General features: G+C 42.5%; 1 long non-coding RNA gene across 1 annotated transcript; it reads left to right on the forward strand.

Annotated features, from left to right (window-relative positions):
- Positions 1–22683: 22683 nt before the first annotated feature.
- On the forward strand, positions 22684–49154 carry LOC130282209 (uncharacterized). The gene is made up of 3 exons (XR_008846281.1): positions 22684–22797; positions 46425–46496; positions 49084–49154. It is a non-coding gene; the product is annotated as an uncharacterized LOC130282209 (long non-coding RNA).
- The last annotated feature ends 22935 nt before the right edge of the window (positions 49155–72089 follow it).

Here is a 72089-nt window from a genome sequence, read left to right on the forward strand (position 1 = left end):
TACGTCATATTTATTGTTGATGCCTTCTGGCCTTATGATGGGGGAAGCAGAGTTATTTGTGGGACATACTTACATGGTACTGTTCTGCCAACCTAAATTGAAGGTGCCCAGTAGGTTACAGTAGGAAACATGTGATCATGTTACTGGAATGTAACGCGTTACCTGAATATAGAATGCTAAGCAGCCAACCCCTTATAAAGAAAACAGCAGGGATGAACATTCATCAGAATTTTGGATTTTTTATTAACTAATGAAATAGTGACTCTTTAGAATGAAAAGAAAATCTATTTTTGATCTCTGATCAATGACACATCACCGACATTGCTGTTTATTTTTTACTCCCTTGATGTGGCTTATGGCTCTGGGTCCTGATGTAATATATAGCATAAGAACGGTAAAAACAATTCTACATTTGTGGCAGGATCATCACTTTTACTCCGGTGGTGATGGCCTGTTTCCCAGAGCTGAAATTTCCCTTCCTTGATGAATGGGTCAGACTAAGGTCTCGGAGAAATTAGCAGGAATTTTAATTTGCAAATTGATATGCAAATCTATGGCTTAGGGGGCCGAGTTGTGAATTGCTCTGACAGACCTGATAGCACATACATCCTGGCTGAGGTAGCAATTTAAAAGGCATTTCTTTATGCAAAACTATTGGGAGCAGCAAAATTCCACGATGGAACTTTACCGAACGTTTTTTCGGCTTTAACAGATGTCAAGGAATATGAAGGTTTATATTTAGCATTTAGATAATTTGGTTGTATAATAATAATAATAATAATAGATATTATTATTAATTATAATAATAAAAAATCATTCGTTTTTAAAACAAAAAAAAAAAAAAAACTTAAAGGAGTACTCCAATGGAAAACATGTTTTCAAATCAACTTGTGCCAGAAAGTTATACAGATTTGTAAATTACTTCAATTTAAAAAAGCTTAATCCTGCCAGTACTTATTAGTGCCTGTATGCTCCAGAGGAAGTTGTGTAGTTCTTTCCAGTCTGACCACAGTGCTCTCTACTGCCACCTCTGTCTGTGTCAGGAACTTTCCAGAGCAGGAAAAAATCCCCACAGCAAACCTATCCTGCTCCGAACAGTTTCTGACACAGACAGAAATGTCAGCAGAGAACACTGTAGACTGGAAAGAACTACACAACTTTCTCCGAAGCATGCAGCAGTTGTTAAAAGGTACCTGTCACCAAATAAACTTTTCTAAACTAACTCTATGTTCCCTAACTACTCCGAACAGTCCTCCCACCCTCAAAAAAAATGTCAGCGCTTTAAAAAGCTGTGTATCTTACCTTTATTCTTGCTCACATAGTACAATCTCCCAGTAGGAGAAAGTGGCTGTTTCCCAACAGGCACGACATTCCTGGAGCCTGCCTGGGGACCACTTCTGCCCTCACATCATTGCAGTGCTGTGATAAATAAAAGACCTCAAGCTCTATGCATGCTTCAATGAGGCTCTTTGCAGCTTTCAGTGAGGCTATTTTCAGCTTTTAGCGAGGCTCTTTGCAGCTTTCAGTTAGGCTCTTTGCAGCTTTCAGTGAGGCTTTTTCCAGCTTTTAGTGAGTCTCTTTGCAGCTTTTAGTGAGGCTCTGTGCCGCTATCAATCAAGCTCTGTGCAGAGAAACACTTTCTGGGTTTGGTCTCCTGCCAGGCCAGGAGGAGACTAAACTCACTGTATTAATTGTGGCAGGGAACAGAACAGAGCCACCTAGTGACCATTTTTTCTATTACATTTCAAACATATTTATGTTGATAATTTTAAAAGTAAGCGAATGGGAAAATGTCTGCTAATTACACAACAAAACACTATAGTAAAAGTTTAATTTGGTGACAGGTTGTTACGCCGAGCGCTCCGGGTCCCCGCTCCTCCCCGGAGCGCTCGCTACACTTCCCTCACTGCAGCGCCCCGGTCGGTTCCACGGACCCGGGGCGCTGCGTTACCACCTCGGGCCGGGATGCGATTCGCGATGCGGGTAGCGCCCGCTCGCGATGCGCACCCCGGCTCCCGTACCTTACTCGCTCCCCGTCAGTTCTGTCCCGGCGCGCGCGGCCCCGCTCCCTAGGGCGCGCGCGCGCCGGGTCTTTGCGATTTAAAGGGCCACTGCACCGCTGATTGGTGCAGTGGTTCCAATTAGTGTTTACACCTGTGCACTTCCCTATATCACCTCACTTCCCCTTCACTCCCTCGCCGGATCTTGTTGCCCTAGTGCCAGTGAAAGCGTTCCTTGTGTGTTCCTTGCCTGTGATTCCAGACCTTCTGCCGTTGCCCCTGACTACGATCCTTGCTGCCTGCCCCGACCTTCTGCTACGTCCGACCTTGCTTCTGTCTACTCCCTTGTACCGCGCCTATCTTCAGCAGCCAGAGAGGTTGAGCCGTTGCTAGGGGATACGACCTGGTCACTACCGCCGCAGCAAGACCATCCCGCTTTGCGGCGGGCTCTGGTGAAAACCAGTAGTGACTTAGAACCGATCCTCTAGCACGGTCCACGCCAATCCCTCTCTGGCACAGAGGATCCACCACCTGCCAGCCGGCATCGTGACAGTAGATCCGGCCATGGATCCCGCTGAAGTTCCTCTGCCAGTTGTCGCTGACCTCACCACGGTGGTCGCCCAGCAGTCACAACAGATTGCGCAACAAGGCCAACAGCTGTCTCAACTGACTGTTATGCTACAACAGTTACTACCACAGCTCCAGCAATCATCTCCTCCGCCAGCTCCTGTACCTCCTCCGCAGCGAGTGGCCGCTTCTGGAATACGACTATCCTTGCCGGATAAATTTGATGGGGACTCTAAGTTTTGCCGTGGCTTTCTTTCCCAATGTTCATTACACTTGGAGATGATGTCGGACCAGTTCCCCACTGAAAGGTCTAAGGTGGCTTTCGTAGTCAGCCTGCTGTCTGGAAAAGCCCTGGCTTGGGCCACACCGCTCTGGGACCGCAATGACCCCGTCACTGCCTCTGTACACTCCTTCTTCTCGGAAATTCGAAGTGTCTTTGAGGAACCTGCCCGAGCCTCTTCTGCTGAGACTGCCCTGTTGAACCTGGTCCAGGGTAATTCTTCCGTTGGCGAGTATGCCGTACAGTTCCGTACCCTTGCTTCAGAATTATCCTGGAATAATGAGGCACTCTGCGCGACCTTTAAAAAAGGCCTATCCAGCAACATTAAAGATGTTCTGGCCGCACGAGAAATCCCTGCTAACCTACATGAACTCATCCATCTTGCCACTCGCATTGACATGCGTTTTTCCGAACGGCGTCAGGAGCTCCGCCAGGATATGGACTCTGTTCGCACGAGGCGTTTCTTCTCCCCGGCTCCTCTCTCCTCTGGTCCCCTGCAATCTGTTCCTGTGCCTCCCGCCGTGGAGGCTATGCAGGTCGACCGGTCTCGCCTGACACCCCAAGAGAGGACACGACGCCGCATGGAGAATCTCTGCCTGTACTGTGCTAGTACCGAACACTTCCTGAAGGATTGTCCTATCCGTCCTCCCCGCCTGGAAAGACGTCCGCTGACTCCGCACAAAGGTGAGACAGTCCTTGATGTCTACTCTGCTTCTCCACGTCTTACTGTGCCTGTGCGGATGTCTGCCTCTGCCTTCTCCTTCTCTGCTGTGGCCTTCTTGGACTCTGGATCTGCAGGAAATTTTATCTTGGCCTCTCTCGTCAACAGGTTCAACATCCCGGTGACCAGTCTCGCCAGACCCCTCTACATCAATTGTGTAAACAATGAAAGATTGGACTGTACTATACGTTTCCGCACGGAGCCCCTTCTAATGTGCATCGGATCTCATCACGAGAGGATTGAACTGTTGGTCCTCCCCAATTGCACTTCTGAAATCCTTCTTGGACTTCCCTGGCTTCAACTCCATTCCCCAATCCTGGATTGGTCCACTGGGGAGATCAAGAGTTGGGGGCCCTCTTGTTCCAAGGACTGCTTAAAACCGGTTCCCAGTAAACCTTGCCGTGTCCCTGTGCTTCCTCATGTAACCGGTCTCCCTAAGGCCTATATGGACTTTGCGGACGTTTTTTGCAAAAAACAAGCTGAGACTCTACCTCCTCACAGGCCTTATGATTGTCCCATTGACCTCCTCCCGGGCACTACTCCACCCCGGGGCAGAATCTATCCTCTGTCCGTCCCAGAGACTCTTGCCATGTCTGAATACGTCCAAGAAAATTTAAAAAAGGGCTTTATCCGTAAATCCTCCTCTCCTGCCGGAGCCGGATTTTTCTTTGTGTCCAAAAAAGATGGCTCTCTACGTCCTTGCATTGACTACCGCGGTCTTAATAAAATCACGGTTAAGAACCGCTACCCCCTACCCCTCATCTCTGAACTCTTTGATCGTCTCCAAGGTGCCCATATTTTTACCAAACTGGACTTAAGAGGTGCTTATAATCTCATCCGCATCAGAGAGGGGGATGAATGGAAAACGGCATTTAACACCAGAGATGGACACTTTGAGTATCTGGTCATGCCCTTTGGTCTATGCAACGCCCCTGCCGTCTTCCAAGACTTTGTTAATGAAATTTTTCGTGATCTCCTATACTCCTGTGTTGTTGTATATCTGGACGATATCCTGATTTTTTCTGCCAATCTTGAAGAACACCGCCAGCATGTCCGTATGGTTCTTCAGAGACTTCGTGATAATCAACTCTATGCCAAAATAGAGAAATGTCTGTTTGAATGCCAATCTCTTCCTTTTCTAGGATACTTGGTCTCTGGCCAGGGACTACAAATGGACCCAGATAAACTCTCTGCCGTCTTAGATTGGCCACGCCCCTCCGGACTCCGTGCCATCCAACGTTTTTTGGGGTTCGCCAATTATTACAGGCAATTTATTCCACATTTTTCTACCATTGTGGCTCCTATTGTGGCTTTAACAAAAAAAAATGCCGATCCCAAGTCTTGGCCTCCTCAAGCGGAAGACGCCTTTAAACGACTCAAGTCTGCCTTTTCTTCGGCTCCCGTGCTCTCCAGACCTGACCCATCTAAACCCTTCCTATTGGAGGTTGATGCCTCCTCAGTGGGAGCTGGAGCTGTCCTTCTACAAAAAAACTCTTCCGGGCATGCTGTTACTTGTGGTTTTTTTTCCAGGACCTTCTCTCCGGCGGAGAGGAACTACTCCATCGGGGATCGAGAGCTTCTAGCCATTAAATTAGCACTTGAGGAATGGAGGCATCTGCTGGAGGGATCAAGATTTCCAGTTATTATTTACACCGATCACAAGAACCTCTCCTACCTCCAGTCTGCCCAACGGCTGAATCCTCGTCAGGCCAGGTGGTCTCTGTTCTTTGCCCGATTTAATTTTGAAATTCACTTTCGGCCTGCTGATAAGAACATTAGGGCCGATGCTCTCTCTCGTTCCTCAGATGCCTCTGAAATTGAACTCTCTCCTCAACACATCATTCCTCCTGACTGCCTGATTTCCACTTCTCCAGCCTCCATCAGGCAAACTCCTCCAGGAAAGACCTTTGTTTCTCCACGCCAACGCCTTGGGATCCTCAAATGGGGTCACTCCTCCCATCTCGCAGGTCATGCGGGCATTAAGAAATCTGTGCAACTCATCTCTCGCTTCTATTGGTGGCCGACTCTAGAGACTGATGTGGTGGACTTTGTGCGAGCCTGCACTATCTGTGCCCGGGATAAGACTCCTCGCCAGAAGCCCGCTGGTTTTCTTCATCCTCTACCTGTCCCCGAACAACCTTGGTCTCTGATTGGTATGGATTTTATTACTGACTTACCCCCATCCCATGGCAACACTGTTATTTGGGTGGTCGTTGATCGATTCTCCAAAATGGCACATTTCATCCCTCTTCCTGGTCTTCCTTCAGCGCCTCAGTTGGCTAAACAATTTTTTGTACACATTTTTCGTCTTCACGGGTTGCCTACACAGATCGTCTCGGATAGAGGCGTCCAATTTGTGTCTAAATTCTGGAGGGCTCTCTGTAAACAACTCAAGATTAAATTAAATTTTTCTTCTGCATACCATCCTCAATCCAATGGACAAGTAGAGAGAATTAACCAGATCTTGGGTGACTATTTACGACATTTTGTTTCCTCCCGCCAGGATGACTGGGCAGATCTTCTACCTTGGGCCGAATTCTCGTATAATTTCAGAATCTCTGAATCTTCCTCCAAATCTCCGTTTTTCGTGGTGTACGGCCGTCACCCTCTTCCCCCCCTCCCTACCCCCTTGCCCTCTGGTCTGCCCGCTGTGGATGAAATTTCTCGTGATCTTTCCACCATATGGAAAGAGACCCAAAATTCTCTCTTACAGGCTTCTTCTCGCATGAAGAGATTCGCAGATAAGAAAAGAAGAGCTCCTCCCATTTTTTCCCCTGGAGACAAGGTATGGCTCTCCGCTAAATATGTCCGTTTCCGTGTCCCGAGCTATAAGTTGGGACCACGCTATCTTGGTCCTTTTAAAGTTTTGTGTCAAATTAATCCTGTCTCTTACAAACTTCTTCTTCCTCCTTCTCTTCGTATCCCTAATGCCTTTCACGTCTCTCTTCTTAAACCTCTCATCCTCAACCGTTTTTCTCCTAAATCTGTTCCTCCCACTCCTGTTTCCGGCTCCTCGGACATCTTCTCTGTCAAAGAGATCTTGGCCTCTAAAAAGGTCAGGGGAAGAACTTTTTTTTTAGTGGATTGGGAGGGTTGTGGTCCAGAAGAGAGGTCCTGGGAACCTGAGGACAATATCCTGGACAAAAGTCTGATCCTCAGGTTCTCAGGCCCCAAGAAGAGGGGGAGACCCAAGGGGGGGGGTACTGTTACGCCGAGCGCTCCGGGTCCCCGCTCCTCCCCGGAGCGCTCGCTACACTTCCCTCACTGCAGCGCCCCGGTCGGTTCCACGGACCCGGGGCGCTGCGTTACCACCTCCGGCCGGGATGCGATTCGCGATGCGGGTAGCGCCCGCTCGCGATGCGCACCCCGGCTCCCGTACCTTACTCGCTCCCCGTCAGTTCTGTCCCGGCGCGCGCGGCCCCGCTCCCTAGGGCGCGCGCGCGCCGGGTCTTTGCGATTTAAAGGGCCACTGCACCGCTGATTGGTGCAGTGGTTCCAATTAGTGTTTACACCTGTGCACTTCCCTATATCACCTCACTTCCCCTTCACTCCCTCGCCGGATCTTGTTGCCCTAGTGCCAGTGAAAGCGTTCCTTGTGTGTTCCTTGCCTGTGATTCCAGACCTTCTGCCGTTGCCCCTGACTACGATCCTTGCTGCCTGCCCCGACCTTCTGCTACGTCCGACCTTGCTTCTGTCTACTCCCTTGTACCGCGCCTATCTTCAGCAGCCAGAGAGGTTGAGCCGTTGCTAGGGGATACGACCTGGTCACTACCGCCGCAGCAAGACCATCCCGCTTTGCGGCGGGCTCTGGTGAAAACCAGTAGTGACTTAGAACCGATCCTCTAGCACGGTCCACGCCAATCCCTCTCTGGCACAGAGGATCCACCACCTGCCAGCCGGCATCGTGACACAGGTACTCTTTAAGTACTGGAATAGTTGGGATTTTTATATAGAATGAATTAACACATATGTTTAACTTATTTTGATTTGAAAACATTTGATTTGAAAACATTTATTTTCCACCGGAGTTCCCCTTTAATTTTTTTTAACAGGTTGTCTTATTAAGACATGCCCATGTCTATATGCCCTATGAGGGTATATCGACAACACAAAAGGGTTCTTTTCCACTTGTTAAGGGTTTCATGAGCTCTTATCAATTGGCTACCTTATGGCATAGGCGACTACGCTTTGCCTTGTAAAGATGTTTATACTCCTCAATATAGTTACAGTTTTGCCTGCTGCCTTGGTGCTGGACATCTACTTTCTTCAATGATATTCTTGTAGTACTTGGATGACCATTCATCTGAATGGCCTCCATGAATTGCTACATTTTCCATGCAGCGGCCCTACCAACATCAGCTGAAGTTGACACACATAACTATAATATGGTAACTATAAATGTACTGAATAAGGATGTAATGAATAAGAACTATGAAGATGACTATGTCATAACTGGCAGAGACTAAACAATAGACCAAAGACCGTTCCTAATTATAGGTTCTCGCCTTGTAGAGGAGCATCCCAACCATAGAATACCTTGACTATGATTTTCATGTGCCTTAATAGGACATAAGAATTGGGCTTGACTGATAAGGTAATCTCTTCACTTGTATTTCCCTAAATTAATGGCATAAAAATATATTTTTATTTTTAAGTAGCTTTTGACTTGTCAGTGGTTCTGTTCACCTGAGGGTAATGGAGATGTGTTATACATAGTAGATACTACTGACCTGCATTAGAGCCCCAAGATGACTTAAACAAAGGGAATGGGACACTTGTCAGTGTACTCTGCTTTGATTGACAACCACTTCACTCTAATTCACCTTTGGCAGAAGTTTCAGACCTAGACTCACAGAGACAGGTATGATTGACAGCAGTTTCGTGCTAATTTTCCATTTTGCAGATGTTTCAAAGCCAGACTAATAGAGACAGGTATGATTGACAGCAGTTTTGTGCAAATCCGCCATTGGTGTGAGTGGCATGAACTGGCTGTCATTCAAACCTGTCTCTGTGAGTGGGGTGTCCCATGTTTATAAAATATCTGCACCAATTCAATAAAATAAGTTGCCATGGACCGATCTGTTAAAAGTGAGTACCTTCATTCTTTCTTGCTATATGTCTCTATCAAACTGTATGCTTCTGGGAACAGAGTACCACTGAGGTCTGGGGAATGGATCCTGTACATTGATATATACTCTCCTGCTACCTCCTGGGCCCTATACCTTTGAAGCCGATACATTTGCAAGCTGTGTGGCTCACTGTATCTGTAAGACTAGTTCAGATACGGCCTCCGCTTGCTTCCTTTTAATTGCACGCAAATCTATATTTTTTCAAATGCGAGCTCTTAGCCTTTAGTGAAGCAACAACAACAATGGCACAATAGGAATTGACACTGAATGATCCGCAGTATTCAGAGAATTTGCCTCGTAATATGTTGAGATAATCATAATACAGATTCCACCCCAGGCGATGAAATGGAAATAAATGCCCCAGACTTGCTCTACAACCCGTCTCTTCTCTACGCATCGACTTCTGCCTTGCCCTGTGACCGCACGATGATCTTTAAATAATCCCATTAGTATAAAATGGATATTTGTGGTTTTTTTTCTTTCCCCTTTTCCGTTTTCGCCGGCGATCACTTATTGTAATTATCTGCAGAAAGCATCGGTTTTAGGAAATTGAGCTTTGTCATATCAAGCACTAGACACATTTTTTGAAAAGCCGAAAGCTCATTATACTTCAGACAGCTGATTAAATTTAAATCACATTACGAGGGTTTTTTCAATACTCTTTTTCCAGTCTTTGCCCTGTAAGTTCAGTAACACAAATTGTTTCATTAATAGTCACCAATGGGCGATATATTAACTGACAATAAGAAGCTCGATGAGAACCTCAAAGGGAAAAAAAAATTCCCAATAACACGTTTTCGCGGAGCAGATATGAATGACAGATGTAGGAAGATCACACCCAGTCTGCTCAATCATTTCATACACCAGATGGGGTGTTTTTTCTCGTCTATTTGCCCTAATGCTCTTCAAGTACTATTCATTAGTTTTTAGACGTTTTAGATTCGGAACAAATAAAATATGGACATGCTAATAATTGGTCTTATTTTCTAAAACCAAATTGGTGTTAAAGTGTACCCGTTGTTAACAAAACCTTTTTATGTTATGTAGATAATACCATTATATGTATATTTGAATATACATTGGGTAAAAAAATTTGTATATTTTTGGGGGAAGAAATGCTGTCTCTGCAGCTATTACATGCCTGTCTCTCTTAGGAGACCAAATACAGGAAGTGTGGATGGAAAAAGGAGGGCTCTATCCAGGCTCAGGGCTTGTCAATCATCCTGATGTGTGACCTGGGAGCATGTAACAGAGTCTCACTGCACAGAGCCCTGCTTGTCCTCAGTGTACAGAGTCCTGCTTGTCCTCAGTGCACAGAACCCTGCTTGTCCTCAGTGCACAGAACCCTGCTTGTCCTCAGTGCACAGAGCTCTGCTTGTCCTCAGTGTACAGAGCCCTGCTTGCCCTCAGTGCACAGAGCCCTGCTTGTCCTCAGTGTACAGAGCCCTGCTTGTCCTCAGTGTACAGAGCCCTGCTTGTCCTCAGTGCACAGAGCCCTGTTTGTCCTCAGTGTACAGAGCCCTGCTTGTCCTCAGTGCACAGAGCCCTGCTTGTCCTCAGAGTACAGATCCCTTCTTGTCCTCAGTGTACAGAGTCCTGCTTTTCCTCATTGTACAGAGCCCTCCTTGTCCTCAATGTGCAAAGCCCTGCTTGTCCTCAGTGTAAATAGCCCTGCTTGTCCTCAGTGTACAGATCCCTGCTTGTCCTCAGTGTACAGAGCCCTGCTTGTCCTCAGTGTACAAAGCCCTGCTTTTCCTCATTGTACAGAGCCCTGCCTGTCCTCAGTGTTCAGAGCCCTGCTTGTCCTCAGTGTTCAGAGCCCTGCTTGTCCTCAGTGTTCAGAGCCCTGCTTGTCCTCATTGTAAAGAGCCCTGCTTGTCCTCACTGCACAGAGCCCTGCTTGTTCTCAGTGCACAAAGCCCTGCTTGTCCTCACTGTACAGAGCCCTGCTTTTCCTCAGTGCACAGATCCTTGCTTGTTCTCTGTGTACAGAGCCCTGCTTGTCCTCAGTGTACAGAGCCCTGCTTGTCCTCGGTGTACAGAGCCCTGCTTGTCTTCAGTGTATACAGCCCTGCTTGTCCTCAGTGTGCAAAGTAGTAATCAAAGAAAAAGGTGGCTACTTTGAAGAACCTAAAATATGACATATTTTCAGTTGTTTCACACTTTTTTGTTATGTATATAGTCACATGTGTTACTTCATAGTTTTGATGCCTTCAGTGTGAATCTACAATTTTCATAGTCATGAAAATAAAGAAAACTCTGAATGAGAAGGTGTGTCCAAATTTTTGGTCTGTACTGTATACTGCATACACTCATACTACAGTGGGACCAGAGAACAGCGGCCGCCCACCCGCATCTATACATTATACAGGACGATCGCATCGGGTGTTAGAACTAATACCCGCTGCGATCTTTCTATTAATGCAGGTACTACAGCTCCCAACATGGAGCAGAGTGTGCTCCATTTTGGGAGAAGTAGTACCTGCAGTTAAGGACAGATCACAGCAAATGTCACTACTGACACCTGATGCGATTGTCCTATCTATTGCAGAGTTGCGAGCGCAGGAGAAAGCCGCCCACACCTATACATTGTACAGAACGGTCGCATCAGGTGTCGCAAATGAAGAAATTTGTAATTTTGAATCAAGTCAAAGTTCGGATTCGGGCCGAATCAAATTTTTCATGAAATTTGAACAAATTTGACTTTGTCCGATATGATTAGCTCATCTCTAGATAATACCATGATTTCTTATGAAAACATGGTTTATGAACATAGGGGTTGTCTACAAACATTTTGCAAGGTACAGGCCGATGGTGTGACTCTCGACAAATTAAACTTCATCATTTCTCCTTACTCCTCCATCCAGACTTTATACTCTTACCAGAGTCCTAGTTAGAAGTATACCTGCCATTCCCTGGCTATATCTCTTCCATGTTCCCTTCTCCCTTCCATGTTCATTCTGCCCCCCCCCCCCCTTTCTTTCGTTATCCATTGCTCCTCTCGCTTCTATCTCCTTGCCATATACCGTGGTCTCCAAACTGTGGACATTCAGATGTTGCAAAACTACAACTCCCAGTATGCTGGGACAGCCAATGGCTGTCCGAGCATGCTAGAAGTTGTAGTTTTGCAACATCTGGAGGTCCATATTTTGGAGACCACTGCCATGAACTAACCACGGGAGACACTTGAGTACTTCATCAGTTTTTTCTATTTTTACTGTATTTTCCTTTATATTGTTTGAAAGTGTTTCAGCTTATAGCTGGTACATTGCCTACCCTTGGATGACATTGTTGTACAATGATATACTGTGTGATTATTTTTCTCTTATTATTGTACCTGTGTGATTTTTCAATAAAAACTAAATATTAAATAAAAAAAAAGACTAAAATGTCCTTAAGTTGCCCCTGAAATTTTTAGTCAGCCGGGAATGCTGAAATATGACAGGAAAAAACCTTGTGACATCCCCTGAAATGACAGCTATGTCAGAACTACCGAGCTTTCTCAGAAACAAACAAAAATAAATACAGAATAGAATTTGTTTTAAAAACAAAAAAAGGTAATCCTAATATTCTAGTCCTTGTCATATGACTCCAGATTTACTTGCACTCCCTGCTGTTCTCACTTATAGTCGCATATACCGTATGATTGATTTTATTGGTTTTCTGCCTTGATGGGGTCAAGATTTAGAATCCATCAACATGACCGTAAATGACTAATGTAAATAGGTACCGATGTTTAAACATCTCCTAGTCTGGGTAGCTCCCCCACTATGACCTCCTCCATCTACTTCACTTCTTATTTGTTACTCAAATAGCACCAAGATATTTTGCACAGCTGTACAACAAGTTTGATGGTTCACATAAGTTTCTTTCCGCAGTCACACAATATATGTTAATTAATTTTCGTAGTACTTAGAGTTTACATCTTAACATACATCTAACATCTATCCTTACTTATATCTTCAGACGTTTTCATTGTATGATAAGTGCTTTGTGTACACAGACTTCACTGATGATTATCGTATTATTGTTAAAAAATGTATACAATGTTATGGTAGATAATGTATCTTTCCATGGTTCAAGTGGGACCTATAAAGCTGTTTAAAACAAGCTTTGTTGAACACAGTGCAGAAACTATAGAATTATTAAAAGTAGAATTAAAAAGATATTCAAGTTATGTGTAAGTGTCTGATTATGGTGAGGGGGGAGTACGATGGCTGGTACTCCCAGCCACACTAGACCCCCCCCCCCCCCCCACCCTGCCCCCAGTAATCTCCAGAATGGGTCACTCTGTCCCCCACCTTCCAATAAAACTGGTCTCTGTATTGACTGTCAGCTCAGACAGTCACCATACCACTGTAGTTGGTAATTGGCTAAGCAGTTGACTGTTGAGACTAATACATCTTGGAAAGTGGGAGCCAAAGCGCTCATTGTGCTGTAGATCCTAGCAATCAGACCCCCCCTGCGATCATACACTTATCCCCTATTCTGTCGATGTATTAGCAGTGGAAAGAGGAAAGGTGCTGATGCCGCTCCACAGAGCACTGGTGAAACCTCACCAGTGCTCTGTACAGTACTGGTGGCCGTATCTCTAGAAGGATTTAGATACTTTTAAGAGAGTGCTGAGAAGAGATACTAAACTAGTACATGTATTGCAGGATAAAACTTACCGGGAAAGGTTAAAGGACCTTAACATGTATAGAAGAAAGACGAGACAGAGGGGATATATATATATATATATATATATATATATTTATATAAACTTTTAATATACATAAAGGGAATCAACACGGTAAAGGAGGAGAGAATATTTATAAAAAGAAAAACTACTACAAGAGGATATAGTTTTATATTAAAGGGGAAAGGTTTATACAGTAATATCAGGAAGTATTATTCTACTGAGAGAGTAGTGGATGCATGGAATAGCCTTCCTGTAAAAGTAGTAGTAGAGACAAGGACTATTGATAGAATCAATAATATTGGGCAGACTACATGGGCCGAATGGGTCTTATCTGCTGACTCATTCTATGTTATGTTTCTAAAGACAGATAGAATTCTAGTATAAACCTTTAAAGAGGCTGCATAACCATAAAAGCTGATACCCTATCCACAGGATAGAGGATAAGTGTCTGATTGCGGGTGGGGAGGTGACTGCTGAGACCCTCTTGATTACGAAAAAGGATACACAATTTTCCAGTCAGAACGAATCTGCGGTCATGTGTGTGCACCTACATTTCATTCATTTTCTACAGAAGCTGCCAGAGATAACCCAGCATCTTAAAGTGGTTGTCCATTGAAAGACAGCTCAGTGACTGATGGCAGAAAGCTGGGACCATCTGCAATTTTTTAAACAGAACCGTGGCTATGGGACCGCAAGCTTGGGATCAGCCTTCAGGCATCTGTGCTACCATACATACAAATGGGGCCCATACCGTCTGCAGGATGCTGTCCTCTCTGAGAGCTAAGTCCCCAGTGGTTGGACCCAGTGCTTTCACTTATCCTATCCTGTGGATAACGGATACGTTTTCTTTCCTTAGACAACCCCTTTAATTGTGGGACTACTCCTTTAATGTGTAATTGGCAGAAAGGGATGTGAAGCTCTGTAAGGAAAAGGGAGCTCCAAACTCTAAAAACATATGAAGTTATTTAAATTTTGAATCTACAATCTCCAGTATGGGGGTCACAATGAAATATACATATTACATTCATACTGTAATGAAAATTGCTTAGACGGCTAAGGTTCATGAGAGAGGGTCCACAGATCATTGGACTATACGGTGGGCCAGAAATTTTAAATGGTTGATTTTGTGGCCATAAGCAGATGTTCTTCCAGTGTAACAAAATTTTTTTATTTTTTATTTTTTAACCCCTCAAGAAAAAATTAATAAAATATATATGTATATATATATATATATATATGTATATATATATATATATATATATATATATATACCATATTTATCGACGTATATCACGCATTTTTTTAGGCAAAAATTTTTAGCCTAAAGTCTATCTGCGTGTTATACGCTGATAAACCGCTGCAGTTCAATGATTTAAAGCGGGCGCTTTAAATCAATGAACTGCAGCGGCTTTTGCAGATCCTGCTTATCTGCCCCTGCCTATCCTGGGGTCCAGAGAACGCCGTCGCCACTGCCCCATTGCCTCCCCCATCCCCGGTTTTACAATTACCTGTTCCCGGGGTCCACGCTGTTTCTGGCTCCGGCGGTCTCCTGTGTTGTTGCTATGCACTGCGCAATGTTCAATCTTCAACACGACGTCACCGTCAGTGGCCCGCCACGCAGTGACAGATAAGGACGCCTACGGAGCCAGAAGCAGCATGGACTCCGGGAATAGGTAATTATGAAACCAGGGATGGGGGAGGTAATGGGGCTGCGGCGGCGGAAGTCTCTGGATAGGCAGGGGGAGAGAAGTGGCGGCAGTAGGACTCTAGACCCCAGGAAAGGCAGGGGGAGAGATGCGGGCAGCGACGGCGGTCTCTGACTCCGCAAAAGCCATGTTTCTGCAGGGTCAGAAACAGTCTATAAGGGTATACACATGCACGCACACGTACCCTCATTTTACCAAGCATATTTGGGTAAAAACTTTTTTTACCCAAATATCCTTGGAAAAATGAGGGTGCGTGTTATAGGCCGATGCATGGTATACCCCGATAAATACGGTATATATATATATATATATATATATATATATATATATATATATATGGAATTTACTGAGCAGATAAAAATTAAAACCCCAGAAGAATGTGTATACTTTGCCTCCCGATATTGCATGCAAAACAAGTTACTTTTTATATTGTTTGTTCAAATTTATTGGTGACAGGTCCACTTTCATCTTTGGAAACAATTAAGCAAAGAGAAAAAAATTACTATATTAAAGATATTTCCATTTGTTATCTTTAATTGCTTCAATTTCTATTACTATTTAAATTTAAATGAGTAAATTAAACTAAACATAGAAGTTTTTTTTTCCCTTTTTCTTAAACAAAACTACTTAAATAAATCCAAAGGACAATTATTTGATGCCAAATGTAATTTGCCGCAGTTGCTAGGAAACTATTATCCGCTCTAAATTTAAACCGTAAACAAATTGTACTTTGCAAAGACATTTGAAAAAGATTGAGAGACGAACAAAAAATAAATCATAAAATAAACCAAAAAAAACTTTAACTTTCTTTATATTTTAAGATCTTTTCATCCGAAATGTTAAGATTTCTCGAATGTTACTAATTACTCTTTCAAGCTTTTGTGTTGACAAACAAAACCTACTTAAAATTCTTTAGGGACTTAAAAATGGTTTGTTAAACCTTGTTGAAAAAAATGAAAAAATCTCTGACAAGTTACAGCTCTAGGCTTCTTGACCCTTCAGGTGATTATCTGAGAACTGACAGAGCTGTCGACATAAATTCCTAAGAATTAGCACTTCTGGATCCTTATTTAGAATTATCTTTTAACATTCCTGTCGCCCTTCGGTCAAGAATACTTGAGAAATCATTTCATTAGTTAGTCAATGGGGTTTTGATATGTGTTACTTTTTGTTATTTTTTTGTTTGTTGAGATGTGGATAGAAATAGTTTTTTGCCAGTCTTGATGCTAATTATCATTACAATGTAGTCAAAAAGTATTTAGTTATATATAGTGCTTGAAAAAATGTATGTTTCCAAAATTGTGAAGGAAAATAGTATTTGATTTTTTTATGTTTGACCACCCACAAAGAAATTATCAGTGTATAATTTTAATGGTCAGTTTATTGGAACAGTGGGAGACAGAATAACAATTTAAAAAATCCAGAAAAAATGCATTTAAAAAAAGTTATGAATTTATTTGCATTGTGTTGGAAATCTTATCAATCAGCATGATTTCTGGCTCGCAGGTGTCTTTTATACAGGGAGCTGAGATTAGGAGCACTCTCTTAAAGGGTCCTGTATAAAAGACATCTGTCCATAGAAGCAAACAATCATATTCCAAACTCTCCACCATGGCAAAGACCAGAGAGCTGTCCAAGGATGTCAGGTGTAAGATTGTAGACCTACAGAAGGCTGGAATGGGCTTCAAGACCATCGCCAAGCAGCTTGGGGAGAAGTTTAAAACAGTTGGTGCTATTATTCCCAAATAGAAAAAGCACAAAATATCTGTCCATCTCCCTCGGACAGGGGCTCCATGTAAGATCTCATCTAGTGGAGTCTCAATGATCATGAGAATGATGAGAATTCAGTCCAAAACTACTACTACTACTGGAGGATCTTGTCAATGGTCTCAAGGCAGCTGGGACCATAGTCACCAAGAAAACAATTGGTAAACACTATGCCTTGAAGGACTGAAATCCTGCAGCATCCACAAGGTCCCCCTGCTCAAAAAGCTCATGTACAGGCCTGTCTAAAGTTTGCCAATGAACTTCTAAATCATTCAGAAGGGCAAAATATAGGTGCCCACACACCTCAGACTAAAGTTGTCAAAACCCACTGCCGCTGTTGGGTTTGGCCAGCTATCCAAGGTGTGCTATGGGCTCAAGACTCTCCATGGACTGATATTTAGCCATTCATGTGTATGGGGACGTCGGGAGAGATAATTATCCACCATCAAATTTTAGTCCTACAGATATTGATAGTATGTGGCCCCTTTAAGTGCAATTCCTGTATGCATTTGTTTTTTTGCTTTGCATTTTTGTAGCAGATGTGTTGCATTTTCATTGAAGATTATTAGACACATGAATGGGGTTTCCAAACACAATCTACACAAAAGTATCTGCCTAGATTTCATGGCATGCTGCAGATTTTAAATATTACATCATGCCTATTAGGTTGTGGGATTGCTTTGGATCTTTGCTGTCAATTTCCCTTTTGCAATACTTTAAGGGAAAACACCTTGGTACATACAGCCTTTGGTGGAGAACACCACAATACAGAGTATATCTTTACTTACAGTACAATACTAAGGCACAGTAGAGTGTCCAAGCCCCTAAATGGCAGCCCTATTATGGCTTCATACAAAACTGAGCTGTCGTATGACAATTCTTTTTAAATCAACTGGTGCCAGAAAGTTAAACAGATTTTTAAATTATTTCTATTTAAAAATCTTAATCCTTCCAGTACTTATCAGCTGCTATATGCTCCAGAGGAAGTTGTGTAGCTCTTTCCAGTCTGACCACAGTGCTCTCTGCTGACACCTCTGTCCATGTCTGGAACTTTCCAGAGCAGGAGAGGTTTGCTATGGGGATTTGCTTCTACTCTGGACAGTTCCTGACATGGACAGAGGTGTCAGCAGAGAGCACTGTGGTCAGACAGAAAAGAAATGTAAAATGGAAAGAACTTCCTGTGGAGCATATAGCAGCTGATAAGTACTGGAAGGATTAAGATTTTTACATAGAAGTAATTTACAAATCTGTTTACCTTTCTGGCACCAATCGATTTAAAAAAAAATTCTCCTTTAAAGCAAGCACTCCCTATAATTTCCAAAAACATTTGACATGTCACAGAGAAATTCAATGAGAAGAGTTCCAATGAGTCCGAACCACTTCACTTAGCCAAGTTAGGTGCATGGACTGACCAGATGGACAAAATCCTGAGAGACATCTAAAAGTTTAAACAGAATACGTCACAGCATCCACTGTGAAAATTAAAATTTATTCTGGCAAAGACATTGTACAATAGCAACGTTTCAACCTTTTACATGTGCAGCTTGACAAAGACTCACACATGTAAAGGGAACGTTGCTATCATACTATGTCTTTTGCTGAAATAAATTCTAATTCATGAAGTGGATGCTGGAAAGTATTCTTTTTAAATATTTGAATATCACAGAGACATGCCAAAAGCTTTAATTGGTCAAGGTCTCAGTGCTGAGACCCCCACCAGTCATTAGAACAAGTGAAAGAAGTACCCTAAACTCTGCAGCTCGTAACAATCTGGGTTCACTAAACAGCCCCATTATAGGTCTATAGGGAGTCCAGTGAAGCAGGATAGAGATCACTGTGAGCTGGGGAGTAAAGCGCACTAATGCACGCTTCTTCCTACTTGTTTTAATAATCATTTGAGGTCTCAGCACTGAGACCCTGACCAATCAATATGTCAAAAATTTTATATAAATGACAGGTACACTTTAAAGTCTATGGGAGTTGTAGAAACAGTCCTTGAAGGGATTGTATAAGGCATCAATGTGTTTGCATAACCATAGCGGCACTTACAACCAATGTTTCCCTAGTATCTTTTTTATTTTATTCAGTTTTTTTTTTTATAGAATTAACCTCTAAATGAGACAATTAATCAGAGGCATAAAAAAAATACTAATTATACGCTTTCCATAATTAAAAGCCTACACCTACTCGTTATTGTGTGACGGGAACAATAAATCTTTTATTAATATTTCTATTATTAAGATAATTATTTAAGATAATTGCTGGTTGTTACTTATTCTGAAAGCAAAATATTTTGACTTTAGAGAAAAATTTTAAGCTCTTGTAATCAACAAAGTGCTCTCTGATTTCCCTTTTAACCAGTTTATAAAATGTACTTGTATTGTTATAAAAGAAAAAGATCAGATGGATTCATGGAATACTTGACAGTCAATGCTAATCTAGACTTTACCTAGGGAGGCCATACAAGTCGGGAGGAAAAAATTGGACATGTGAGTTACATAATATTAAACAATATTAGCTAACACCCAGCTTGAACAGTCTAGTTCATACTTAACAAACAGATTCAAGTTCTTAATTTGCCATACAAAGCTTAAAGGGATACTCCGCCGCTAGACATCTTATCCCTTATCCAAAGGGTAGGGGATTAGATGTCTGATTGCGGGAGTCCCGCCACTGGGACCCCTGCGATCTCCCTGCAGCATCCAACATTCTGAAAGAACACTGGGTTCCGGCGGTAGTGGTCATGATGTGATGCCACGCCTCTCCATGCACGTCACGCCCCCACCCATAGACATGCATGGAGGGGGCGTGGTGTGATGTCACGACCACTGCTTCCAGAATCCAGTGTCTGTTCAGAACGTGGGGTGCTGCGTGGAAATCGTGGGGATCCCTGCAGTGGGACCCCCACGATCAGACATCTTATCTTCTATTCTTTGGATAGGAGATAAGATGTATAGCGGTGGAGTACCACTTTAATGTGCAAAGCAAGCTGAAAACCTACAGCAAATGCTTTTTTGGTTTGTATTGGTAAAATTCTGTTTTGAGTTATTTAAAAAAAAAAAAAAAAAAAACTCTTATACAGGGGCCAAAGGTATAGTTAGGGGGAAAATGGTGGACTACTAGGCTGGGTGCCGGAAGTGGTCACCAACAAGCTGCTTTGTCTAGGTCAGGTCTTTTACATAAAAAGCATCAGATGAAAGAATGCTAGCTATGACTCTGGTCATGATTAAAGGGCCTTTTGATTGGCCATGTAAAAGGACTAGATATCAGTTGACGAATGAGAAAATCACATATTTTTTGCAGCCAATAAAATCAAAGTTATCGGTCACAATGATGAAGTTGAGCACCGCACAAAGGATCCAGTGATTGTTCATGCAACTCGACCTGAGATTGGTCGAGCTGTGTGAAGGCTCAGGAAAAGATTGCTGATCAATGGGATTGGCAAATGTTTTCTTGCCCCTGTAAATGGGTTAACAAAATACAGAAATGGTTAAATCACTCGGCAGTACACAAGCTAACTAGGAAAGTTATAAATAGAAATGTTCTATTATGAAAGGAAATTGTGTTGGTTCATGTTCAATAAAATGATCCTACATGAAGGAAAATATCTTCATTTATGGAACATATGGAACTTACAAAGATGGAACTGTATCTAATATAGGTTTGTGAACAATATTAATGTGAATAATTAAACTATATGATCTTTCCCCTGAGAAATTCTATTGGCATCCAAGGAACTTCCATGCGTACTCAAACTGCTGCTGACAGATTCTACAAAATACACTTAAAGGTGTACTGCGATGGAAAACAAATGTTTTCAAATCAACTGGTGCCAGAAAGTGGAACAGATTTTTAAATTACTTCTATTTAAAAATCTTAATCCTTCCAGTACTTATCAGCTGCTATATGCTACAGAGGAAGTTGAGTTGTTCTTTCCAGTCTGACCACAGTGCTCTATGCTGACACCTCTGTCTGTGTCAGGAACTGTCCAGAGCAGGAGAGGTTTGCTATGGGGATTTGCTTGTACTGTGGACAATTCCTGACACAGACAGAGGTGTCAGCAGAGAGCACTGTGGTCAGACAGAAAGGAACAACTCAACTATCTCTGGAGCATACAGCAGCTGATAAGTACTAAAAGGGTTAAGATTTTTAAATAAAAGTAATTTACAAATCTGTTAAACTTTTTGTCACCAGTTGATTTAAAAGAAAATAAAAATTCCACCGGAGCACCCCTTTAAGACAACACATGCAGTAGTGTGTAGGATTATTGTAAAACCAAATCAAAGAGCAGCATGTGAATGTACGTACCCCAAAGTGAAACAATCCTCATCCTTACTAGTCAGTCCAAAGCAAAAGAGGCAACAACATTCATCATCTAAGAGTTTTTATTACTCCATATAAAGAAAATGCAATTTTTCAACCCTATACAAAAGCTCGGCCATACAGTATAACATGATTTGGAAAAAAATTGCAAAAAAAATAAAAAAAAATTCCTGTATGTTGTTGGATCAATAAAGAAACTTAAAGGGGTACTCCGCCCCTAGACATCTTATCCCCTATCCAAAGGATAGGGGATAAGATGTCAGATTGCCGCGGTGCCGCTGCTGGGGACCCCGGGGATCGCTGCTGCAGCACCCCGCTATCATTACAGCACAGAGCGAGTTCGCTCTCAACGTAATGACGCACAATACAGGGGCCGGAGCATCGTTACGTCAGGGCTCCGCCCCTCGTGACATCACGGCCCACCCCTTTCAATACAAGTCTATGGGAGGGGGCACGGCGGTCGTCACGCCCCCTGCCATAGACTTGCATTAAGGGGACGGGCCGTGATGTCATGAGGGGCGGAGCCATGATGTCACGCGGCTCCATCCCCTGTATCGCCCGTCATTACGCACAGAGCGAACTCGCTCTGTGCTGTAATGATAGCGGGGTGCCGCAGCGGGGATCCCGGGGATCCCCAGCAGCAGCACCCCGGCGATCTGACATCTTATCCCCTATCCTTTGGATAGGGGATAAGATGTCTAGGGGCCGAGTATCCCTTTAATGGTTGACAGATTTTGATACCCCATTGGCTTTTTGGACTTTGATTTTGATGATCTATTGTTCGCATTTTCCCACGCATTGCTCATTAGGTCATCAACCCTATTTAGCTCTAAAATGGTTCTTCAGGTTAGGCTGCATTCACATCTCGTTTTTGCAATACGGTTGCCGTATCCGGTTTCATTGAAAAAACCGTATCGAACCATATTGCAAACCGTATATATAGACATTTCATTGTAAACCGTCTGCCAACCGTAGCATCAGGTTGTGTACGTTTTGCATCATTTATACGTTTTTTAACGGTACACCAAACCGTAGTCTAATACCGTATCCAGCTTACGGTTATTTTAAAATGGAGTTCTATGGTAACCGTATTTAACCGTATGTGCGTACGGTTACATCCGGTTTGCACAATGCTGTTTTCATTTATTTATTTTTTACATTTTGTTTTGGAAATTCAATAAAAAAAGAACTTTATTTAAAATGTTGACAAACATAAAACCGTATCCGTTTTTTTCAAGGAAAACATATTAAAACGTATGCAAATGGACATCCGTTTTCAAACCATATACGGTTTAAAAACGAGAGGAGGCATATACAGTTGCATACATTTCGGTCTGATTTGGAGACATACATTTTTTGTACAGAAACAGGATATGGCAACTGTATTGCAAAAACGAGATGTGAATGCAGCCATACTCGGGAATACTAAGCAGTCAGGATATGAGATGATCAGTGCCCATGCTTAGAAATTATGACATCAGGATGGCAATGTCATAGTCAACCAACAGATCTACACATCCGGCCAAAATGGACTATCGAGGGAAATCTAATCCAAATGTTTTTCAATAAAAATTACAAAGAAGGTCAATCATGATAATATGGCAATGGCAGCAGAAAGTCCTGGTAAGTGCTTTACACTTTGCTAAGCATAAGATTATATTGAATTCTCCAAATGTTCAGCATTTTTCTATTAACTTAAGCATTACTTTACATATCTATTCATATTTCTATAGAAGGGATTCAAAGTAGAAATGAGTAATAAAAACTCAAGCAATAAAAGACAGAACAAAACTGAAAAAAATACTCTTAATGTGAAGGAAAAATTATCCATCTTTCCCATACACCACATTGGGATGCAAGAACCTCATGAAAATACCTTTTACATTCTGTTATTTCCATGTAGAGGCACTTACACGCTAAGGGCACACTTTATCATCTGCCTTACTATTCAATGAACTGAGTCCAACTCAAAGAAAGAAAAGAAAATGAAAAATACAGGAGGCAATAATGTTATTTTAATGTTGTTTTTATGACTAGGAATTCATTGAATGGATTGAGGAATCAAGAGGACAAATGGGAGGAAGTCATGAATGGAAGACAGGCATTCATATATGAATATAATGTTACTTTTCTCTGCCCCCTAGATAAACAAAGCTTGTACACAAACATTCCTCAAAGTGAGGGTATGCAATGTGTGCAAGAATTATTAGCAAGGAATATGAGTATAATTAAACAAAAAATGAACTTTTTGATGTCCCTGTTGGATCTTGCCCTTTCTAAAAACTATTTTCGTTTTGACGAGGACTTTTGTCTCCAAATAGGAGGCATTTCTATGAGCTCGTCAGTAGGCCCCAGTTTGGATAATGCCTTTATGGCAAATTATGAAGATGTACACGTGTTCGGTATTTTTGGCCTGGAGACGTCGTCCACGTGGCTTCGCTACGTGGATGATGTCTTCATGCTATGGGAAAAAGATGAAGAATTCCTATTGACATTTGTGGAAAAATTTAATCAACGCCATGAGATCATAAAATTCACTTTAACATATAATGTAGAGACTACATGTATACATTTTTGGGATGAAGAGATACACAAAAAAGGTACTGATATAATTACCACCTTATACAATAAACCTACAGATAGAAATAGTATGCTACATTGTACATCCTATGATTCTCCCACCACCTTCAAAGGACTCCCTAAGAGTCTTCTCAAGCGAGAAGAATATCTAGTACTGATGAAGAAAACAGTAAAAATAAAAATACGTTTGTGGAGAAAGAATATAAAAAAATAGAGGTTGAAAAAATAGAGGAAGAAATTGGTAAAAAAAATATTGAGAGGAAAATTCAGACAGAGATCAGAAAAAAACACGTAAAATAGAAAGAATTATGTATACAGGATGTTATGATTGGAAAATGTTGAAAGCAGATAATAAATATGGTAAACTATTCAAAGATCCTCCTCTGTTTGCTTTTAAAAAAGGTAAAACAATTGGTGATAGATTGATTAGGAGCGATGTAAAACCTAAAAAAAAACAAGAATTTTTAGCTACAAAAAAGAATGGAACATATCCTTGTTTATCAGTGCCATAGTATCATAAGAAGTGATTGTATTTATTATCCTACAAAAGGTATACAATAAAAAACAAAGGTTTCTATTCCTTTCAAAGTTCCAATGTGATTTACTTTCTAAAATGCCCTTGCGGCAAAGCCTATGTGGGCCAAACTTCCAGACAAATAACAATAAGGCTTGCTGAACATAAATCTATGATAAGAAGGTATTCACATTTGGAACAGGACGGAACAAAAGAAACGCAATATGGAGAAACAAGCGTAGCGCATCATTTTAAACAGCTTGGACACACAGTAGCAGATCTCAGATGGCAAGTAGTAGAAGAAGTAGAAAAAAGAAAAAATAAGGAAGAAAATAAAAAAGCAATACTGAGGCATGAGGCATATTGGATGACGGAATTAGGAACAATTGAACCAAAAGGACTTAATGAAGTGTGCAGTTATAAGGCATTTTTATAGTAGCTGTGGTTATAAGAAATGTAAATATGCAGTGCACTGAAAGAATCAGCGCAGAAAGAGTTAAGTATGTTATACTGACCAGCATATTTAACCATGCTTGAACTCCACACCTGTGCGTATGATTAAGGGATTGTTACCTGCAACGTAGTGCGGCAGGCTGGAGCTGAGGTATTTGTCATCTTACCTGTCTGGGATGTATACCATCATACCCCATTTACAGATATTATGTACCAATCATATGTGAATGAATTGAAAAGAAAATTATGCAAATAAAGCAAAAAATCTGCAAGAAGACCTGAACGTAGTGGTCGTGAGTAATTCCATGTGAATACATATCTATCTATTGTTATGTGCTCACCGCATGCAGTCCAGGCACATTTCACTAAGTCAGTACGTATGGTGAACGATAGCACCATTTACCTGTGATGGATTCGGTTTACTTCTAAGTAATATATTGTATATGTGAGAGTAACCAAATGCTATTGAAAAGTCAGGGATATGGTAAAGGTCTTTTGGGTATTATTAGTCTTTGGGTTTCTTATTTTCATCTTAAAAACAATATGAAAACAGAACTAGTCTGGGGTTTCTTAGACCTACCAGATTAAATCACACTGAAGGCCCATCTGCCATCTATCCAGAATGATGCATGTCAATGTTCACACAAGTGCCAGGTTTTGCCACCCAGAATGGAAGGGCTCCCAAACCCACAGGACAGTTTTCCACTTCTTTGCTTATAATGTCATTCTAGGTAGAAATCCTGCCCAAGGTCTTGCCAACCAGTCACAAAGAAATTGGTGCTAGAGATGATCGTACATCCAAATGGAAGAAATTGGCCATTTATTCCTTTCAGACTGAAAAATGTTGTCAAAAATTTTGCCTCACTTGCTCAAAAAAGTTAGGTAGGACACCCTAACGTCTCCAAGGACTGTAGGAGACCTTAACGTGTCATACCTGACTCAATAAGCAGGATCCGAGTCATCAGACCACATTTTTCAGAGACAATTTGTTTACTTCGGATTTGGCCACAAATCTTTAACATTTTATTTTATTTATTTTATAACATCTTTAATATGGTTTCCACCATTTGTGATTCAAACTTCCACATGCTTTGCAAGATTTCCATCAACCCAATGCAGTAACTCCACACTTCTGTCAATTTTAGCTAAATTATTCATGATGTGCTCCTTTAGGTGATTCATATCTGTGAATTTCATTGGGCACAACTTCTCCTTTAGCCCACCCCAGAAAAAAGAAGTCAAGGTCTGGTGAGGGAGGAGACCATTCCAGATAAACATGTCTTTCAATCCAGTTAGAAATGTTGTCATTTAGCCAATCTTTTCCCATTGTGATGTAATGGGAGGAGCTTCATCCTGTTGGAACCACTCAGTGATTCCTTCCCCTAGCCTTTACAATTGGAGGCATTAAAGGGGTACTCTGCTGGAAAACATCTTATCCCCTATCCAAAGGATAGTGGATAAGATGTCTGATTATGGGAATCCCGATACTAGGCACCCCAGTAATCCAGTGAATGGAGTGAACTTTGCTCTGTGCCGGATGACTATAGCCACCATGCCCCCTCCATTCATGTCTATGGTAGGAGCCATCATGCTCCCTGCCATAGACATTAATGGAGGGGGCGTGGCGTGACATTAAAAAACAGAAGCTCCATGTTTCCACGTTCTGTTTGCCACTGCTGCTGGCATGGAGATCGTGGGGGGCCCCAACGGTGGTACCCTCGTGATCGGATAAGATGTTTTTCGGTGGAGTTTCCCATTAACTGGTCTCTCAACATAGTGAGGTATGTCTCCCCCACAACATGATCATCATAGAAAAATGGTTCCACACATGAGCTTTCCACGAACTAAAAGTTAGCTATAGTTAGTGATAGTTCCTACGTGTCCAGACTTTAGAGCCCATATACCTCCATGAAATGCTTTATATTCTCCTGATGGCCTGTGGCATGTAAAGACAGATATTGGAGATTACACTTTCATACTTTTCACCATGTGTATGTCTAGCTTTAAAGACAGACTTAAAGAGTACCTGTCACCAAACTAAACTTTTAATATATTGTTCCATATGTAATTATAAGACACTTTGCTATGTACTTGCTGTTAAAATTCTCAATCTATATGTTTTTAATTTGATTGAAAAAACTGCCACTAGGTGGCTCTGTTCTGTTTCCTGCGCAAGTCAAACAGTTAGTTTGGTCTCCTCCCGGCCTGGCAGGACAGGAGGGGTGTTAGAAGTAGTTAGGGAATATAATCTGACTTGGTTTAGAAAATATGGTTTGATGACATTTACTCTTTAATAAGAATTTATAAGGTTGGGTCTATGTATGTCCCTGGTAGACATGAGCTAATATCACTAAAAGAAAAATGCCTTATCAGTAACTGTGCGTTAGTGCACATGAGCACCTTCTTGAGCTCCCCCACCGAGGGCCAATCAGCATGTCCTGAATCTGCCATTGTCGTGGTGTTCCCAACAAGAACGTGCTCTTTTGTAAGAACGATCCTTTTGTTATTGTGCGCGAGAACACTTGATAAGCGGCGTTCTCCCTGTACTACATAAAGAGAAGAAAAATGATACAGTTTCCGAACGCATAAAAATCAGTTGTAAGAAAAGCCATTTCGGCTGTACTCATATTAAGGAGAACAAAAGGCTGGAAATATTAATATTTGGAATAATGTGCGATATGCTCTGTGCAAACAACAATTCTATTTCCAAATCTTAATTTTTGCATTATACACACATAATATAACATACTCATGCAGAAACATTCTTTTTGTATGATTTGTTCCATAACGCTGAACATTTTTATGTTTTGTAATTAGGTTCTGTAAGCCACACTGTGTTAAGTCTTTCATACTGTGAAAATCCATACGCTTGTAAAATTACAATGAAAGCCTTTCCTCTTTAAACATGTCCCCTGATATCTACATTAGGGAAAAAGCGTATTTACCCAGATTCCTCTTAGAAACCTATCTGTGCCCATGTTCCCTAAACTGTACTAACGTTTAACAAGGCAAGATGTGCGCTGGGACACCATTTGTCCTTTGTTCTTGTAAAGGGTTTTTATAGCAAATATCCAGCATATTGTTACCGGTGCTCTATAGACTTGTCAAACGGTAGGAATTAGAGGGAAGCCTAAAATAGGACGAAGCTTAGGTGATACAATGGAGAATCTTGGCTAAAATTCACCCATGTTCCTTGCAGATATTGACACGGATTTTAGTGAGGAACTTACCTTAGGCCATTGTTTCCCAACATGGGTGCCCCCGGCTGTTGCCAAACAACAAATCCCAGCATGCCCGGACTGCCAAAACATCAGTATTTTGACAAATATCATGGGATGTATTTTGAGAAGCAAATGTCCCAAAAGATTTGATCAAAGGACTCAGAAGTAGCCCAAATGCAAAATGTTTCATTTTTTACAGGTAAAGTGACTTTTTCTTTGGCCTAAAAAATGGGAACATAGCTTTTGAATACTGTGTGAATATTTTGGACACTTTCCCTGACAAAATAGAAGATATGGGGTCTTCCTATGCCCCTCAATAAGCATGATACACAACTATTCCCAAAGCCATGGGACTAAACTTCTTGATGCCTACTAGTTGAGTGCTACATCACTTCCTTTCCCAGGCTAATAAATTAAGATTTCCGTTATGGTGAATGGAGAGCCAGTTTTCTTTCTTCAGAACAATTTTGCATACTTTTTTTCCCCAGAGAACATTTCTTAGAAGACTCTCTACCAGTTGGATCCCCCCAGGAGGATCAGTACAAGTGGCATACATAGAAGTAAAGGGATTTTATGGCCTCTGATTTGGCCTCCCAAGACAGAAAGGTCTGGTGGGCTTCCCTTTCTTTCCATGACCCATTTGTTAATATCACCCTCCATTAAATGGAAACACGGGTAGATACCATCTTATACCCTATCTACAGAATAAGGAATAAGTGTCTGATCCGGGGGGGGGCATGATTTCCCCATGCACAGAGTGGCCTCCGCTCTGTGCAAGAAACTGTGGTCAACAATCCCCCTTTGTGCATCTCTATGGGAACACTATATCTCCAGCTCTCTCATAGAGATGTATGGAGCAGGCACATTGACCACGGCCACTTTGAGCAAGAGAAGAGCCGGAGATCTGAACACAAGTGTTCAGAGATCTGGGAAGGCGTTTGCAGGGTGTCCCAGTGGTCGGACCCCCCGCAATCAGGAACTTATTATGTGGATACGTGGTAAAATAGAGAAAATACGGTCTTAGAGGCGCTGCACACAAATGTGGTCACAAATGGGAAGACTCTAGCCAGAACAGGACAATAAATATTTTTTATTTGAAGCAATGGATGACGCGTTTCAGCACACAGAGAGTGCCTTCCTCAGGTCCAAACATACAGTGCAATTTCAGGGGTGGATCAGATGCAAGATTGCACTTGTGGGGTTCCTATGTTGGACAGTGCTGGCGTGGTTCTGCCTATTATGTGGATAGGGCATAAGATGTAATGTACCAGAATTCCCCTGCAATTTACTAACAATGCTGTTCCCTATAGAGAGGAGTTCTGCACAGTTTCTTACCAATAAAAAAAAAAAAAGAAAATGAACTGGACCAAACTTAATAGGGCCCCCTTTCTCCACGGCCGCCATAGCAGCCGTATGGTCTGCCACTATAGTATGCACACCCTTGATCAATACCTTACGAGCAGCACAGACATAGTAATAACATTTACAATCATCTTTCCGATCGGATCAATGATATTTCCAGTGACATCAGACAACACAGGTGCATCCAATAAAGCCCGTTCTATTAATACCGAAATGTCCAAATGTTATTTTTCATCTGCACAAAAGGAAGGTTAAACCAAATATTTGTCACTTCTATGAGGCATTAGGACAAAATAAGCGGATTTACTGTGTTTTTTATTGAAAGGGTAAATAAAGCTTCACTCACACGTGAGATTATCTAACAATCCATTGCTGATTTTTCATCTCTCCCATTGACGACTGATGGAGACACATTAACAATTGTATGTGACAATCAGCACCGTTCAGAAAGCTCTGTGACCCGGCTAATCTGTGCACCGAGACTTAGGACATGTGAAAGGGAAGGTGATTGAGAGGGAAAGATTGTCGGAGTTTAATGGCAATCAGTCATGACAATGCCGGAGCGGAGTGCGATGATGGAGAAATACACAAAGTCTCCTCCGCCACATTCCTTCCTTTCTATTTTTAAATGCAGACATTGTCATGGAAAAACAAAGGTAAATTCTGTCAGATCTAAAAACTTTTTAATATGTTTTTATTGCTGAAAATTAACCTGTTAAGGACCAATGGCGTACAGGTACACCCTTGCGTCCTGGTACTTAAAAGGGTACTCCGCTGAGAACATCTTATCCCCTATCCAAAGATGTCTAATTGCTGGGGACCCCCACGATCTCCGGGCCAGTATCGGCAGTGTCAAGAACACGGAACAACGATGTCTGCTGGGGATCTGGGACGTCCCGGATCTGGGAGTGTCCCGGATCCTCAGTGGCGGCGGTGGGAGCGGCCTGCGCCATCCCCCTCGGTTCCTACGCCCCTGACTCCGGCCCTAAGACATCTTATCCCCTATCCAAAGGACAGGGGATAAGATGTCTGATTGCTGGGGACCCCCACAATCTCTCATACAGCACCCACCTGTGTGTGGTCCACGCAGCTCTGGAGGCTCCGAGTCTGTAGCCTCAAGACTGTGGGGCCGGAGTATCGTGATGTCACAACTTCGCCTCAGTGTGATGCCACACTTAGGTGTGATGTCATGATACTCGGGCCCCTTGGTCGTGAGGCTTCAGACTCGGAGCCTTCAAAGCTGCGTGGACCACACACAGGTGGGTGCTGTATGAGAGATTGCGACGGTCCCAAGCGGCAGGATCCCCGCAATCAGACATCTTATCACCTATCCTTTTCTTGGTGAAAATTTCCAAAATTTGGTGAAAAATTTGCATGTTTTTTACTTTGAAACTCTCTGCTTATAAGAAAAATGGACATCCAAAATAAATTATATATTAATTCACATATACAATATGTCTACTTTATGTTTGCATCATAAAGTTGACATGTTTTTACTTTAGGAAGGCATCAGAGGGTGTCAAAATTTTCAAAATCTGAATTTTTCAGGGGCCAGTTCAGTTTTGAAGTGGATTTGAGGGCCTTTAGATTAGAAATACCCCATAAATGACCCTATTATAAAAACTGCACAAAATGACATTCAGTAAGTGTGTTAACCCTTTAGATGTTTCACAGGAATAGCAGCAAAGTGAAGGAGAAAATTCAAAATCTTCATCTTTTACACTTGCATGTTCTTGTAGACCCAGTTTTTAAGTTTTTACAAGGAGTAAAAGGAGAGAAATCACCTTAACATTTGTAACCAAATTTCTCTCAAGTAAGGAAATATCTCATATGTGTATGTCAAGTGCTCTGTGGGTGCACTAGAGGGCTCAGAAGGGAATGAGTGACAATAGGATTTTGGAGAGTGAGTTTTTCTGAAATGGTTTTTGGGGGGCATGTCACATTTAGGAATCCCCTATGGTGCCCGAACAGCAAATAAATAAAATAAAACACATGGCATACTATTTTGGAAACTACACCCCTCAAGGAATGTAACAAGGGGTCCAGTGAGCCTAAACACCCCACAGGTGTTTGACGACTTTTTGTAAAATTTTTATGTGTAAATTAATTTTAATTTTTTCCACTAAAATGCTGTTTTTCCCCCAAATTTTACATTTTTACAAGGGGTAATGTGAGAAAATGCCCCCCAAAATGTGTAACCCCATTTCTTCTGAGTATGGAAATACCCCATGTGTGGACGTCAAGTGCTCTGCGGGTGAACTACAATGCTCAGAAGAGAAGGAGCGCCATTGAGCTTTTGGAGAGAGAATTTGATTTGTGCCTTGTGCGTTTACAAAGCCCCCCCCCCCCCCGTGGTGCCAGAACAGTAGACCCCCCCACATGTGACCCCATTTTGGAAAATACACCCCTCACATAATTTAATAAGGGGTGCAGTGAGCATTTACACCTCACTGGCGTTTGACAGATCTTTGGAACAGTAGGCTGTGCAAATGAAAAATGGAATCTTAAATTTTCACAGACCACTGTTCCAAAAATCTTTCAGACACCTGTGAGGTGTAAATACTCACTGCACCCCTTATTGCATTCCGTGAGGCGTGTAGTTTCCAAAATGGGGTCACATGTGGGGGGGGGGTCCATTGTTCTGGCACTATGGGGGCTTTGTAAACACACGTGGCCTTCAATTCCAGACAAATTTTCTCTCCAAAAGCCCAATGGTGCTCCATCTCTTCTGAGCATTGTAGTGCACCCACAGAGCACTTCACAAATGGGGTATACAAATTTTGGGGGGCTTTTTTTCCTATTTTCCATTGTGAGAGTGAAAAATTTAGGGTAAAACCAGCATTCTAGTTAAAAATTTTTTTTTTTTTCATTTGCCCATCCAACTTTAACGAAAATTCGTCAAACACCTGTGGGGTGTTCAGGCTCACTATACCCCTTGTTACATTCCATGAGGGGTGTAGTTTCCAAAATTAGGTCAAAATTTTTTTTTTTGTCAGAATCACTGTAAAATCAGCCACCCCTGTGCAAATCACCAATTTAGGCCTCAAATGTACATGTTGCGCTCACACTCCTGAGCCTTGTTGTGCGCCCGCAGAGCATTTTACGCCCACATATGGGATATTTCCGTACTCAGGAGAAATTGCGTTACAAATTTTGGTGGTCTTTTTTTCCTTTTACCTTTTGTGAAAATATAAAGTATGGGGAAACACCAGCATGTTAGTGTCAATTTTTTTTTTTTTTACACTAACGGGCTGATGTAGACCCCAACTTTTTCTTTTCATAAGGGGTAAAAAGAGAAAAAGCCCCCCAAAATTTGTAACACAATTGCTCCTGAGTACGAAAATACCCCATATGTGGCCCTAAACTGTTTTCTTGAAATACGACAGGGCTCCAAAGTGAGAGAGCGCCATGCGCATTTGAATACTAAATTAGGGATTGCATAGGGGTGTACATAGGGGGATTCTATGCCAGTGATTCCCAAACAGGGTGCCTCCAGCTGTTGCTAAACTCTCAGCATGCCTGGACAGTCATTGGCTGTCCAGAAATGCTGGGAGTTGTTGTTTTGCAACAGCAGGAGGCTCCATTTTGGAAACACTGCCATACAATACATTTTTCATTTTTATTGGGGGGGGGGGGCAGTGTAAGGGGGTGTATATGTAGTGTTTTACCCTTTATTTTGTGTTAGTGTAGTGTACTGTTTTTAGGGTACAATCACATGGGCGGGTTTACGATGAGTTTCCCGCTGGGAGTTTGTGCTGCAGCAGAAAATTTGTCGCAGCTCAAACTTGAAGCAGGAAATTTACTGTAAACCCGCCCGTGTGAATGTACCCCTTACATGGGGGGGGCAAACCTCCAGCTGTTTCAAAACTACAACTCCCAGCATGCACTGACAGACTGTGCATGCTGGGAGTTGTACTTTTGCAACAGCTGGAGGCACACTGGTTGGAAAACCTTCAGTTAGGTTCCGTTACCTAATACAGTATTTTCCATCCAGTGTGCCTCCAGCTGTGGCAAAAGTACATCTCCCAGCATGTACTGATCACCGAAGGGCATGCTGGGATATGTAGTTATACAACAGCTGGATGTACCCAACTACAACTCCCAGCATGGCGAGATAGCTGCTTGCTGTTCGTGCATGCTGGGAGTTGTAGTTTTGCAAGATTTAGTTTTGCAACAGCTGGAGAGCTACAGTTTGGAGATCACTGTGCAGTGGTCTCTAAACTGTGGCCCTCCAGATGTTACAAAACTACAAATCCTAGCATGCCTAGACAGCAAACTGCTGTGTTAGCATGCTGGGAGTTGTAGTTTTGCAACATCTGGAGGGCTACAGTTTAGAGACCACTGTATAGTGGTCTCCAAACTGTAGCCCTCCAGATGGTGCAAGGCAACAACTCACCGGTTTCTGTAGTCAGTAGGATCGTCGCATGCCGCACCAGGGAGAGGATCGCCCCCTGCCGACACTGATCGCCACTAGTAAGGGACCTCCACCGCTGCCGTCGGTCACACCACAGGGGTATCGAACTTTAACCGCCCCCGATCTGCTATTGGTTGGTCGCTTCTGACTGACCAATAGGAGGGATAGGAGGTCACCCCTGCCACCTCACTCCTATCCTTATTCCCCTTATTTTCCGGGTCACCAGAGACCCGTATGACCCGGAATCGCCGCAGATCACCGGTCTGATCGCCGGCCGACATGGGGGGGTCTCAGGACCCCCCCCCTCGACGATGTGCCGGGATGCCTGCTGAATGATTTCAGCAGGCATCCCGGTCTGGTCACCAACCGGCTAGCGGCGGAGACCGGAATTCCCACGGGCATACCTGTACGCCCTGCGTCCTTAAGGACACCGGATGCAGGGTGTATGAATACGCCCTGCATCCTAAAGAGGTTAAGAAATTTGGAATACTTAATAAAAAAATGAAAATCCCACCACTAGGGGTCCCCATACCTACTCGGACACTAACCAGTTCCGCAGCCGCATCAGGCGTGTACATGAGTCATGGACAAGAGATGACTCATGGACAAGGCTGCATAAGCAGACACACCAATCATCTCCCACCACCGCAAGAAGAGACATGCCCCCTTCCACCACACACCAATCACCTCCCACCACCAGGGAAGACACCCCCCCTTCCTCTGAGAGGATTTCTAACATTGTGAGCTAATGAAGAGAGGGATTTTTATAATAAATATGGGCAGGGGTCAAGTCCTAGAAAAAAAAGTGTGAGAACTCACCCAAGATTTCCACTCAAGGGCTGGTCCTGCAGGACTCCTGCTCATGGGAACAGTGTTCCTGCTGTGGAAGAAGTGCAGGAACTCAGTTCCCACGAGTTCCTGCAGGACTTGAGCCCTGAATATAGGAGAGAAAATCAAGATTAGATACTGAGTGACATATTTCTACTGTGGGGTCTGACAGGTGTGCTTTAAAGGGGTACTCCGCTGGAGAAAAAAAAATTAAATCAACTGGTGCCAGAAAGTTAAACAGATTTGTAAACTACTTCTATTAAAAAATCTTAATCCTTCCAGTACTAATTAGCTGCTGAATACTACAGAGGAAATTCTTTTCTTTTCAGAACACAGAGCTCTCTGCTGACATCACGTGCACAGTGCTCTCTGCTGACATCTCTGTCCATTTTAGGAACTGTCCAGAGCAGCATATGCTTGCTATGGGGATTTTCTCCTACTCTGGACAGTTCCTAAAATGGACAGGAGGTGTCAGCAGAGAGCACTGTGCTCGTGATTCAGCAGAGAGCTCTGTGTTCCAAAAAGAAAATAATTTCCTCTGTAGTATTCAGCAGCTAATAAGTACTGGAAGGATTAAGATTTTTTAATAGAAGTAATTTACAAATCTGTTTAACTTTCTGTCAAAGTTTTCCACCGGAGTACTCCTTTAAATAGTTATGTAGCAGTGTTTCCCAACCAGAGTGCTTCCAGATTTAGCAAAACCACAACTCCCAGCATGCCCGGAGTTGTAGTTTTGCAACAGCTGGAGGCACCCTGGTTGGAAAAACAGTCCATCCACTCCAGCCTATTACCCTGTCCTATGTCCATCCTTTGGTTTCCATCTACACCTCGTTACTCCTGTTACTCACTGGCCCTCATTTACTATTCCAAACCCGACTTGTTTTGTTGGTTTTTTTTGTCGCATCTTTGTCTGCGACATGATGCGCCAGTCTGGGACACAATGCAAAATTTTTTTCCTGACGGACCCGATCTGGATTCTCCCAACCCCGAAAAAGGGACGTAACCTGATATTTCTGAGCTTTCCCACGTATTTATAAGGCTTTCCAACCCCAATTTGTTGAATTGTTGTGGATTTTTTCCCTACAACTCAGGAGTTGGAAACCAAAACCAACAAAACCCTCGTGCGACAAACAGGATGCAACATAATAATAAATACCAGGGGGAAAAAGCAAGATAGACTTACAACCCGATTTTCTAAGTAAATGAGGGCCAATGTCTCTTCTGTTGCTGTCCCAGAACCTATATCACCTGTGTCATCCTTCCTGCCTGATTCCTGTATACTGTCCCAACTCTCCAGTGCTTACCCTGGACTGCTGATTATGCCTACTTACCTGCATCTGTACTATCTGGTACTGAAGGTTTTGAGCCGGAAGAAGCACTGACACGGACGATGCTCTTTACTTTGTGTTTTCTGCCTGTGCACCTACACAGATATGCGAAGCAAATCTTAGCGAGTTGCCGCATATTCTTTTTTATTCAGTTGAAGATGTAGTTGAAAAAAATGTCCTTTAATCCAATTGAAGCCCCTCTCACATGACATAGATTGGAGATAGGTGCTTTAAAGTTGAAAGGGACACTCCGCCCCAAGACATCTTATGCCCTATCCAAAGTACAGGGAAAAAAATATCTGACCGCAGGGGATCGCGCCACTGGGACCCCCCTCGATCTCTGGCCCAGCACCTCGGCATTCTGATCACACCCGTCATGCATCCTCCCATAGACAAGAATGGGGGGGGGGGGGGGCGTGACGCCCATGGCTGCCCGAAGCTGGTAATCTGAACATAAATGTTCAAAACGCCCGGGTGTCGGGCCGGGCCGGACATCGAGGAGAGTCCCAATGGCCAGACAACCTGTGGTCAAACATCTTATCCCCTATACTTTGGATAGGCTGTAAAATATCTAAGAGCAAAGTACCCCTTTAAACATTTTGAGATTGTAGCGAAATCTGCTACTTCTTCGATCTTTTTAATCTTTTTAACCTTTTTAACCTTACGACTTGTCTTTCTTGGTGTTGCAATTTCAGTTTTGAGGAGCGTAGTTTATGGGAAAGATCTTGGTACTGACCTTAGCTATATTCCTAGTTATAGGTAATTAGGTCACCCCTCAGCCATGTCTTTTTCTCATTCCAACCTCTGTTACACCTAGCGCTCCGGGTCCCCGCTCCTCCCCGGAGCGCGTACGGCGTCTCTCTCTCCGCAGCGCCCCGGTCGGTCCCGCTGACCGGGAGCGCTGCACTGTCATGGCCGTCGGGGATGCGATTCGCACAGCGGGACGCGCCCGCTCGCGAATCGCATCCCAGGTCACTTACCCGTTCCCGTCCCCTGCTGTCATGTGCTGGCGCGCGCGGCTCCGCTCTCTAGGGCGCGCGCGCGCCAGCTCCCTGAGACTTAAAGGGCCAGTGCACCAATGATTGGTGCCTGGCCCAATTAGCTTAATTGGCTTCCACCTGGTCCCTGACTATATCTGACCTCCTCCCATGCACTCCCTTGCCGGATCTTGTTGCCCTTGTGCCTAGTGAAAGCGTTTTGTGTGTCCAAAGCCTGTGTACCAGAACTTCTGCTATCCACCCTGACTACGAACCTTGCTGCCTGCCCTGACCTTCTGCTACGTCCGACCTTGCTTCTGTCTACTCCCTTGTACCGCGCCTATCTTCAGCAGCCAGAGAGGTTGAGCCGTTGCTAGTGGATACGACCTGGTCACTACCGCCGCAGCAAGACCATCCCGCTTTGCGGCGGGCTCTGGTGAAAACCTGTAGTGACTTAGAACCGGTCCACTAGCCCGGTCCTCGCCAATCCCTCTCTGGCACAGAGGATCCACCTCCTGCCAGCCGGCATCGTGACAGTAGATCCGGCCATGGATCCCGCTGAGGTCCCTCTGCCTTATATCTCTGATATCACCACGGTGGTCGCCCAGCAATCCCGACAGATCGCCCATCTATCCCACCAGCTGTCGGAAGTGTCCACCATTGTGCAGCAACTTCAGTCGCAACTTCAGCAGCAATCATCTCCTCCGCCAGCTCCTGCACCCCTTCCGCAGCGAGTGGCCACTCCTAGCCTCCGCCTGTCCTTGCCGGACAAATTTAATGGGGACTCTAAGTTTTGCCGTGGCTTTCTTTCTCAATGTTCCCTGCACTTGGAGATGATGTCGGACCAGTTTCCTACTGAAAGGTCTAAGGTGGCTTTCGTAGTCAGCCTTCTGTCTGGAAAAGCTCTGTCATGGGCCACACCGCTCTGGGACCGCAATGACCCCGTCACTGCCTCTGTACACTCCTTCTTCTCAGAAATTCGAAGTGTCTTTGAGGAACCTGCCCAAGCCTCTTCTGCTGAGACTGCCCTGCTGAACCTGGTCCAGGGTAATTCTTCCGTTGGCGAGTACGCCATACAATTCCGTACTCTTGCTTCTGAACTTTCCTGGAATAATGAGGCCCTCTGCGCGACCTTTAAAAAAGGCCTATCCAGCAACATTAAAGATGTTCTGGCCGCACGAGATACTCCTGCTAATCTGCATGAACTCATTCATCTAGCCACTCGCATTGACATGCGTTTTTCTGAGAGGCATCAAGAGCTCCGCCAGGAAAAAGACTTAGATCTCTGGACACCTCTCCCACAGTCTCCATTGCAATCTGCGCCTAGGCCTCCCGCCGAGGAGGCCATGCAAGTGGATCGGTCTCGCCTGACCCTGGAAGAGAGGAATCGCCGTAAGGAAGAGAATCTTTGTCTGTACTGTGCCAGTACCGAACATTTTTTGGTGGATTGCCCATCCGTCCTCCACGTCTGGGAAACGCACGCTCGCACCCAGCTCTCGTGGGTGTGGCGTCTCTTGATGCTAATTCGGCTTCTCCACGTCTCACGGTGCCTGTACGGATTTCTTCTTCAGCCAGCTCTTCCCTCTCAGCCGTGGCCTGCCTGGACTCTGGTGCCTCTGGGAATTTTATTCGGGAGTCCTTGGTGAATAAATTCCGCATCCCGGTGACCCGTCTTGTCAAGCCACTCCACATTTCCGCGGTCAACGGAGCCAGGTTGGATTGCAACGTGCGTTTCCGCACGGAGCCCCTCCTAATGTGCATCGGACCTCATCATGAGAAAATTGAGTTTTTGGTCCTCTCCAATTGCACTTCTGAAATTCTCCTTGGACTACCCTGGCTTCAACACCATTCCCCAACCCTGGATTGGTCCACAGGGGAGATCAAGAGCTGGGGTACCTCTTGCTTCAAGGACTGCCTTAAACCGGTTCCCAGTACTCCCTGCCGTGACCCTGTGGTTCCTCCTGTATCCGGTCTCCCTAAGGTCGTTATGGACTCTGCCCGCCTTAAGAAGTGCCTCTCCCCCCCTCCCAGTCCAGTCAGGCAAGCCTCGGTGCCTCCTCGTGGCCCTCGTCCTGGTGTCACACTGCCCCGTGCCAGGCCTCGCCCTCTGCCCTCCCTCCCCATTCCCACTCCTGCTGTACTGCCTGCCCTTGAGGAATCCCTCCATCCTTTCCCGGTGTCCTCATCCCAGGGGGGGCAGTTACCGGACAAAGAGAAGGGGAGACCTAAGGGGGGGGGGGTACTGTTACACCTAGCGCTCCGGGTCCCCGCTCCTCCCCGGAGCGCGTACGGCGTCTCTCTCTCCGCAGCGCCCCGGTCGGTCCCGCTGACCGGGAGCGCTGCACTGTCATGGCCGTCGGGGATGCGATTCGCACAGCGGGACGCGCCCGCTCGCGAATCGCATCCCAGGTCACTTACCCGTTCCCGTCCCCTGCTGTCATGTGCTGGCGCGCGCGGCTCCGCTCTCTAGGGCGCGCGCGCGCCAGCTCCCTGAGACTTAAAGGGCCAGTGCACCAATGATTGGTGCCTGGCCCAATTAGCTTAATTGGCTTCCACCTGGTCCCTGACTATATCTGACCTCCTCCCATGCACTCCCTTGCCGGATCTTGTTGCCCTTGTGCCTAGTGAAAGCGTTTTGTGTGTCCAAAGCCTGTGTACCAGAACTTCTGCTATCCACCCTGACTACGAACCTTGCTGCCTGCCCCGACCTTCTGCTACGTCCGACCTTGCTTCTGTCTACTCCCTTGTACCGCGCCTATCTTCAGCAGCCAGAGAGGTTGAGCCGTTGCTAGTGGATACGACCTGGTCACTACCGCCGCAGCAAGACCATCCCGCTTTGCGGCGGGCTCTGGTGAAAACCTGTAGTGACTTAGAACCGGTCCACTAGCACGGTCCTCGCCAATCCCTCTCTGGCACAGAGGATCCACCTCCTGCCAGCCGGCATCGTGACAACCTCTTCCACCCCCAACCGGGGCCCATCAGTAATAGAAAGTAACATTCAGTAATGCAGCTTAAAGGGGTACTCCGGTGGAAAACAAATGTTTCCAAATCAAGTGGTGCCAGAAAGTTATACAGGTTAGTAAATGACTTCTATTTAAAAATATGAATCCTTCCTGTACTTGCCAGCTGTTGTATGCTCCAGAGGAAGCTGTGTAATATTTTCCAGTCTGCTTCTAGTCTGGACAGTTCCTGACACGGACAGAGGTGGCAGCAGAGAGCACTGTGGTCAGACTGGAAAGAACCACACAACTTCCTCCGAAGCATACAGCAGCTGATAAGTACTGGAAGGATTAAGATTTCTAAGCTTCATAGAAATACTCTCACAAGGAAAGTGGATACAGCGGGAAATTCTGGATTCTTTACAAATAACAACTGCATAAAAAAAATTATCGATTATTGGAGATGACCCTACTGACTACTCAGGAACTTTTGTTAATTGAGGTTTTACAGCCATTAAAGTCAGGGCTTTATCTACTGAGTATTCCAATGGCAGATGTCCATGTTGAAGGATGTTAGTATGCTACATCTGCTACTAGCCGGTTAATCTACATTCCCAAACAGATGTCTCGCCCTTAGTTTCAGGAACTTCATTTAATAAGACACAGAGACAATACAGTAATGGGATATACGGCTAAAAGACAATGGAATACCATAAGAAGATTATACTAAGGGCTTACATCCTTACTTCTGAGTGTCATTGGGAGCGCTCAGACCGAAGGAAGAAAATTGAATTATAAGAAAAGTCCGGACACTATCAGTTTCCTATGTTAATTTAAATTAAACATTTTTTTCAGAATTAAGTATTGACTACAAAAATATTCACATGGCATTGACCACCTGTACAGCCAATTGTCTACTGCTCCGATGCATCTAAAAAAGAAGCAACTGTGCAATTGTTTTAGTTGCAAATCTCCTACCGTTTTGTGTATACAGCTCCTATGCAAATTTATGCATTTATTCTGAAAACAAACCCTGTAAACTCCGGCATACCCTCTGCCACCTGGGCCCTACAACCTGTTTGCCTAATGTACCGAATGAACCAAGAGGTAAAGGACTGCGTATCAGACTACGCAGTGTTTGTAGTCTGTAACCATGGAAATGTATAAGGGTGTATTAATGATGTAGACACAAAATGATAGGGTTTTTTAAAAATTATTATTATTATTTAAAAGCTGCTTTATTTTTTACTTGATATACATTGGAGCAATTAGCGCAATTGTTTGCAGAAGTTTACCTAACCTCTTAAAGAGGACATAAGGTCATAAGGTTTTATATCCCCTTGTTGCCTCTGGTGCCCTAATTCCAATGGTGTTTTTCCAAAGGTTACCAAGATATAGGGATTTTATTATTTGGATGACCATCTGAACTTTTTACTAAATGGTGAGATGGGCAGGAACTATAATGCAAAATGGGTAGGATTGTTGGGCTAAGTGCTTGTGATCAGGAATCTAAGGGGGCGTGAATCACGTTTAGGGGGCGTGGTTATAAAGCTCCTAACCCCTCCCCCCTGAGATTTGCCTTCACGCCCATTTGGCAAACAGTTCAGGTAGTAAAATCCTTATTAAGTAAAAAGTATAAAGTAAAAATTTAACAAATAATAATAAGTACAGTATATAAATGTGTGTATAATAATAATAATTTAGTATTGATGTGTCCAGGGGCGTTGCTAGGTCTACAAAAGACCCAGGGCTAGAGTCCATGGCCCACACCCTTAGACACGCCCAAATCACGCCCTCAGACACACCCCTAAGAGAATGTATGAAGCATTATCAGGGACATTACTCCTCCATTCTGATGATTAGTGCGTGTTCCAGCAGACAAACCTCACCGATCACCTAGCTATCCCCTATTATGTGGATAGGGGATCATTTTAAATTTTGGGAATACCTCTAAGAGCAATGGTTGATGTGATGTGATCATAAATCATCAATTTTGGCATTTGGAAAGTTTAATCTGTTCACCGTGTGGGATAATAAACATTACATTTTTCAAACTTCGGACATTTACGCATGTAAATGCAATACCAGATACTTAGTGTTTATTTTTGTTGACAATTATATTTTTTACATTTTTTTCTCTTCTACCTGGCTGGTTAGCAAATAAAGGGGTAACAGCATGCATTTCTTGCATGCATCTTTTTAACCCCTTAGGGACATACACTGGAAATGACAGAAGCCAGGAGCATCATGTCACTTCCCAGAAGCCACTGGTGTCTTAAAGAAGCGGTGGAAATAAGAAAAAAAAACAGCAGTAGCCAGAGATCCGGGGCTATGGGCATGAGACCCGGGGCCACAGCCCCATTCCCCCCCCCCCCTTAGCAATGCCCCTGGCTGTGTCCAAAGATTTTTATTCTTTTTGAAAAGGGGTAAAACACAATATTGATGTAATGGTTCTGACCTGAAGAATAAAACTAACATGTGAATTTTACAGCATGGCAAATGGAGTAAAAAACAAAACCATTTTTTTTCACCCCACAAATAGTTTTTTGGGGTGTTTTTTTTTCACTACATTTTATGGTAAGTCCTCAAATGGCTCCATCAATGAGAAAATAAAAGTTTTCTGGCTTTTAGAAATCAAGAAGGAAAAAAAATGAAAACACAAAAATACATTTTTTCCCAGTCATGAAAGGGTTAGAGGTTATCCGCAGGCTTGTTTTGTTTACTCGGTGCTGTGTTCAGACCTTACCTTTGTATTTGCCCACCCTTTGGGACATGTCTTGCATAACACAAATGCAAATGTGGATGTATTTTTATTCTTTTGCAGACGTTTGGTGAGCGGCATGACATATGCTAACTAGACCTGACTTATCCGGCCCCAACGTCACCGCAATTTAACCTGACAGAAACCTATTAGTCTAATAAAAAGGAACAAGAGTCATCGTGGCTGCACTGAAAAGGCCACCGTAGAAATACATAAAAATAAAAAATATATATTGTTTTACATAGCAGAGATGGTCACTACTAGAAAACAGCTCTACTGGTGGCCTTCAGCACTATAACTGGACCTTGGGTACTGGAAGGATTAAAGGGGTATTCCAGCCATAGACATCTTATCCCCTATCCAAAGGATAGGGGTAAGATGTCTGATTGCTGGGGTCCCGCTGCTGCGATCTCCATGCAGCACCCGCATTCTATGCCGGGCTACTGATCCAGTCTCGGAAGCCTCTGTGTTTCTGGGACTGGAGACGTGACGTCACGCCATGCCCCCTCCATTCATGTCTATGGGATGGAGCATGATGGCCATCACGCCCCCTCCCATAGACATGAATGGAGGGGGTGTGGTGTGTGATGTCACGAGGGGGTGTGGTGTGATGTTATGACTCCAGTCCCGGAAACACAGAGGTTTTCGAGACTGGAGCAGCAGCCCTGCATAGAATGCGGGTACTGCACGGAGATCGCGGAAGGCCCCAGCAGCGGGCCTCCCTGTGATCAGACATCTTGTCCCCAATGCTTTTGGATAGGGGATAAGATGTCTATGGGCAGAATACCCCTTTAAGATTTCAAAATGGAAGTAATTTACAATTCTGTATAACTTTCTGGCCCCATTTGATTTAAATGTGTATTTAACCTCTGCTGTTATGATTCTAGTCCCAAATAGATTTCTATTTCTTCACTATTTCTGTTGGATCCCACTGAATGTAAAATAGTAGAGGGCTTACATTATTTTTTTTATCATAGAGCCTGTATATATAACCTCTGTGCCAGGGGTCAAGTCCTGAGGATAAAAGTGTGGGAACTCACCCAAGATTTCCACTTAAAGGCTGGTCCTGCAGCACTCCTGTGTAAAAAGTACAGGAACTCCGTTCCCATGCTTTCCTGTGGGACTTGAGCCCTGCTCTGTGCCCTCTCTGGCTTGGATACTTCAGCAAACGGGCATGGCGACTTATCTGTGCATAGGTAGGCATTGGCCCCATTGATTACAATGGTCGTACATAGTCAGCTAGGACCAAAATTCGGGTAATTTCTGTGAGCATACACATGTTTTGCCTTGTCCTCAAAAGTGTTGATCATAGAACTTTAGTGTTAGAGACCAAACTCATATACACCCAGACAATGTCCCGAATGTAGTCACTATCTGACAACACTCAGGTCATTGAATGGGGTGAGTGCCTAACAGATAAATCGGCATAACATTTTGACATGTTGTCACACAGAGGTCACAATCGTCATGGGAACCCGGCCTAACTATCCACCATGTTTTTTTGTGATTTTATCTCATTTTGTTTGTTAATGTGCTTCTGGAAGTTTGTACAAACGTTCTAAACATTGTGAGTTTAATTGAATTTTGATGAATAATTTGAAACATTTTTCCATCTGTTAGTTATAATGAGCATGTAAGCAATATGACTAAACAAATAATTAAGATCTACACGTTAAACAAAACATCAATGCATTTATGCATTGCCTTGTAGCTTCTAGTGATTATAAGCATTTAGCAACATCTTCGAGAAGAACACGGACTGTCTGGCGGAGTGTCTGTGTAATAGAATGATTGACTGACTGTCACAGAAAGGCTCAAAAGTTTCCTGAGCCTCCTCTATTGTGTTATGTAATTGCATGAATAGAACTTCCCTAATATATTCAGTATCAAAACTGCAAGGCAGGGCATAGACCCTGTTTTTCTGGCAGTCTTTTCCTGGGAGCACATGGTAAGTGTGTTTTGTCACCTGTTTGCACTGGTGCTGTACTTTGCGGCGGCCATTGCTGCCGTGCGGCCATGTCTGTGGGGTGTCGCAGCCCAGGGTCTGGTTGTGCGGCATTGAGGCTGCTCTGCAGTGGGTCATTTCCCCTGTGGGCAATGGTGTTGCGGCACTGGTGGTCACGGCTCAATGCAGTGCCATTTTATGCTATTGATATTAGGAACCCGCTACTTACAGGTGGCCGTGATGTGGCTAGCGGACTTGCACTTCATGACCATCAAGTACACTAGCGACCTGTTGGTTTATTGAATTTTTCTGAGAAGCTTAGGACACTATGCAAGATGTAAATGTGCAACCATGTCTGTTTTTTTACTCTATGCAATTCACTATATGCATCATCGCTCGCTTTACATGCAGGCATGATGAATGTGTGAGTAACACTGCATGTTGTACTATATTCATGACCGCACAAGGTAAAGGAGCAGGGAGTCCATGGGTAAACAGGAGTCCATGTGGCTTTATGTACATTATTGTAATGTAATGTTCTACCAATACAGTTGGTGGCCACTACTGGGCTAAGGATAGGGTTCACTGGCTTCATATTTCTCTTGCAAAGGCCAGTAGTAATAAACTCTTCTTTATGAGTGTCTTTTCATTCTGGCTTATAGAGGTGGTACCAAAGCAGGTCCTGCCCTCTATAAAATTGCTATAAACATTGTCATGTCTTGGGTAGGGATCATGCAAGACCTAAATCTCACCCCAAACACTTATGCTTACTTAGATGATCCACCCTACATGGTGACCCCCAACTGGTGGAAGGTCCCCACACCCGCTAGGTGCGTGGGCTGTCAGGGAAGTTGAGACAGGCCAGGTAAGCAAGGGGGCAGAAAGGTACAAAATCAGCAGACAAAAGGGTAAAACAGGGACAAGCCAGAAAGTCAAAAACACAGAGGGGAGCGCAGTACAAAATCAGGACCAGAAACAGAAGACGATCACAAGCAAGGGTCAAATCAGAAGGGTAGCATAGTACACAAAGTCAGCAGGCAACAACAAGTTCAGGTCACAAGTAGTGTTGCTCGCGAATATTCGCAATGCGAATTTTATTCGCGAATATCGCATATTCGCGAATTCGCGAATATTCGCAAATATAGCGCTATATATTCGTAATTACGAATATTAGTTTATTTTTTTTTATTTTTTTTCACAGTACACATCACAGTGATCATCCCTCTCTGCTTCCAGCTTGTGTGGTGTAAAGAAGGCTCTAATACTATTGTGTGAGACTGGCGTGCGACTTTTCGCATATGCGAATTTTCCCTTATGCAAATTTTGGTGTATACAAATTTTCGCATATGTTAATTTTCGCATGTGCAAATTTTTCTTTATACAAATTTTGGTGTATACAAATTTTCGCATATGTTAATTTTCGCATGTGCAAATTTTTCCTTATTCAAGTTTTGATATATACAAATTTCCGCATGTGTTAATTTTCGCATGTGCGAATTTTCCCTTATTGAAGTTTTGATATATACAAATTTTCGCATGTGTTAATTTCCGCATAAGCGAATTTTCCCTTATGCTAATTTTGGTGTATACAAATTTTTGCGTGTGTTAATTTTCGCATGTGCGCATTTTCGCATATACGAAAATAAAACGCGAATATTACGAATATGCGAATTTAGCGAATATATGACGTCCATATATTCGCGAAATATCGCGAATTCGAAAATGGCCTATGCCGCTCAACACTAGTCACAAGCAGAGGTCAGGTTACGGAAGCTCAGAGTATAGAGTATAAAAACGCTAGTGAAGGGAACAATTCACAATCATAAGCCCAGACTGAAGACATAGAACAGTTTAAATATCCCACCATTGGGAGGTGTTAGTGACAGAACTGCCACTAATTGGCTTTCCACACATCCTTCCTCTACCAGGGACTCTACCAGGAAGACGAGGAACACTGTCAACAGCTCTTGAGACCAGTGGCAGTGCTGGAGCAAAGCAGGGTAAGTTTATTACACCCATATGCCACTTCATTGTTCATATAGGCATGTATGGTGCTGCATCTGGATAAACAGGAAAGGATCGTGGGCCATTTATACTACTGATAGCCAGAACTGGCCTTTCATTGATCAAACATTCATGATCCTATTTGTTTCATTAGAATTGTTATTAATAATAATATTTTATTAATCTTTTATGCATTAAAGGGGTACTCCGCCCCTAGACATCTTATCTCCTATACAAAGGATAGGGGATAAGATGTCTGATCGTGGGGGTCCCGCCGCTGGGTACCCCTGCAATCACCCTGCTGCACCCAGCATTCGTTTAGAGCGTCGGGTGCAGCGCCAGAGGCTGGTGACATCACGGCCACGCCCCCTCAATGCAATATAATGGGAGGAGGCCGTCACGCTCCCTCCCATAGACTTGCATTAAGGGGGCATGGCCGTGACATCAGGAGCGGGGCAGGGCTGTGACATCACAAGCCTCCATCCCGCATCGCCAGTCATCCAGCACGGAGCAAAGTTCACTCTGTGCACTGGATGTCTGGGGTGCCGCAACTAAGATCACAGCGGTCCCCAGCAGCGTGAGATCAGACATCTTATCCCCTATCTTTTTGATATGGGGTTAGATAACTAGGGACGGAATACCCCTTTAAGTCTACAAATTCCTACAATTGTAAAACTACCAGGACAGGTATCCTACAATCACACTACAGACAAGGTCTTTGAAGTGCGCTCAGTACGCGCACCTGACCCGGGATCCAGTGCGAGCTCTGTGACTCATTTCCTTGGGGAATAATTATCCTCTTGCAGTCTCAATTCATGCCTGACATGTAATACACTGTATATATTATATTTCGAATAGCAAGTGTTATAAACTTATTTTGACATGTATAGTTTTGCATAGTTTCAGAAATCCCATTTCATTTTGGACTTCCGCCATCATTACATTTCGATTCATTTCTGTAGGGCAACATTTGGAAATATTTAAAGAAATTATAGAACATTGCATATTGTGTCTTTGGCACATAATGTCATTTTAAAATAACGGATATTGCCATATTTCATTCTGCTGAGATAGATTTAACAGGGGAAAAGAATACATCAAATCTGTTTATGGAGATTAGTATAGAATAGAGTCCCCAAGTGATCATTTTCAAAGGGGCTTCATCATATCTGCTAAATCATTGTGATAAAATTAGTCTTAGGGCAATATAAAAACTCTTCATTGAGGATATTATTCCAATCCCGGAGTTCTTTTATTCCATAGTAAGGATGTTTTACTGCTAAAACGAAATTCTGTCAACGCAGTCAATTGCAATGACAGTGACACAGTAGGCAGGGAACAGTACAGCCCTAAACTCAGCCCAACCACTGTCACTAGTACCTACTTGCATGCACTGCCCTAAGCGGCGGACCCAAACTTGGTGATGTTCCATATACTTACTAAGTGCACAGGGCTCTAAGGAGGGTCAGCCAGGCAAGGTCAAAACCACACGAACAGAGTCAGAGCATGTAGTGAGAGTTAAAGGGTTACTCCGCTACCCAGCGTCCGGAACATTAAGTTCCAAACGCTGTGTTTGCGGGTTTCTGTGTTCACGCCCGCCCCCTCATGACATCACGCCCCTCATGTGACATCACATCCCGCCCCCTCAATGCCAGTCTGTGGGAGGGGGTGAGATGGCCATCGTGCCCCCTTCCCATAGACTTTCATTGAGGTGGCAGGCCATGATGTCACGAGGGGGGGGGGATGTGAACACGGAAGCCCCCACACAGCATTCGGAACTCAATGTTCTGGATGCTGGGGAGCGGTAACCCTTTAACAGGAAACAGGACAGAGGGTCAGAACCAGGAGGATAATGCTGCACAGAATCAGAACCAGAGCCAAGAATAGTAACCAAAAGGATCAAACCCAGAGAGAAAGTGCCAGGTCCAGATCGGCAGACAGAAATCTGGGGAAGAACAGATGGTCAGGTCCAGGCAACAGCGATGAATTGGAGGCAGAAAGCATGTGAAGATAAAGGAACTACAATCACAGGTGTCTGTGACCATCGGACACATGTTTACCCCTTAAGGACACAGCCTATTTTGGTCTTGAGGACACAAACAATTTTCATATTTTCCGTTTTTATTTTGTTCCTTCTCGCCTTTTATTTTTCCCCCTACAGACCCATATGAGGGCTTGTTTTTGTTGTGACCAGTTATACTTTGTAAGGACACCTTTCATTTTACCATAAAATGCAGGGCCGAACCAAAAATCTATATTAGCTATCTACTTGTATAGTCTGCCAGGAGGAACAACATACAAGAAAATCCCCAGAGCGGCCCAGAAGAAAGTTAGCAGAGCTCCGGTCACAATCTTAACTCATCGGACCCATGCGATTGTGCCGCAAGTGGTCAGATGAGTATCTGAAAGCCCCACTAATACTTCAGTATTGATCATGTCATCCAAATGGTTAATGGCAAGCATGGGTGTCATAAAAGCACAAAGCTCCCTGCGGCACCTAACAGGGACCGGATGTGGTGCAGGTGCAAGAACAGGTAACAGGTGACAGATAGCTAATGCCATTCACTACTCCTATTCATACAGGAGCTGTAATAGCCCAGACAACCCCTTAAATAATGTGACCTCCAGGATGATCAGCTGCTCCCAGCACCAGGTGAGCCATGGTAAGTCATTTCCATTGTATTGGGGTCTGCGGGAAAAATGTAGTATTATATGGTGGCCATTATTGGCAAACCTTATACACAGATCGCATGAGGGCATCAAAATGGGAGGTTCCATACCCAGAGCATACTCATTTTGAAACACTGCTACTGAGCCTAAAAATTCCACTAAAGGGTAAAAAAGGGTTACATTCTCATATTGACTCTTTGGTAATTTATGGCTGTAGCAATATTAGCAAAAAAAAAAAAAAATCCAGACTTTTTTGGGGCCTTTTGTTTTTGTTTTGTACCAAAACGCTGTGTGTGTTTTCAGCCATATGGTTGTAATAAAATAACGCAGAGAAATTCTTGCAGCATTGCTGTTGCATTCCTCATATGTTTTGCTAAAGAAATCAGGTTGTACATTCATTTTTCCCACAGTGTTTGTTTTTCCCAACTCAAGTCAATAGGGAAAAAATGAACTACAAGTTGACGGCAAAATTGGAATGAAATGTAAAATTTTTTTACAAATAAACATCTTCCTGCTGTGTCCATTTACTGCAAAATTACATAGCGTAAAAACTGCAAAAAATGCAAAATGTGTCTTAAGTCTTACTTAGGGAGAGAGAAGTTTTTTTTTTTCATAATGTCACATACTATAGTACTACAGTACCCACATGTTATTACTTTACGGTGCCTAAATAATAAAACATACCCTGAAAATGTTTTATACAATGTTTTACCAAATCAGGTGAAGCAACAAAATAATATAAAAATATCCAAAGTCAACCATTCACACCTGGGTGAGTGAAATGCGTTTCTCGTGAGGGCTCACAACTCACTTTAAGTCATATAGCGTGAAAATTATGTTTGAAAAAGGAGGCGTGGTCTCCGAAACGTCATAAGTGTCGACGCAAGCTCCACTCTGTTCCCCTTGAGAGGAAGGATGTCCAGATAAAGGGAGCCCCGATATGGGCTGATAATTTCCCACAACTTGAAGAGTGTCTAGGGTGTCCACAGAAGGTGCACCTTGGGTGATTTATTTTGATATATTTTGTATTTTCTATTTTTTATGCAAAACATTAAAAACACTAAAAAGCAACTGAGAAAAGCAAGAAAATTTTGTGTGGCGTTTAATTTTTACTCTATGTAACAAAATAATAAGCCACAGTACCAAAATATACACCACATTGCACCCAAAAATAGAAATAAAAATGCTGAAACAATAGTTCCTACTATACACAAATTATACATCCATCTGTGACCATCCAAGACTTAATAATTCAGCATACAGTGCCTAAATAATCTGCCGTATAGTATACAAATAATATGCTGCACTATGATCAAACACTATACGGTACAGTAGACCAATAACACACCATTCTATACTCAAATAATACAGTACATATAGAAAATGCAATATTGTACCTACATTGTATACACATATTTATTCCTTCCTTCCTTCCTTCCATCCTCCCTCCTTCTCTCCCTCCCTTCCTTCTTTCTTCCTTTCTATTTTTCATGCTTTCCTCCCTCATTTATTCCTTCCTACCTCTACTTACTTCCCTGCTTCTCTCCTTCCTTCCCCTGTCTTTCCTTTCTTCTTCCTTTCTTCCATCATTTCTTCCTTCCTTCCTTCCTTCCTTCCTTCCTTCCTTCCTTCCTTTCTTTCTTTCTATCTTTCTTTCTTTCTTTCTTTCTTCCTTCCTTCCTTCCTTTCTCCTTCCTTTCTCCTTCCTTTCTTCCTTCCATCCTCCCTTCTTCCTTACATCTTTCTTTGTCTTCTTTCCTTGCTTTCTTCCTTCCAAATCAGGTAAAGCACCTTCTTCCTTCTTCCTCTTCCTTCATTCCTTCCATCCTTCCTTCATTTTTTCCTTCCATCCTCCCTTCCTCTTCCCTCCCTTCCTTCATTCTTTTCATCCTCCCTTCCTTCCCTTTTTCTCTCCTTTCCTTCTTCCCCCCACATATCTTCCTTCCATTCTCCCTCCTTTCCTTCCCTCACTCCTTCCATACTTCTTTCCTTTACATACTTCCCTGCTTTTCTCCTTCTTTCCCTCCATCTTCCCTCTATTGCTTCTTCCTTCCACATTTCCATACTTCCTTCCTTCTTCCCTCCTTCCTTTGTCTCTTCCCTAATTTCCTCTTTTAATGACTTATCTGCTTTTCTCCTTCCTTCACTATTTCCATACTTCCTTTCCTCCTTCCCTCCTTCATTCATTCCCTCTCTCCTTCCTTTCTTTCTTCCTTCCCTTCTTCTGTCCTTCCTCCCTTCTCCCCTTATTTCTCTTCTTCCCCCATAGCTTTAAATAAACTACAGTACCAGACACAGTCACCACAATAAGAGGGATGTGGCTCCTTTAATCAGCTTATTGCATGTTGACCCCCCCCCCCCACCGTATCAAATATTGATGGTTTGTCCTGAAAATAGGCCAGTTGGCCTATCTCTACTCTGGGAAAATTCTTTTTAGCATTACGTAAATTTTAGTATAAAGTAAAGTATTCTGTAAAATGGCATGAGATGTTCTTCAAATAGTGACCGTAGCCCTCAGGTTAAATGAGAACCACATACGAGCCAGTGCAGACAGGACTTAAGCCAGGCAGGCAACGAAATGAGTCGCAGCTTTTCTGACATTCACCAGTGTGTTAAATATAATAAGAAAGACAGAGGTGAGTCAACAACTTTTTAAGTATATCCAAATGCTCGGGTCTGCCTGAACGGAATGTGGTGTAACAAAGTGCTGGAAATACTATATAATAAAAGAGCACTCTGCCAACGGTACGCTCAATTTCATGTTCCCAATTTTTAAGCTCAAGTGACTTCCACTCTAAATAATAGAAGCCATAACCCATTTCTGAATATTTACTTTTTTTTTATTTTTTTTCTGAAGATTTGAAACAGATATATTTATTCAAATCTATTTATCTATCTATCTATCTATCTCTCTATCTATCTATCTATCTATATCATATCTATCTATCTCATATGTATCTCATATCTATCTCATATCTGTCTATCTATTTATCTATCTATCTATCTATCTATCTATCTATCTAAATAAGGTAGAAATTGGTCAGCACATTCTGATACACAACCATTGTGTGAAATAAGTATATAGGTGCAAGCTCCTGCGGCGGAAATACAAATACAAGCAAAAGAATTACAGCAGCACACTGCTAGCACAAAGCTATATATTAAATATGTTTAACTTAGCGATACTGCCAGGGCCGGCCTTAGGTGTTCAGGTGCCCTGTGCGAGCTAACTTTGTGCCCCCCCCCCCTATTACCCCATAAACATACACAAAGAGGAAAAAAATCTTTGTAACAAATATTTTTTTTTTTATATTTAATCATTCCCCTGCCCCCTTAATCAGTCCCATGTCCCCCTTAATCAGATGGAGTATAGTTCCCCCACATTAGGTGCAGTATAGTTCCCCACATTAGGTGCAGTATAGTTTCCCCCACATTAGGTGCAGTATAGTTCCTGCACATTAGATGCAGTACAGCTCCCCACATTAGGTGCAGTATAGTTCCCCCATATTAGGTGCAGTATAGTTCCCCCATATTAGGTGCAGTATAGTTCCCCACATTAGGTGCAGTATAGTTCCCCCACATTAGGTGCAGTACAGTCCCTCCACATTAGGTGCAGTATAGCTCCCCACATTAGGTTCAGTATAGTTCCCCACATTAGGTGCAGTATAGTTCCCCCACATTAGGTGCCATATAGTTCCCCACATTAGGTGCAGTATAGTCCTCCACATTAGGTGCAGTATAGTTCCCCCACAATAGGTGCAGTACAGTTCCCCCACATTAGGTGCAGTACAGTTCCCCCACATTAGGTGCAGTATAGTTCCCCCACATTAGGTGCCATATAGTCCTCCACATTAGGTGCAGTATAGTTCCCCCACATTAGGTGCAGTATAGTTCCCCACATTAGGTGCAGTATAGTTCCCTCACATTAGGTGCAGTATAGTTCCCCCGCATTAGGTGCAGTATAGTTCCCCACATTAGGTGCAGTATAGTTCCCCACATTAGGCGCAGTATAGTTCCCCCACATTAGGTGCAGTACAGTTACCCCACATTAGGTGCAGTATAGTTCCCCACATTAGGTGCAGTATAGTTCCCCCACATTAGGTGCAGTATAGTTCCCCACATTAGGTGCAGTATAGTTCCCTCACATTAGGTGCAGTATAGTTCCCCACATTAGGTGCAGTATAGTTCCCCCACATTAGGCGCAGTATAGTTCCCCACATTAGGTGCAGTATAGTCCTCCACATTAGGTGCAGTACAGTTCCCCCACAATAGGTGCAGTACAGTTCCCCCACATTAGGTTGGCAGTATAGTTCCCCATATCAGGTGCAGTATAGCTCCCCACATTAGGTGCAGTATAGTTCCCCCACATTAGGTGCAGTATAGTTCCCCACATTAGGTGCAGTATAGTTCTCCACATTAGGTGCAGTATAGTTCCCAACATTAGCTGCAGTATAGCTCCCCACATTAGGTGCAGTATAGTTCCCCCACATTAGGTGCAGTATAGCTCCCCACATTAGGTGCAGTATAGTTCCCCACATTAGGTGCAGTATAGTTCCCCACATTAGGTGCAGTATAGTTCCCCCACATTAGGTGCAGTACAGTTCCCCCACATTAGGTGCAGTATAGTTCCCCACATTAGGTGCCATATAGTCCTCCACATTAGGTGCAGTATAGTTCCCCACATTAGGTGCAGTATAGTTCCCCCACATTAGGTGCAGTATAGTTCCCCACATTAGGTGCAGTATAGTTCCCTCACATTAGGTGCAGTATAGTTCCCCACATTAGGTGCAGTATAGGCCCCCACATTAGGTGCAGTACAGTTCCCCTACAATAGGTGCAGTACAGTTCCCCCACATTAGGTTGGCAGTATAGTTCCCCATATCAGGTGCAGTATAGCTCCCCACATTAGGTGCAGTATAGTTCCCCCACATTAGGTGCAGTATAGTTTCCCAAATTAGGTGCAGTACAGTTCCCCCACATTAGGTGCAGTATAGTTCCCCCACATTAGGTGCCATATAGTCCTCCACATTAGGTGCAGTATAGTTCCCCACATTAGGTGCAGTATAGTTCCCCCACATTAGGTGCAGTATAGTTCCCCACATTAGGTGCAGTATAGTTCTCCACATTAGGTGCAGTATAGTTCCCAACATTAGCTGCAGTATAGCTTCCCACATTAGGTGCAGTATAGCTCCCCACATTGAGTGCAGTATAGCCCCACATTAGGAAGAAGCAGGTGCCCCACATTAGGTGCAGTATAGCTCCCCACATTAGGTGCAGTATAGCCCCACATTACGAAGAAGCAGTTTCCCCACATTAGGTAGTAGCAGGTTCCCCAAATTCGGTAGCATTTATATATACTTGGTGTGAGCTGTGTCAGCCACCCGGCGCCCCTGTTGCTATGGCGCCCTGTGCAGCCGCAGAGCTCGCACACCCCTAAGGCCGGCCCTGGATACTGCTATGGTGGAAAATAGAGGTTCTTAGCTTACCATTTGGCCAAATAGTGTGTACCATTTCATCACGATAAGGTGACCTCATTTGGGATGGACTCTACACTATGAATATGCCTCTCCTAGGCTGCGCTGAGCCTCAATATCTGGGCATATAAGGTCTGGCACATCCCTCACCTACTGCAATGGGTGGGGTGCATGAACCAAGATGGAGGCAGCCACTCCCCCCACATTTGCTATACAAAAAAGGTAGAAATTGGTTAGCACATTCTAATACACAACCATTGTATGAAATAAGTATACAGGTGCACGCTCCTGCGGCTGAACTACAAATACAAGCAAAAGAATTACAGCAGCACACTGCTAGCACAAAGCTATGTATGAAATATGGCATGTTTATCTATCTATCTCTTTGTGGACCTGACTCAGGCAACTGAGGGCTCTTATGTGTCATCAACAGGGACCTGGGCACCATTGGGACAGCCATAATGGGAAATTCTGAAGGTGAGTACTGCTCTTTTTTTATTTTCATTAACTGTACTATAAAAAGCTTTTTATGCAATTGTCAATAAACACTGACATGTTAAGGAGTTGCTATTTATGCAGGTCACTAGTTTTGTAGGCCAACCTCTGCTAAATATGTAATTAGTAGATGATTTAAATGCAAGGGCTCATTCCAAACTAAATCTAACCACAATTTGACATGCGTTCTTCTCTGTGGCTCTCCAGTGAAGGTTATTGATGTTCTCCTCGGGATGTGATGTTCCTTTACTTGAAAAGAGTTTGTTTGTAAACTATGCAGCGACACTATGGAAATAAACTTCTTCAAAGGAAAAGTTCTTTTGGAAAAGTCATTTGCAACTTGCCCTTTGAACCAAGTTACTAAATATTCATTGCAGATCACAGGCCGGTGCTGAGAAATAACTTCAGTGGGTTAGTTAACATTAGTTGAGCCTGGAAAGGAAAGTAAAATAAAAACCAAGTACTGTACATAGGCCTTGATGTCTTAAAGGGGTTATCCACCATAAAGTGATTTTAGTACGTACCTGCCAAACAGTAATGGACATGCTTAGGAAGGATCTGCACTTGTCTTGGTGCTAAATGGCTATGTTGTGAGATTACCGTAACGCTGAGGCTATATTTTTGTGAACTGGCGATTTCCTGTTGGAGTTTGTTCTCTCAAACTACAAATTCCATAGTTCCTTGTTTGTAAGTGTGAGGTCATTTTTCTTCCTCCCACACATCAGCCACCTCACCCACTGAAACACACCTGTGCTGCCTTCAAAGCAACAGACCAGTGTTTTCTAACCAGGGTTTCTCCAGCTGTTGCAAGTTATTGCAAAATGATCTCCCATCCAGCAGCCACTCCACCCATTGAAGAAAAGACAGGCTCCCTTTAAGGCCAAACTGTAACCTGGGAAAACTTAAGACAACACTAATTTTGTATGCTGTTAAAATAAATGTAGGGGCAAAAATCACAGATAAATTATGAAACCACCATGAAACACAGGTACAGACACTACAGACACTATTATGAACTACACTAACTTTTCAGCCCCTGTAGCATAGTCAAATAAAAAAAATCCTGGAATACCCCTTTAAGGAGGTATTCCTAGTTCCAAAGGATACAACATAAATGTCTGGTAGATGCAGGTCCCACCTCCCATGTTAGGAGAAAGATGCCCACATGCGTAGCCAGTTCTCCATTAATATTCTCACTCTTTGCAATCACCTCCCTAGTTGGGTCAGATGTTCTCCTTTCAGGTGGTATTCCCAACTCAAACATTTATAGCATAGCCACTTGGTATGTCTGAGATAAGATGTTTTTAAAATAAATGTCTTCACTAAAGTAAACCGGGATGGGTTGCAGGTAATGCACAGTGTCCAATAGGTTATGGGGTCTACTTGTCCTACTCCAACTTATGACCAGCAGTGGATACAACAGGAAGCCGTTAGTAGGGTAGTTTTCTTTCCTTAACCCCTTAACCCCTTAAGGACCCAGCCCAAATATACCTTAAGGACCCGGCCATTTTTTGAACATCTGACCACTGTCACTTCAAGCATTAATAACTCTGGGATGCTTTTACCTTTCATTCTGATTCCGAGATTGTTTTTTCGTGATATATTTTACTTTATATTAGTGGTAAAATTTTGTCGATACTTGTATAATTTCTTGGTGAAAAACTCCAAAATGTGATGAAAAAATAGAAAATTTTGCTTTTTTTTTTAACTTTGAAGCTCTCTGCTTATAAGGAAAATGGATTTTCCAAATAAATTATACATTGATTCACATATACAATATGTCTACTTTATGGCTGCATCATGTTTTTACTTTTGGAAGACATCAGAGGGCTTCAAAGTTCAGCAGCAATTTTCAAATTTTTCACAAAATTTTCAAAATCGAAATTTTTCAGGGACCAGTTCAGTTCTGAAGTGGATTTGAAGGGCCTTCATATTAAAAATACCCCACAAATGACCCCATTATAAAAACTGCACCCCTTTTGTTAACCCTTTAGGTGTTTCACAGGAATAGCAGCAAAGTGAAGGAGAAAATTCAAAATCTTCATTTTTTACACTCGCATGTTCTTGTAGACCCAGTTTTTGAATTTTTACAAGTGGTAATAGGAGAAAAAGCCCCCAAAATGTGTAACTCAATTTCTCTCGAGTAAGGAAATAACTCATATGTGTATGTCAAGTGTTCGGCGGGCGCAGTAGAGGGCTCAGAAGGGAAGGAGCGACAATGGGATTTTGGAGAGTGAATTTTTCTGAAATGGTTTTTGGGGGGCATGTCACATTTAGGAAGCCCCTATGGTGCCAGAACAGCGGAAAACCCCACATGGCATACCATTTTGGAAACTACACCCCTCAAGGCACGTAACAAGAGGTCCAGTTAGCCTTAACACCCCACAGGTGTTTAACAACTTTTCTTTAAAATCGGATGTGTAAATGGAAAAAAGAATTTTCACACTAAAGTGCAGTTTTGCCCCCAAATTTACCATTTTTACAAAGGGTAATGGGAGAAAATGCCCCCCTAAATGTGTAACCCCATCTCTTCTGAGTATGGAAATACCCCATGTTAGGACATAAAATGCTTTGCGGGCGAACTACAATGCTCAGAAGAGAAGGAGTCACATTTGGCTTGTTGAAAGCAACTTTTGCTGAAATGGTTTTTTAGGGGCATGTCGCATTTAGGAAGCCCCTGTGGTGCCAGAACAGCAAAAAAAAAAACACATGGCATACTATTTTGGAAACTACACCCCTCAAGGAACGTAACAAGGGGTCCACTGAGCCTTAACACCCCACAGGTGTTTGATAACTTTTCGTTAAAGTTGGATGTGTAAATGAAATAATTTTTTTTTTTTTTTTTTTTTACTAAATTGCAGTTTTTCCCCCAAATTTTACATTTTTACAAGGGGTAATAGGAGAAAATGACCCCCAAAATTTGTAACCCCATTTCTTCTGAGTATGAAAATACGTTAGGACGTAAAATGCTCTGCTGGCGAACTACAATGCTCAGAAGAGGAGGAGCGCCATTGAGCTTTTGGAAAGAGAATTTGTTTGGAATGGTAGTCAGGGGCCATGTGCGTTTACAAAGCCCCCCGTGGTGCCAGAACAGTGGACCCCCCACATGTGACCCCATTTTGGAAACTACACCCCTCACAGAATTTAATAAGAGGTGCAGTGAGTATTTACACCCCACTGGCGTTTGACAGATCTTTGGAACAGTGGGCTGTGCAAATGAAAAATTAAATTTTTCATTTTTACGGACCACTGTTCCAAAAATCTGTCAGACACCTGTGGGGCGTAAATTCTCACTGTACCCCTTATTACATTACATGAGGGGTGTTGTTTCCAAAATGGGGTCACATGTTTCGGGAGTCCATTGTTCTGGCACTATGGGGGCTTTGCAAACACATGTGGCCTTCAATTCCGGACAAATTTTCTCTTCAAAATTCCAATGGCGCTCCTTCTCTTCTGAGCATTGTAGTTCGCCCGCAGAGCACTTTAAATTCACATATGGGGTATGTTCTTACTCAGAAGAGATGGGGTTACAAATTTGGGGGGCTTTTTTCCTATTTTCCCTTGTGAAAATGAAAAATTTAGGGTAACACCAGCATTTTAGTGAAAACATTTTTTTTTTCTCATTTTCCCATCCAACTTTACTGAAAATTCGTCAAACACCTGTGGGGTGTTCAGGCTCACTATACCCCTTGTCACGTTCCGTGAGGGGTTTAGTTTCCAAAATGGGGTCACATGTGTTTTTTTTTTTTTTTTTTGCGTTTGTCAGAACCGCTGTAAAATCAGCCACCCCTGTGCAAATCACCAATTTAGGCCTCAAATGTACATGGTGCGCTCTCATTCCTGAGCCTTGTTGTGCGTCCGCAGAGCATTTTATGCTTACATATGGGGTATTTCCGTACTCAGTAGAAATTGCATTACAAATTTTGGGGGTCTTTTTTTTCCTTTTACCGCTTGTGAAAATAAAAAGTATTGGGCAACACCAGCATGTTAATGTAAAAATGTTTTATTTTTTTACACTAACAGGCTGGTGTAGCCCCCAACTTTTCCTTTTCACAAGCTGTAAAAGGAAAAAAAAGACCCCCAAAATTTGTAGTGCAATTTCTCCAGAGTACGGAAATACCCCATATGTGGCCCTAAACTGTTTCCTTGAAATACGACAGGGCTCCGAAGTGAGAGAGCGCCATGCGCATTTGAGGACTAGATTAGGGATTGCATAGGGGTGGACATAGGGGTATTCTACACCGGTGATTCCCAAACAGGGTGCCTCCAGCTGTTGCTAAACTCCCAGAATGCCTGGACAGTCAGTGGCTGTCCAGAAATGCTGGGAGTTGTTGTTTTGCAACAGCTGGAGGCTCCATTTTGGAAACACTGCCGTACAAGACGTTTTTGTTTTTTATTGGGGGGGACAGTGTACAGGGTGTATATGTACTGTTTTACTCTTTATTATGTGTTAGTGTAGTGTAGTGTTTTTAGGGTACTTTCGCACTGTCGGTGAGTTTCCCGCTAGGAGTTTGCGTTGCGGCGAAAAATTTGCCGCAGCCCAAACTTGAAGCAGGAAATTTACTGTAAACCTGTCCGTGTGAATGTACCCTGTACATTCACATGGGGGGGGGGGGGGGCAAACCTCCAGCTGTTTCTAAACTACAACTCCCAGCATGTATTGACAGACCGTGCATGCTGGGAGTTGTAGTTTTGCAACAGCTGGAGGCACACTGGTTGGAAAACCTTCAGTTAGGTTCTGTTACCTAACTCAGTATTTTCCAAACAGTGTGCCTCCAGCTGTTGCAAAACTACAACTCCCAGCATGTACTAATCACCGAAGGGCATGCTGGGAGATGTAGTTATGCAACAGCTGGAGGTACCCAACTACAACTCCCAGCATGCCGAGACAGCTGTTTGCTGTCTGGGCATGCTGGGATTTGCAGTTTTGCAACATCTGGAGAGCTACAGTTTTTAGACCAGTGCACAGTGATCTCCAAACTGTGGACCTCCAGATGTTGCAAAACTACAACTCCCAGCATGCCCAGACAACAAACAGCTGTTTGGGCATGCTAGGAGTTGGAGTTTTGCAAGATCTGGAGGGATATAGTTTTGAGACCACTGTGTAATGGTCTCAAACTGCAGCCCTTCAGCTGTTGCAAAACTGCATATTCCAGCATGCCCAAACAGCTGTCTGGACATGCTGGGAGTTGTAGTTTTGCAACATCTGGAGGGCTACAGTTTAGAGACCACAGTCTCAGACTGTAGCCCTCCAGATCAACTTACCAGCTTCCGTAGGATCCAGGGAGCCGTCCTCTTCTGACGCACGTCACGCCGCCCGCCGATCACCGTCGCCGCAGCCTCCGGATCAGTAAGTGGACGTCGGCGCCCGGTCCCCTTCAGTTCCCCGTTCTGCCCCGCCTATTTGTGGGTGGGCAGGACGGGGAAAACGAAAATTAACCCCCCGCCCCCGGTCTGCTATTGGTCGTCGCCTCTGACGATCAATAGCAGACCAATAGCAGGGACAGGAGGGGTGGCACCCCTGCCACCTCACTCCTATGCCTACAGGGGGATCATGGGTGTCTTAGACAACCACGATCCCCCTTATATTCTGGGTCACCGGGTCACCATAGACCCATATGATCCGGAATCGGCGCATATCGCAAGTGTGAATTCACTTGTGATTTGCGCCGATCGCCGAAGGGGGAGTCTGATGACCCCCCTGGGCATTTGTGCGGGGTGCCTGCTGATTAAATACCTTAAGTACCTGGATGTCAAGGCGTATCCATACGCCCTAGATCCTTAAGTGGTTAAAGGGGTATTCCAGGCAAAACCTTTTTTTTATATATATCAACTGGCTCCGGAAAGTTAAACAGATTTGTATATTACTTCTATTAAAAAATCTTAATCCTTCCAATAGTTATTAGCTTATGAAGTTTTCTGTCTAACTCCTCAATGATTATGTCACGTCCCGGGAGCTGTGCATGATGGGAGAATATCCTCATAGGAACTGCACAGGTCCCGGGACGTGAGTCATCAGAGAACAGTTAGACAGAAAACAACAACTCAACTTCAGAAGCTAATAACTATTGGAAGGATTACGATTTTTTAATAGAAGTAACTTACAAATCTGTTTAACTTTCCGGAGCCAGTTAATATATAAAAAAAAAGTTTTGGCCTGGAATACCCCTTTAAGGATGCAGGGTTTTTCAGTTTTTGCACTTTTGTTTTTTCCCCCCTTACCTTTTTCAAAATCATAACCCTTTCATTTTTCCACCTAAAAATCCATATTATGGCTTATTTTTTGCGTCACCAATTCTACTTTGCAGGGACATTAGTAATTTTACCCAATCATTCACGGCGAAACGAAAAAAAGAATCATTGTGCGACAAAATCGAAGAAAAAACGCCATTTTGTAAATTTTGGGGGCTTCCGATTCTACGCAGTGCATATTTCGGTAAAAAAGACACCTTATCATTATTCTGTAGGTCCATATGGTTAAAATGATACCCTACTTATATAGGTTTCATGTTGTACTTGGAAAAATCATAACTACATGCAGGAAAATGTATATGTTCAAAGATGTCCTCTTCTGACTCCTATAACTTTTTTATTTTTCCACGTTCAGGGCTTTGTGAGGATTAATTTTTTGTGCCGTGATCTGAATTTTTTATCAATACCATTTTTGTTTTGATCGGACTTTTTGATCACTTTTTATTCATTTTTCAATGGTGTAAAAAGTGACTAAAAATACACTTTTTTGGACTTTGGAATTTTTTTTACGCGTACGCCATTGACCGTGCGGGCAATTAATGATATATTTTTATAGTTCGGTCATTTATGCACGCGGCGATACCACATATGTTTATTTTTATTTTTATTTACACAGTTTTATTTTTTTTATGGGAAAAGGGGGGTGATTCAAACTTTTATTAGGGAAGGGGTTAAATGACCTTTATTAACACTTTTTTTTTACTTTTTTTTTTGCAGTGTTCTAGGTCCCATAGGGACCTATAACACTGCACACACTGATCTCTCATGCTGATCACTGGCATGTATTAACACGCCTGTGATCAGTGTTATCGGCGCTTGACTGCTCCTGCCTGGATCTCAGGCAGGGAGCAGTCATTCGTCGATCGGACACCGAGGAGGCAGGTTAGGGCCCTCCCGGTGTCCTGTAAGCTGTTCGGGATGCCGCGATTTCACCGCGGCGGTCCCGAACAGCCCCACTGAGCAGCCGGGTTACTTTCAATTTCACTTCAGACGCGGCGGTCAACTTTGATAGCCGCGTCTGAAGGGTTAATACAGGGCATTACCATCACCCTGTATTAGCTGCGGATCCCGGCCATTGATAGCCGCCGGGACCGATCCGATATGCCGCGGGGACACCGCATGACCCCGCGGAATATCGCGGGAGCCGGCGGAGGACGTACATATACGTCCTTTGTCGTTAAGGGGTTAAAGGGGTATTCCAGCCTTATACATCTTGACCACAGGGACCCCCACAATCTTGGTGTAGCACCCTGGATTCTGTGCCGGGCACTGCCTCTGAGACCAAGACCGAGGAGTGACATCATGCCATGCCCCCTCTATTTATGTCTATTGGAGGGGGCGTGATGGCTAAGACTTGATGGTAAGTGAGAGCTAGATATGTCAGGGTAGTGGGGTCCAGTGTATGGGGAAAGCATGTGAAAAGTCTTGAAGACAGTTGTGTGAGATACAAATGAGGGAAGAGCACAGGTCCAGAGATGTAGGGGAGGACACGTTATGGACAGCTTTGCATATATATATATATATATATATATATATATATATATATATATGTAGCCTTTTGTGTTGTCATAGCATTTTTAATTATATACATTTTTTATAGACAGATTAATAAACATACTTTCTTATATTGAATTGCTCTTGAACTTGTGTTGTAATGATACCATGCAATTCGGATCCTACCTATATGGGATATTTGACTGGTGTAGCCAATGGTTATGATAAAGTGATGGTTGCTATTGCACAACTTCATTGTTTCGCTATTATGAAAAAGTTGCACAGGATAACCAAAAGTTAGTAATCTAGTTGGAGTTCTAGCAATTATACCAAGTGCCCTTTTATTTTTATTTTTTTATCACTATGGGGATACATCGAGTTCATATGACTGTATCACAACCAATAATTGCCATGGAATCCTGGTGTATTCACTGCACAGGAGGCTATGACATGAGGGGCAGAGTGATAAATCAGGCTATCCCTGCCATAGACTCTGTGCTCCAGTAAATAGACTTATGAGTTGTGTTACATCATTGATTAGAGTTTTTCTTGTTGTTTTGTGTCTGCTGCTTCTCTTTCCCTCAGAACAAGTTGCTCCAGGAAGTCGAAACTATAGGAACAGAAGAGGTGACACGGGTCAGGCTGGAAAATAAGACAGAACTCGACAAAACTTTTAGAAAGTGACCTGAATTTGTTATGTCAGAACATTTGTGTACAGAATAAGTAGACTGCACTTCCTTGTCATCTAATTGGACTAGGCTTCTGGATAATTCATCTTTTATGACACATGTTAATGAAAACCTATAATTCCTAGGAGAATACAAGCACCAATTCATGACAAAGTCAATCGGCTTCAATTGTAAAACAAATTTCAGAAGATCATTACGGAGGTTCAGTGGTCATGCAAATCGACCCAAGCCGAGGTGGATATCATGGATATTTTCTGAGTCTCTAATTACAGAGCAAGGCACAGTAGCCATGTATTCCTGTCAGCAAGAGTCGGATGAATTATATGGAAAAATCAATTCCCCAATACGCATCACAATAGTAACCCCTTACGGTCCTGAGATGATCTATCAGCCACTAAGGATGTCAGTCAGAAACATTATAGAATGGTTGTATATTAAAGAAGTTAAAGGGGTATTCCCGCTTTATACATCTTATCCCCTATCCAAAAGATAGGGGATAAGATGTCTGATCGCGAGGGGCACAGCAGTTCTAAACAAACACCGAGTTCGTACGGCAGTGGTCATGACGTCATGGCCACGCACCCTTAAATTTATATCTCTGGGAAGGGGCGTGTCAGCCTTCATGCCCTCTCCCATAGACATGAATGGCGGGGGCATGGCTGTGACATCACGTCCCTGTCTCGGAGGCAGCGCCCGGCACAGTATTGGATAGGGGTCCTTTGGATAGGGGTTAAGATGAATAAAGCTGGAATACCCTTTTAAGGACTCATAACTGTTCCAGCCCATAGTAGTGTCCCTATTGTCAACCCAGAACAGTATCCTTTATGTTGTACCTGGGAAATGCACTAGAGACAATAAAGTTTTCTAATGCAAGGTGTTTTCAGGTAGGGTACCATGAAGTCCTCAAGGTGCAGACTGTACTACTTCAACCATTAAACATTACAAATGTGCTAAAGGACAGGCGGTCCATCATCAATGCATGCTTTACATATGTGAACTTTTGTCTTCCTGCCCATATGATACATCCTTTCTGGTAGCCCTCTAGGTAAAGGAGTAGTGCTGATGAAGTTAATACTCACTCCCTAGAATAGAAATACTCCACCAAAGCTCAAAAAGTAAATGATCACCACTCACCAACTATTCAGCAAATAATAATAGTACAAGCAAAAATTATAAACTTTTTAGTATATAGACATAGACAAGAGAAAGGGGGGCTGCTGACTAATATAAGGGCAAAGAGACACAGAGATATGCTGCTGTAAGCTCTAATAAGTTTTATATCTCTCCTGAAAGTCTAATTACACTGCTCAGCACTGCTCTTTTATGTCTTCAATGCTGCTGCTGCTTCTGAGAGTATGTTATAGAGACACAGTGGAGAATGATCTCCTCTTCTTTGTGTTTGCTGTGTATCCGAGATACCATAGCAACAAGTCTATACCCACTGGCTTGGGGAAAACTGAACATTTTAGATGAAGTCGGCAAAGGAGTAAACAGATGAAAAAGTGCCATATACTGTACAAGTTATCTAATGATCAGAAATAGTGGAACTCCCTATCTACAAACATAGCAGGTTATCCTGGAAAATGTCTTCATTTGTTTTTTCTTCAACTACTGACAATGCTTATTTAAAACAAAGGCTTAAAAAAAATTAAAAGAGTTGTCGAAGAAGGGACATGCACAGATATATAACAGATATAAACATTTTCATAATGTCACATCGGGCAGAGATCTATGGAGTCCTGATCTCACCCACACCCACTTTCTCTGCATGCTTGACAAATCACTCTAAGCGAAAGATCCTCAACTGGACAATGGTCCCTACTCTGAATATGTATCTTTGCATCTCCATGGTAACAGACTACACACAAGCCCCGTAGTCTGATCTTGCAATCAAACTCCTTTTTATATTTCTCCTACTTCCATCTAGCTTTATTGCATGTAAAAAAAAAAGTCATAACAAATTGACAATTGAAAAACCGTAGGTGTTATGACTGTGGGATCTAACTCCACAGAGTTAGATTGTAGTATATTACCACGGAGATACAAATTAGTTATGCATTCTGTTTTAAACAAAACACTTAATTTTTTTACGTTAGATGCATCGAGGTGATAGAGACCATAGCAAAGGTAGATTTTCCCTCAGAGGACTTTTACTTCAGGATTTAGCATTGTTTTTTGTTTGTTTATGCAGCCAATGTAGAGTTCTTAATGTTTATTAAATTAATAACAAATACAATGGAAAGTAAAAAAAATAAAAATAAATAAACTTTAATAAACAGTCGACTTAGGCTTTCCAGGGACAGACATTCCCTGTGTCTCTGGAGAAAGCCGTACAATGAGCCAAATCTTTTTCTGCCTAATCAAATCTCAACTCACATCATTCATTTGCCTGATGTAATATATTAACATTTCCTATTAAGTCAGCCAAATAGCTAACCACTTAATAATGTAGACTGCAGAGGTTTTTCTTAGTGAAGAGTTAGTTAAAAGAATTATTCTGATTTAAAATGAAAGCCATAATTCTGGAGACTGTCTGATTTTTATATCCAGCATTCTTCGCATACATTTTTATTGTAAATAGCGTTAATATGGCTCGAATTCCTAGCATGTTGAACTCAGCTTAAACAGGAAGGAGCAGATCCGATTACCCAAATACATTACATTTAATGCAAAGTAAAATGGCTTTTATAGCAAAAAATATATTCATTTTGTAGTAAAAATAAAAAATAATGCCAAAAGTATTGGCACCCCTTTAACTAGATTTGCTAAACTTTCTTTTTACCTACACAAATATCGAAACACGTCTCTTACAGTAATTTTCAGTGTAGCAGTATTTTTCTATTTTTATGGGGCCAAAATTTTATGCTGTAATTTCTTTACAAAAATCTCTGTAACACTCTAAGCTCCATGTGCGTTATGCGGTACTCCAAATCCCTGCATAGACATAGAGTTAGGGTATCTTCATACGTGTGAAAAGGATTTGTTTAAAGTAGCTAGCAAAAACTACTTCCAGACGGCTTCAATTTTTGGTGTTTCTTTTACAAGCTTCTTCTAAAATACACATTTTTTCATATACTGTATTTAACTGGGGGTGCCATAAAAATAAAAACAATTACCGATATTCTACTACCTTGTCCCTAAAGCTCTTATTACAGTTCTTTCTGGTGCCCCAGACCTCCTTTTATAAGAAAAAAATTATAATAATTTTATATTTAATATAAAACCAAGCAGCAGCCTGGCATTGGGCTGTTGCTAGCCTAAAAATACCATCTTGCTACCATCTAGTCCCAGACCATCATTTTATGATGCTCCAGGTCGATTGATGCTGGAGTAATAATAGGGGATTACTGTTTGCCCTAACATTAATGCTAAGCCTTGGCTTAGGGATAAACACCATCCATTACTAAGCCAAAATAGGTTAAAAAAAATCAGGTTTAAACCCCCCTCCCAGAGCCCAAGAGTCCCCTCATTAACCTTGTCATCCTTGGTTTTCGATCTGAAGTAGTTGAGTCTTCTTGCCGTAAGAAAAAAAAGAAAAAAGTTAGTTTAAATAAATAGATAAATAAATCCATATTTACCTCTGCATTGTTTTCTCTGCCAACTGCCACAGGGTTTCCTGAGCACAAGCAGAAGGTGCACCAATTTTGTAGCAATTGGAACCAAGCCAGCACTGTATACGGCAAGTGCCTGGTTCCTAGTCTAATACTTGCAGGTATGATTCTTGCCTGTAAATATAATAAAGTATCTAAAACTTTCAGGGGCTGAGTAGATGGAAAGGAATACAAAGGCTTCCAGTATACATTGCTACTTATTAAGACTTTAAATTATGTTTCACGCTGCCAGCTTCTGTCAGTATACACAACACATTGAATGTATATTTTTCTTAGATCTGGGAGCATCATCCATATTTTAATAACTCTGACTAATATTACATTGCTTCTTATCAATATTATCATGCATATTCCTCTTCTGGGGAAACAAACATCTTTCATAAATATGAACCTGTATTCAAGTTGGGCTTGGGTTATACAAGTATTGTCTTACATCCCAACATTCAGCGCTTGGAAATTTAGTCCAATGTGGTAAACATTTAGCAAAAAATTTCCCTTTTTATTGTCCACCATTTATTCCCCTGCCATTATGAGCATTGGTTTATCATACTTTATTGTCTGCCTTTGAATCTGATCCTGATCACCCCTTATCTATTTGGACCAATGAGCATTTGAATCTCCTGAGGAACGCATTTGCCACACCACTTACGTCCCTAGCCATGATTTCACGTAATGTCCGCTTTTCCATTATAGTCCTGCCACCTTTTCTCTATCTATGAAGACATCATCCTAATTGTTGGGGGCCATCCTTTTAAGGAAATGTGTACCCTCAAACGGGAATTCCAGAAATCTTGGAACACTATTTTTGTTTGGTATGATTTCTATTTTATTAGCAATTAATTAAAGGTTGTTTTATCCTAGTTGTCTCGACCTTATAGGTTAAATTTACCATTAGTTTTTAGTTGTTCAGTCAGACCACTTAGGCTTGTGTTATCTATGTTTTTGAAGACCTGAAACTAATCTCCAAATCGGTGACACAACACTGTATACAGCAGAGCTGGCTTGCTGTAAAGTGCAGAAGAAATATATTACAGTAAGCCTGGCTAAAAAGCATCCCTAGCTTACAGTCTGTAAGCAGGTCCGTCCAATACAAACCAGGGATCCAATTCATGACCAACCTAATTTTTTTTGCAAAGTTCAGACCGAATGCAGTTTCGCTGGTTCAACACAACACTGATTCTAAACAAACATTTGAACATTATAATGTAATAAGAAATAAATAGAATGTTGAACTTCGCGGGAAGTAGCTCTTCTTTCCATTAAAAGAACTATCTCAGCCCTGGGAGGAAAAACAACTAGTCTTAGTTTATGGGGACTCTGTTATAAAACAGAAGTCGGTGATAACATTTACATGAAATGAGTGCACCATTAGAAGTTGCCATGACATTTTATGCATTAAAAGTTTTAGATTGATAAGCATGAAGCGTGTCAGTCAGAGGAGAGACACAATAACCATTAATGTATGTGCACAGTGTTTTATTGGGGCTTTCGTCTGCTGAGATACCTCACATGACCCTGATTTTCTGATGTGAAACTGGTTGGGGGGCAGGCGGCGGCTCAAAACAAGTACATGAATGCATGTAGGAATAAAGATCTAAGACTGACAAATGCTTCTACGATCCATTTTCTATAGCAATTGTGAACCTGAGCTTTTATTAAAACTGGTGCAAAACAAATGAAGATATTGAAATGTTTAGATATTTTTATGTCTTGTCCAAGATGTAGAAACATAAAAAACGCCAGTGAATCCCTTAATAAGGATAGAAAAAGGGCCTGCTAGTGATGTTTGTCATGCGTTCATTACAGAATATTTTTTGCCTTTTGTCCTTGGGGGCCCTTGAGCTGCTTTCTTCTACTATGTAGAATAAAAAAGAAGAAAAAAAATCCACAAAAATTAGGCCTTGCACACTTTTATTTAAATTTTTTTCTAATGCTAGTTTTCTGGTGAAAAGCATTGATAAATTTGCCTTTCTTTTAAATAATGCAGGCTGGATCTTCTCACAATCGCAACAAAATGGTGAGAATTATCACGATTTCTATTGTTTTAAGTCATACTTGTTGCTTTCATAATGTACTTTCCTCAGTTAGATAGTTCACAAAGTTCACAAAACAAAGCTGAATAACATACCCCCATACTGTTGTTTGCATTGCGTCAATTTTAACTCATGCACAGCTTTATCAGGCACGAAAAAAGTGTACATGCTGTATTGTGGGGGAATTCCTAGCAGAGTACAAATATCCTATGATTTGGGGTTCTAATATTGTGAGGTGTTCTCATATCATTCACCATTCTACAACCTAAACAGGAAATCCGGTTGGGGTGTGTTTTTGCATGTGATGTAGGCAAAAAAAATTGCAAAAGTTTCTACAATTATGCTTTTACATTCTCATTATAGGTGTCACGTCAAGCAGGGAAGAGAACAAATTGAGTCTCACCCTTATCACTGTCCTTCTGTCTGTCTAAACAATCCACCCTTGGTTGTGGACTCTCAACTTGGCGACGTTCCCTTTACTGAACGTGTGTCAGGTTTACAGCGGTTAACCACAAAATACATTCAGACACATCAGGGAACAAGGTCAGAAAAACAATAGGGAAAATGCCTAGGAACAGGACAAAACACGATCGGGAGACAAAATACACAGACTCAGGTCAGGCAGGCAAGGGTCAAAACCAGAAGAAGCAAGGTAGTATAGAATTGTCAGGAAAAAGAGAAGTCAAAATGCAGAAAGAAAATGACCCTAAGTTACTAAAAGTGGAATGGAGTTTTCTTTGTGGGTTTTAATTCCCTACAATTTTTTTCCACGGTGTTTACTAAGGTTTCCCTACGTTTTGCTCTTTTTTTTTTTTACACATGCTCTGATCTGTCGGGTTTTCCTCAGCTCAAATCGACTACATTTCTGTGGGAACCTTAGTAAATATGTAGGTTTTTTGTTAAAATGTCAGAAAATGTCACACACCCTTTTTTTGGTGACAACGTCCACTTTCCCAACAGCCATGGTTCTTTTTCAGGTTTTCTCAGTAAAATGGAGAGTTAGTCAGGTTTTTTTCAATTCTGGCGCAACTTCTGGCGCATATTCTGGTGCAGACAGAATTTCAGAATCTGGTGCACAACCCGATAAAACATGTCGGGTTTACAATGGTAAATCAGGGCCATTGTGCAGCATCACACTCGCCAGCTGGTCGCCAGATCAGACCATTTTATTGTATAGACTATATAGCAAAAAGGTTGGATTTCCGTGACAGCCAGAAGGCAACCAAAAACTTCCTTTCCTTATAATTTGCGATTGCAGAAAGTGTCACTCCTGAGACCCAGTGCAATAAGTCACAATTGTCTTTTTTTAACTGATAGCAAACCTATGAATTATTTATTTTTTAAAAGTAAAACTTACCTTACCTATTCCCCTTGCTGCTATTCTAGCTGTGCCAGAGTTCCCGAAAACCTCTATTTCCTGGTCCCTATATTGACACAGGAAATGCCTTCACGGGCCAATCACAAGCCGAGATTGGTCACTGCCACTGACTGTGATTGGCCAAGTGATTTGCCAAGTGATTTGCCAAGTGTTTTGGTGGTGACCAAGAAGTGGAGAAAGCCGCTACAATGGGGAGTCTGGTGTTTTGTTTTTGTTGTTTTTTTTTTTGTTATTTATAACACAGTCTACCCCACTTGTTTTATTGTATCCCTGGACAACCCAATTAACCACAAACTCTTTCTATAGTTGATACACTGGTGTTCTAGAAATAAGATAGTTACAGTTATTATTATCTCTATTATCAACCTCTTTAAGTTTTAGAATTTTTTTTAGAAAATGACTGAAAACTAATCTCATAATGTAGTTACTGTAAAATATACGAAGCACAAGGCAGCTGACTTTAGCCGATGAATCAGTTTCCTTTTGCCGGTGGGATTTGCACCTGTCAAAAAGATCATGTCCTCAGGAAACTTATTCCAACTCATGTTTCATCTATATTTGTATTTCCCCCCCAATTTATAGATTAATGTCTCCGTCTTGTATTTAACTGAACAGGATTTGGCACGGGTCCACTCTAATCAATGTCATTATACAATTAGAGACGAACCTGATACACCCAACCAGCAAAGTTACTTCAATTAAGTCTATTTAATAAGAATGCTGACCGATATAGACTCGCGCAAATCTAATTCTGGTTTACTACTGACGTTTATCAACTGGATCTTTTTTTTTTTTTTTAAGGCTTATGATATTTAGAGCAAAATGTTTGAAGAAAACTTTTGTAATTTATTTTTTGACGGGAAATAACTTATCTGAAGGTTCTCGTGGTGCAGTTTATGCTGAGTCAATAAAACATAATGTTGCGTGATTGTACTTCACTAATCAATTTCCTTCCGTGTATCCTAGTATTCATCAAAAGCCAAAAAATAAAAGAAAATATCTATAATTACACATAAGCCTCTGGGTTTTTCGATAAGTAAAATAAAAATCTATTTGGCTTACTCTGAAGGAACTTCCCAAAATCACATAATATGAAAGAAGTTTGGAAAATGAATTAAACTTATAAAAACTAAAATAAACAATACTGTACATATAGGGGACATTTATCATTTGTGGTGTTTTCTTTTTTTTTTTTTCTTTTTTTAACTTTCTCTTTTTTTAAAGCAGAGTTTGAGCATTATTTATTTATTTTCAAAATGTATGTAAATGCACAAGCTTCTTTATAAATTTTCCTGAAAAAATTCCCCACCTTCACTCTGATTAAGTGGGTGTAAACTATACCTTGGTAAGAAATGGAGCACAGATGCTCATAATTTGGCGCATTTTTTAAAAAAAAAGTGCAGATATTAAAGCGTATATACAGTAATGGCTCAGGCGGAGGTATATATGCTTAATTTTTTACAGTCTATGGGATTTCTTTCAAATCCGTAGAT

The sequence above is a fragment of the Hyla sarda genome, chromosome 7, assembly GCF_029499605.1.
Source record: "Hyla sarda isolate aHylSar1 chromosome 7, aHylSar1.hap1, whole genome shotgun sequence".
Lineage (NCBI taxonomy): Eukaryota > Metazoa > Chordata > Amphibia > Anura > Hylidae > Hyla > Hyla sarda.